Genomic DNA, 71574 nt, shown 5'->3' on the forward strand with positions numbered 1-71574 from the left:
GTTTCTCACTATTCTTCTTATGGTTATATAATAATTACATTTAATTACTAAACAATCATCACATCTAACAATTATATAATTTATCATACTGCTTACGGAGGTGCAGTTGATCTGGGAAAGAACAAAGCCTAACATTTTAGATTCTATCTTTAACTTTTTCCAGGGTTCCACTATCAGGACAAAAGAAAGGGTGCTCTTAATTATTTTCCTCGTCATAAATGTGATCTGTTCTCCTCAAGCATGTAAATGTATCAGTAAAAAGCTGCAGCATTTGAGGAGCCCGACATCCAAAGTTTTTCTATTTGCCACTGGCCAATGAGGTTGGAAGCAGAAATCAGTGTAAATCAAATAATGATTCAACATGGTATAGTGACTAAATCAATTCAGAGCTAATAACAAATAAGAATTCAGGCAGAGAAGAGAGCTAGAACAATATAGACAAGATACAGAATTTGGAGCAGGTGCAAGTCATGAAAGATTGTTTCAAACTGGGGTTTGCATGCAAGAAGAAAAGCTAAAAGAAGTAAACTAAAAGACAAAACTAAATCCTGACAAAAATGCAATACATTAAAGTGAATTTGAAGAGCAATCTCTTAACTATGAAATAGAGAGGAAATGTATGGAAATAATTGAAGTAGAAGATTCATAGTTCCTGATTAAGCAAAATCGATATAGACTTAGGTATGCTCTTAATTCCCACAGAAACTAAAGCCATGATTAAAATTTTACCTGTGCTTAAGTGCTTAATTAATCCTATAATAATCATAAGCTCCTCCTTCAGTTTTCACTGAGCCACAGGATTCATTGTAGCCTGAGAATTTAAATTGCTTGATGCTTTGAAATAGTGCTCTTGTTTAAATGTATAAGACTCACAGTTATAAGATAGAATTAGTCTTTCACATTCTTTTAACTGTTCTTGCTTGAAGGATCTTTGTAGTACTGGCCATTGATCTGATAAACATGAACTTGTTTGCGAGTAGAAGACAGTAAGAGATCCTCCCAAACATTTTCCTTCTCTATTTACAGTGTTTAAATAAGAAAAAAAGAGTTTTTTTTCTTATCATCAGCATTCCTGAATTGTTTCATATAAAAAGTGCAGTAAAAATGAAAAAAAAAAAAAAATCATTCTTGGAATTTATGCTACTGTTTTCCCCAGATAATGACTTTCAGCACAGTAAAATTAAGATGTTTCTTACTTCAATAATCCAGAACTAAACGTTAAGTGTTTATTCTATTTCAAAACCACAAACCACTCAGCAACCAAATAACTCTAGGGTGTCAAATAAATGTGTTTTATGTTCATTCATAAGGCTCCTATCTGAAGCGAATTAATAATGAACCTCAGGTAAATATGTAATGGTGGCTTTATAATTGTGTTTCTGAGGATGAGACTAATTACGTACATTGATGTGAGGCATATATAATCAATACCCATTTTTCTTTCTAAAAGAATTTAAACCCATTCTGCAACTAAGATTTTGTTGCTATTCTTAAAAAATAATTAGCATAATAGGCAATAAAAACTGGAGCAAAGAAAAAATGAGAGCAAAGAGAGGAGTAGAATGATTTTACTGAAATCTATAATAAAACCTAGAAATTCCAAATGAGATTAAAAAAAGTTGCCAAAAGCAACAAAAGCTAGGTTCTAGAACATCTAGACCTGGAAGTATAGGACTTTCACCCATAGCACATCACTTGATGCCTTAGAATCATACAGTCATAACAGGTCAGAAGGGACCTTCATGGGTTATCTAGTTCAACTCCTTGCTCAAACAGGTCTCATCAGATCAAGTTGATCAGGGCTAAGGGAGTCCTGAACATCTCTAAATATGGAGATTCTACAACATCTTTGAGCAACCTAGTCCAGTATTTGAGCATCCTTTTTACCTAGAATATGAAATTTACTGTAACTTGTGTCTGTTGGCTCTTGTGCAATCGTGGTGCATCCATGAGAAGAGACTGGTTCCATTTTCCAGTCCTGTCCTGCAGTCAGGTAGTTGTAAGAAGCAAGAAGGTCTCCTTTTCTCCAAGCTGAAAATATGCAGCTCTATCAGCCTCTTCACATGCATCATGTTCTCCAGTGCCTGACTGTTTGGGAGGCCTTTTGATTGACTCTGTTCCATGTGTCAATATTGCTCTTGTACTGGAGGGAGCCTAAAACCAGTGACAGTACTGAGATGAGGTGTTATGAAAGATAATTCCCCTGGCCCTCTTGTTAATACAGCTCAGGATACTGTTGGCCACCTTGGCTGCAAGGGCACAGGGCTGACACACATTCAAACTGTCCTCTAGGACACAGAGGTCCTTTTCTGCTTCCAAACAGCTCCCAGCCTGTACTGCATGGGGCTATTCCTTCCCAGATGCAAGACCTTGGAATTGCCCTGGTGGAGCTCTCTCTGAATAGCAGCCCTGCCTTCAAGCTGAATTCAGCTTTTGAAATGCAACAAAAGAATGTAAAATCTAGAGAGCTATGGTGGGAAAGAAGCCCAGCACTCAGAAGTTTCTTGAGGGAAATGAGAGAACCAGATGGAGATGACAGTTTCAGTTATCTCTAGAAGTTACTCACAATGGGAAGGAAACATTACAGAAATGCTTAGTTGGCTAAACATTCTTCTATCAGCACTAAGGAGTTGGTTTGGTCTTCTGTCTTGCCATATTAAAAAACTGTATTTGTGCTAATTTCGTAAGATGTATTGACAATCTGCCTTATGAGATTGATATCATGTTATTATATTTGTGTTTGCTTCCCACAACATTTTAATTTTGTATCCATTTTGATTTGATGGCAGTGACAGTTCTAAGTCACCAACTAAAACCAAGTCTTTCTTACAAAATTTTTTGCCCCAGAGGAGCTGCCTGGGAACTCTCAGAGACCAAAATATGCAGTACTGTGCAGCTGGTGTACCTAAGTTCATTTTGTGCTGGAATCTTCTCAGAAGGAAGATCCTGAAAGCTGTAGTTACCATCTTGATTTATCAAATTCTTCAGACTGCTCTATTACATGTGTTATAAATTATCAATTGAAAGCCAAATTATCAAAAATGCGAAAAGATTTATTTATCTTTTTCTGTAACCAAAATACGGTCCTCAAAACCACCACAGCCAAAGAGACAGCATCGAGCCCAGGATCAGCACTGGGTGAACCTGGATCCGACCTCTATCGCAATAGGACCCCCACCTCGTTCACAAGAGTCGCTTCTAGCAGGGATGTTTTATACAGTTTATTATGCCCGAGGTGATGGAGTCCAAGTTTCTTTTGTAACTCTGCATATTCATAGTTGGTTCTTTCAGAGCTTGGACAATCGCCCTGGTTGATAGCCAGCGCTGATTGTATCCCGGGAAGTCGAGTATTCACATGTATCTTTCTGGCGACTTCGGCTATCACAATCGATGTTATCAACAGGGCGATGATCACTCTTAGGCGTCTTCCAATGACTCGGGATAACAGTGATCATTGCACTGGGTGCGTCTAATTATAAGCTAAATGCCGATCATTATCTGGTCGCCTTCAGGAATTTCGGAGTTTGAATAGACATCCGCCTCTCAGGCTGCTTGTGGCCAGAGACACGTTTGGATTTCACAATCTTTATAAAATACATTATTTTATAGCATGAATTATTTCTAATATATGTTGTTATGAACAAAAATTCGGTTAATATTTTTTTTGTGAGAAAAAGTTACCATTACTGCTGGGCTGCTGCCTGTGTTATGGTAATCACGGGTCATTGTCGTTAATGGTTGTTTTTGTATTAGTAAAAGCCCTGGCTGGGGCGAGTTAATGGCCCTTCTCCTGAGACAGTAACGGGTGGGGACCTCCCCGAACAGTGAGGAGAAGAGACCTGGAGGGAAGGCGTTATGCAAAGTGACTCCCAAGACCAGAATGCTTTGTGGGACCCACGACTCCAAACTCACGGAGAAACCCCAAAAACAACGAGCCACCTAAGAGTTGAGAGACTGGAGTGATGTCTGGATATGAGGAGCGGAGTGCTGGGCCTGCAAGAGATGCTGGAAAGCTTCATTGTTCCTCACCCTGTCTTGGAGATCCCCTAGGCCAGGTCTGGGAGGGGAGCGAAACTTGGACCGAACAACCATCTGATGGGGACATCACACCCTAAAGGCTCCCACGAGGACCAGATTCCCCCAGCCCTTCCCCTAGAGGATAGAGCTGTGCATATCCTCCTCCTCTGAGTCACCCTGGGAGAGATGACGGATGCTGCAGACCTGTCGAGCCGCCCAATCCTGAGCTGATCACTTTTAATAAAGGCATTAAAAAGGAGAAGTCTCCTGGCCCTGTTTATTTCTTACATTGCACATGAAAACCATGTATTAAGACAAGTCTTTCAAACCATTGCATTGGTAATCCTTGGGCTCTGTAGATTCTATAAATCTTTGAGTCTTTTGAGGTGTATAACTTTTAATAGTTTATTATTTTTTCTGTCAGGATGGTGGTGCTCCCTTTGCAAAATATATAAGCTAGGGTCCACAAAAACCATTTGTAGTCAGGGAAAGTAGCTTTGGGATACATTTCTAAGAATGATTAGGCAAATCTGGCCTAAATTTAGAATAGCTAAATCAAGTTCACAAATTACCTTTACAACAGAAGATAACACAGGAGGAAACCTCTGTCAGGTCCACTAGAACTGTTACTGAATTACATGTAACATGTTCAGATGCTCCTCTTAATGCATGGCACCATTAAGTCATAAATTATTCAAGGAGTGATTTTTCCAGTACACAGCAAATACCACCAATGACTGGTAGTCTTAGGAATGTGATCCCTGTAGTACAGAAAGGATGTTATTATAGTGATATAACTGCTTCATGTGACCTATGGCATGAACTTCTGTGTCTGGTGAATGGAAGACAAAGCAACATATATAAATTATTTTTGATTCACCTTCCATTATGTGTTGCAGGATGTATTGGTGGCTATTACATCTTACAAGATGACTAAAAAGATTCATCTGTAATACACTTCCTTGACTTGGCTTTCATTGCGGTCTCTTCCCATGTCATTAAAAGGTTTCAAAAAAAGGAAAAATATAAAATGTTCTAAAATGCTCATGTTTCCTAAAAGGCTTATAATTCCCTAATTATATGAGAAGCCACCTTCTAGTAGCTGTGGCACAACTATGGGCCAAACAAAATATGTGTAACAAAATTCTGCTGTCTTTAGTCTGAGCATCCAGATCTGTTCTGGAATCTTCTAAGATTTGGCACAAGTGGTATGGATGATACGCTCAAGGAAGGAAAGGTAATGCCCTCCATGTTTCTTTGTCAACAGGCTATAATAGCCCTTATATGAAGCCTTAAATAAGCTATAGGCATGCACTTGGACACAGTTAAGTTTTCAGCATCTTAATAAGGAATAGTAATGTTAAAACAATTACTAAACATAATCAAAATACTTCTTCAAGCAACTCTGTGGATTGGGTAAAACAGGCTCCTGAGACGATTTCCTGCCATTTTGGTGGAGCCAGCACTGGACACTTCTAGCCAGGAACCAGTATCTGTGATGTAGAACTGTTTGGGAGAAGTGGAGAACAATTTCGTCCTAAAGTCCTACAGTGCAACAGCTGCACACTGGTGCGTGCTCAAAAGCTGGGGGACAAGGGCTAAAGCTGCAATGGCTCACACAAGCCAAGCCCTCCCACATCTAGAGCTGAATTCACGTTAGCGTGGGGAGCACTATTATTATCCTTTCACAACAGCAATACTCGTGTTTCCAAGGGCTTTTATTTGAGTTTTCCCCAGATATTTTGTCTTAATCTCTACTTCTAGAAGGGAAAAAAGCTCAAAAAAGGGAAATATTCGTAGCCAGCTCGCAGAGGAGGTCGGATGTGGAACAGAGCGGGAATTCAGGCGCTGGGTCCCTGGGACTCGGTCTGGGGCCGTAAGCCCCGCGCAAGCGGCCCGGGAGGGCGCGGTTCAGGGCGGGAGCGGAAGGGGCCCCACGCTCGGCGTGGCCACGCCGCTGCCGCCGCCGCCGCCTGGGGCTCCGCAGCGCCTGGGCCCGGCCGTGCGGGGCGGAGGGGGCGGCAGGAAGCGGGGCGGTCCCGTGCGCCCCCGGAAGCGGTTGGGCGGCCGCAGGGGACGGGCGGGCTGGCGGGAGCGCAGCGCTCAGACGCGGTCCAGCGCGGCCGCCCCGCAGCCCGTGATGCCCTGGGATCGCTGGGCGCGCCGGCCACGCCGCGGGGCATGGTGAGGCCGGGGCGGCCGCTTCCCGCGGGGACCCGGCGGGCGGCCTCGCTGCTCCGCCCCAGCCTCCTCCTTCTCCTGCTGCTGCTGGGCACCGAGGCGCAGAAAGGTGGGTGCAAGCGCGGCGGCGGGCGAGCCCCTCAGCCTTGGCGGCCGGGGGAGGGAAAACCAGTCCTCCGGGGCTCTGCCGCTGGGAGGGGGCGCCTCTCGGCATATGGCTCTTCACGCCGAACCTGTCCCCGGCCTGGCCCACAAAGGACGAGAGAAGAGCCCTGTTTTTAAACAAAAAAACAAAACCAAAACTAAACAAGAAACATTTTTTTCCTTCCCGCTCTGGCACTGCCACGGGAAGCTGGTGGAAGGAGGGCTTCACCCGGGCGGGGCGTGACCGCGGCTCGGAGGAGAGCTGGGGCTGTGGAGGCAGCTCCGGGCGCTGGGGCAGGACAGGGGTTGTGTGGGGTCGGCACGCCCGGCCCGCGGGTGACCCTCTCTGCAGGCTGTGGAGTGTTCGGTGTGAGCGAGCAGCGGATAAAGGAAAGATTCTGCTTGGTGTGAAAAGAAACTTACGGTCGCCTGAGAATATGCAAAGTATATAGGAGAGAAACGTGTGACAGAGTAGTAGGCGTTGTTGGGTTTTGCTATTTTGGCTTGGGTTTTTTTTTTTTTTTTTTTTTTTTTTTTGGTTCGGGTTTTTTTGTTTGTTTGGTTTTTTGTTGTTGTTTTGTTGGTTTTTTTGGTGGAGGTTTTGTGGGTTTTTTGGTGGGTTTGTTTTGTTTTTTGCTTGGGGGGGTTTAGTTTTTTGTTTTTGGTGGGGTTTTTTTGTTTGTTTGTTTTTTTTTGGTTTTTTTTTGTTTGTTTGGTTTTTGTTTGTTTGTTTTAGTTTGGGGTTTTTTTGTCTAGAGAAATCGACGAGATTTCTCCTCGGTTGGAATTAATGACCAGGCTTTAGCACTGTGAAAATTACGAGGCCCAATTTGGTCACTTCATGGCAGAAGATCAGAGGATGCCACTGTGACTGTCACTTCGATCATGTGCTTGGGACAAAGTGGTGGGAGTGAGTGTTTTAACAGCAACTTGAAACTCACTTCTGGGTTTGGGAAGATCAGGTTTGTGGTTGTCAATTCCACTTGATTCTTGCACTGGTCTTGCATCGTTTCAGAAACGGATCTCCTCAGAAACTGTTTTGGCACATAACTTTTTCTTTCTATCTCAGAGGTGGAAATATGGTTGAATTTCAGAAATGCTGCATTTAAATGCACAAAGAAAATAGGAACTAAATGCACTTTATTGTTTATGCATCTAAATTAAACATTTAGTTAATTAAAATTAATTAATTGAATGGGAGAAGCTCAGTGTTGCATCCATGGAGCAAGGTAGTTGTGTGGACCTTTTCCTCTTATTTCCAGATGATTGCATTTATGTTCCTATACACCTACAAAACAAATGCTAATAAGCATTTGACACAGCTGAGTTTGTTTTCCTGTAATTTATAATGGAGCTGGAGAAGACCCATTTGCTTTTGAGAGGAAATTGGACTGTTTTAATAGCCTGTCTTTTGAAGGTAGCTGCTGGATGAGACAAGCAGCAGCAAGGTGTTCGTTCATCGTGTAGGAGCATCATGCTTGTGCTGACCTGACACTTGTGTGACCTTTTGGTAAGCAGACTGAGTTTGTTATTCTAGGAGAAGACTGAAATAGCTGTAGGGTTAGGGAAGAGTCATAATTTATGTGCAGATGATTGAATCAAACTGGCTCACTGATTAGTCAGGGATGTGTTAGAGGGGGTGGGACCATGCAGCAAGAAAAGGAGCTTGCGAGGACAGCAGGCTTTTAGGTATGTGTCAGACTTCATCTTTCTGTACTTTGGGTAACTGCTGAAGAGCTTCAAGTTGCAGTGTTAATGCTTAAAGTTAGCTCAGAAGTTTCACTTTTGAGTAGGAGGGGAACCTTTCTATTGACCAGCCTCATTTTATTTGCTAGCAAAAGCAGAGCTTGTTGTAAGGTGGGGGACTCTGGTATCGTTGAATTCAATGCTTCAATATGAGAAACTGCTGGAGTTTCTAAGAAGAGTTCTGCTGGTGAGGGGCTGTTTCCTTGCCAAAATATTTTCATTTATCTTATTCTACAGAAGGTTGGAGAGCCTATGTCCTGTATCTCTAAATACTGGCATAATTCCAATTTGGGTAAGGAATCCCATATAGAAATGAAGCTGCTGTCTAGCTCTTGAAGGTCTGCACAAAGTTACTACTCAATTTGGGCATTAAATATATGATCAGGCTTCTAAGAGAATATCTTGATTGACAATGAAAGTAACCAAGTATTGGGAAATTCCACAATTAAAGTTGCTTTTAGGCTCTTTTATAAAAGTACAGTGAGTGATAATATGTAGGAACCTAGCTTCATTCATTACCTTAGCAAGGCTGATCCTCTGTTACTTAGTAATTGTTCATTTTCTTTTCTACTGTTCAGCAGCTCCAAGCATCACATTAGACATGGTATTTAAATCTTTTTCTGAAGATAGTGTTTTCATTTCTCACATGCTTTTCTGTAGAGCACCTTTCTGGTGTGAACTGATTTAAAAATAGCATTATTTTGGTCAACATGAAACTTGTTTTTAATATTGGGTCAAATGGTGCTCCTCTCCAGACAGCAGCAAGTTGAGAAATGAAAAAGTGCAGGTATTGCTGTGGTGAATATATGTTTTTCACACTAGCCCACTGTATTATCTTTTAGGACTCAAGTGAAATTTTTTCAGTCTATCATTAAAATCATTATTTATGTAATTCAGAATTCCTCGTTCAAGGACTTGAACTTGAGTGTGTTGCTATCTTCGAAAACTGAGCATTTTGTATTAGCTCTAACACCTTCAAAAGTGCCTTGTGCTGCATTTCATAATCTTGTGCCTTGGAGACTGTCTAGCTGATGGCTGTGCAAGTCAGCTCTTGTGATTTTTGAAACAGTTGTGTAGTGATTATAGATTCTGGTTGCAAGGAAATTGATATTTGAAAAGTACTTAGAGCATTTTTTTGGTTTTTCTTGTAATTAAGCAGGTGTGAATGAAAGCAAGTCAGCACATAAGCTTGCTGCTCTTTGTGGATTGAATTCTGAGAAAGTGTTCTTAGCAGATGTTTAGGTCTTGACATAAATTTGGTACGGTCTGTTCATTAACCTTTTATTTTAATTTAGAAAAACACAGCTAGAGGAGGAATGGTTGCTTAGCTTTCATCAAAGTAGAAGTTGAATAACATGTCAGTAATTCTGAAGATATGAAGCTTGTAGGGCCTGTAGAGTAAGAACTTGGTTACCACACAAATTAGTTTGGTACCCATCTGTTGGGATTCCAAGTGGATACCAATGTACCTATATAATGGGAAAAAATGCCTAAAGTTAGAAAGGGCCTTTTATTCTGAAGCTGAATCCCTAGTGGCTTGAAGCAGATTTATTTACTGTTTTGTTTTTTTTTTAAATTAGCAGTGAATGCTTGTTTTTGAATGAGATTCCCATATTTTGTTCTAAACAATCAACAGCCCATCAGGGTGTTGTTATATTCTCAAGCTTTGTTGAAGAAAGTGCAAAGAACTGATTCACCACTGTAGCTTAAAAATATTTGCTGCGGTGTAGCAGAGAAATAGAATTTCTGAATGTCTGGTGCTGAGTTACCATCATCTGAAAACTGAATTGGAAGAATTAATGTCCCTGTGCACATTGAAATGGTTTTCCATGGCCTTGTGTTCAGGGACTCAGCCGCAGTATTTGTGGATCGTTTGTGTTTTCCTTGTTTCTCATCAGTTCCTTGGTGTGTTCTCCTCTCCACAGCGTTCCTGGTCTCACCTCTGCTTGTCCCTCCCATAGGGAATAGGCAGTGGTGGTTCGGGCTGTGGCCAGTCCAGAACTGGGCAGGTGCTGATCCGTCAGCTGTAGTTTGGGGAGAAGCAATCGGGCAAAGAGAAGATGGCTCTAGCTGCATATCCAGCGGCTGAGCAAGATGGAGGGAGACTGAAACTTCTCCCTCAGGGTCCTGGAAGAGATGATCTCCTGCTATGCCAGGTGCTGATGAGAGTTCCAGCTGCTGGGGCAGCCCATTGCAGCTGTGTCTTTTTCTGCTGCAGAGAGCTCTGGGCATGTGAATACAAAGCACTGCGACACAGCTGTCTGTCACATGAGCGATTGCCATGTGCTGCCAAGCACACAAGTGCCAGTTTCTATTCTTGCTAAATTAGATTGGGTGGTGTCTCACTACTCTTTGTATATGTTGTCCTTGGCTGTCCTTTCTGGAAGAAAGGGAGTCACAGTCAAACCCAAAAGGAATTATTTTGATTAAAAAGACCCTCAGATCTTTGCATGACAGATTTATTGTCCCTCAAATTAACATCAGATTAAGTGTTTTATGAGGAGGAGGGAAGTGCTCTAATGAACTGTTTCGCTTTTTTAACGGGACAGTTTTACTTAAGAGTGCAAAATGTTTTGAAGATGCAGTTGTGCAGCCTGAGGATTCAGGGATTGGTACCATTTAGGCAGGACTGCTGAGCCAAATCCCTTTCATCCCTGTGTTGAGAAGTATGGAAGAATTTTTTCAAGACCAGGGCTCAAAGTTACAGTAGGCTTTTTCAGGTTTTCTGATGCTCTTTTTTAACTTCCCAGCATTGCACTTTGAAGATGGATTTAGAGAGGAGGAACAGTGCTGTAAAGAATTTTGTGGGAGAATGCACTTCCTGAAGAGAAGTAAGCCGGTACTGGAAGTATAGACCTAACAAGAGTGGATATTCTTTGCTCTTGAAAACAAGAATCTCAGTTACATTATTTTTCCCCCTCCAGTTAATGAGCCTTATTTGAAGTGGCTGTGGGAATCTGGTAGGCAAAACGTGCACCCATGTGTTCTGCAGAGCATCTTTTTTGGGAGGGTGCCTCTCAGTACTGGCTTGGTTCAGCCCAGCTCATCTGGAAGCCTGTTGAGGTCCTGCTAGCCTAGTTACTGTAAAGAATGCAGGAATCACCCTTTTGTGTAAGTACCCTTTGTAGCTCTCATGCTCAGGAGAACGTTCTGCAGTTTGGATATAAGCAGATTTTATATGTTGATTTTATATATAAACTATATGTCTGTGGCTATAAAAATCAAGCATCTGAGCTGGTGTTAAAAAAGCAGTGTAAGTGTTCTTTCAGAAGCTTGTATGCTGTTACTGTCTCAAGCCAGTGACCTTCTAGCAAATTATTTTCCTGCTACTGTATGGAGATGTTCAGCTTTCAAGGTTTTCAGGAGTGTTTTCTTACGTTATTAATATAACAGAAAAATAGATATCTTGTTTCTCTGCAATTCTGCAATCCTGCTTTGTGCTGTGGGAAATGATGCATTAGGTTTTTTAATGCGATCACTGCTGCTCTGTGTAGTTTAAGTCATCAACTGGTTAAGGGCTGCCTTGAATGCATCAGCTTTTATAGGGCAGATAGTCAGCAGTTCAAATGCAGTCCTTGTTAGAATTGCTGCTCTGCATATTGTGAAATGTTTCTATATTGGTTATTTTATTCATATTTTGAAAGGCATTAAAAAAACCTGTTGTTTGTCACCCCCTCTTTTATAACTGTACCCTGTGCTTTGGGAAAACCTGGAATTTGTTTTGTAATCAAAGTATTTCCTTCCCTCCTGCATTTTCTGACTGAGTTGCTGTTAGATTAATTTCTCTAAATCAAATATTATGGAACATTCAGCATCATTTCATTTAAAACAGTGTAGTTGAAACCACTGTCCAAGCACAGAGTGTGGATTTGTTACTAAACTGAAGTTCGGAGAGGTGGAGAGGGAGAGCAGAAGTAATATTGATGTAAAAGGCCATGTGGTAACTTAGTATTAAGATAGAATTTTCAGTCCTGGGTTTTTTTTATACAGAATGGTGGATTGTTATCTGTGAAGCTTGTTCATTAATGCAGTAATGAAATACCAAATTTTGCTAAACAGCATCCTTTGCCATCCATTACTGGAGGCAAACGGCTTGAGTTGTGCTATTTGTAGTCGGTTTGAGCTTGTTGCTTTATAACTGAACGCTTTGTTATTTGAAACAAAAAATATACCTGAAAATTTGATAGTGACTTGACCTTTGGACCACAGAATAAGACAGATGAAAATGGTTTCTGGTTGATGGATTTTTTTTGTCTAGTGCATGAAAAAAAAATCAAAAACCTGAACACCAGCCCTTGAATGGGTAAAAAGCGTTTAACCTATGCTTTCTTTTCTAGCATGTAACTTCTGGTGTTTCCCTGCATGACCTCTTAGTTTCATTTGGTGAAGAGTTGAAAGAGGATAACATTTCTCTATGGTTACTAACTCTGCAAAAATTAAATTAAAGCAGATAGTTTGTACTTGTTTAGATATCCCACTATTACAATCAATTGGATCATGGAATTGTAGCACAGTCAGTTGGTACTGCTTATGGCATTTGCATGCTTCCTGTTGGCATTTCTTCAAAATCTCTGTGTTTGGAGTTTTCGCTTCTGTTTGGGTTATATGCTTTTTTTCTCTGTCAATATCAAAATAAAAATAATTTTCATTGAGTTAGCAGTCTGTACGGTTGAACCAGCACAGCTGGTGGATACTGGTGAAGCTCAGTGATTAGTTGTCTCTTTGATTTTGGTGTGTTTAGTTGCATCCTGAAAATCAAGTATATAAGTGTTCATCTTTGTAGTAAGTGACAGCTCATATTTTGTTGCAAGTTTGCAGTGAGACTGATTTGAGGTGACCTCTCTAACTATAAAACAACTGGAATATGTTTGCAGTAGCCATGTGAAATGCAAGTCCACGAACCATTAGAAGTGCAAGGATTCTTAGCAGCCTTTGGCAGTTGCTTCTAAAAAAGTACATTCTTTAGAAGAAAAAGGATTGCTGGAAGTAGAAAATGTGTAAACAAGGGCTGACTATGTACATGTCAGGCATGCTTGTTTTTGGTGTTTGCTGATGTGAGGAGGATGCATTGGCCTGGTCACTGTCTCTGTACAAGAGATGTTGCGCATTGTGACTCCGGTAATCATTATTTCCCTACAGTTAATTGACTACTGATATTAATATATATATATATACTCTGTTATATTCTCTATCTTAAGATATATGTAAATATACTCTGTTCTCAGTACCTTACTGAAAATGCTAACTTCTGTCCTGTGAGTATCCAACGCCTCTTGCTTTTGAGTGGTGTCACAGTTAGGAGGTCCCAGTTCTGCACCACGGCTGCAATGGTTGTGTACATTGCTATCACATTAGTCAATGTTGTGGAAGCCAAACCAAGTTGGTGAGCTCAGTTGTGTCATTCCTAGCAATACCAGTAGATGTGTTTTTAAGAATGTCTTAGAAGCAGATAGGGTGGGGATGGGGGGTTGTTTTTGTATTTTATTTGTTTTCTTCTCCAGGTGTTTAAAGCATGGTAGCTTTAGAAATAGTTAGAAAGTCTTTTTTAGGATGCCTTTGCTCAAGCCTGAAAACTTTCTGGAAAGAAATTTAATGCAACTTCCTGAATTCCCCTTCATTAGAATAGTGACTAGCCAAATTTAAGTACTCAAGGTGTACAAGAAATCAAACTTTCAAGGGCCTTTCTGCGCTTCACTACATTATGAAACCATCATTGTGCAAAATTACTTATAAATTAGGATCACACAGGCTCAAACTTGATGCTTTTTTCTTTTTGAGAGTGTCTAGAGGTTTTTTATTTGTGTAGTTCTTCAATGCTTCTTTTTATTTTTTAATATTTCTCTGGCATTTTCTTTATGCCATAGTTTCTCTTTCATTGGCAAAAATGTACTACAGTGGTTTTGTTAAGTATTAAAGAAAAAAACCAAAGGTTTTTTATTTTCTGTGTGGGAATATTTGATTTTGTTAACATTTTTCATTGTTCAGTAAAAGTTTTAAATTAGTGTATAATGTTTTAACATTCTTCATTATGTGAAAACTCATTTCAACAAATCACAGGGGACTGCCTTATTAACCACATTCCATAGATCATGCATTGTTTATAGGCTGAAAAGTGGAAATAAAATCAATGGTCAGACACTCTATATGCTTTATTAAGCACTCCCTTTTCCACTTCACTTCTTCACTAGTTAATCCCCCCTCTAAATCTCCCTCCCAGATATTGAAGTTTTCTAAATATACTTTTAGCTCAAGGAAGAGGTTTTATTATCTAGGATTGGAATATTATCCATCAGAATGACAATTCTTTCCAGCTACTTATCTTTGGCTTGTCAGTCTTACAGGAATTTGATGGATTGTGCATGAGGTCACGTGGATTCTCTTAAATTTTTTTCCCCAAAGTGATTTTACTGATGGAACCACTTGTTTAAAGCAACCCCTCTCATTTTCTTGTTTCCTTACTTTAATTGCTGTCAGAGGTAATAATATGATGCATCTTTGTGAATACTGCTAATGGTGGAAAAGGGAACTTGAAAAGCTTGACATGCTTCTGAGAATGGTTGTGAGCAGATAGTTCTTCTGTCATGTTTTCTAAACAGGAGAATGGTGTAAACGCTTCCCAGAGTGATGCTGTCAGTCATCACACTAGTACTGTTTATTGTGACCTGGCATTTAATCAAGATTTGTGTATACATATTCTGTAAAATTATTCCAGATGTGCAAGAGGATAATTAACTTTCGTCCCTAAGTACCCTTCTCTCCTCCTCCTCAGCGATCCATTTGTGATTTTCCTAAACTTAGATCAGGCCATCATAAGACCTAAATGTTGCTTAACTGCGAAGAGGAAATCTTTTCAGGTCTCTTAATTGCAAATTCTTGCAGTTTGGGGTAGAAGGAGTACCTGTTTCAGTGCCAGTTGCTGCTTTCGATATTGAAGGATAACAATGAACTATTTTAGCAGTTGTGCCACATCTCTGTTTAGTTTTACCCCGATATAAAATTAAAAATGCAAAAATAGAATGTGTAAAGTGTTTTAATTAGACTTGGCAAGACAAGCCACTTGTATAGCTACTTGCATGTAAACATGGAGGTTTTTCTGGAGAGAAACCTTACAGGAATGAGGCAGGTGGAAGATCCTCAGGATCTTGAGTGGAAAGAAGAATTAGTGGTGCAGTTTTGCATGGTTACTCCTCAGAGTTCAGAGCTTTAGCCTCTGAAAGGATAGTGCACTACAGAGCTATAGCATGTATGCTGAGTATGTTGTGCATGTATGGTTGCCTTCAGGACCACACAGGGTTTCACAGCTAGCAGCTGCTGCATCTTCAGCAGGACTGTAGCCAGTTAAAGCCTATATCTGGTTATTTTAACTTGGCTCCAGAATGGTTAAAATATGAAGAAAAACATCTTGCCTTGTTCAATGTGGTGCAAAGAAGCCACTGGTGCTCAATTTTTCTTTTGCAAATCTGTGAGTTTTGTGATAAACCAAGAAGTCTTAAACCAAACTGTCTGTTAAATTCTATTTTTATGGCAATTGTGTACACGTGTCAAAATACATCTCATTATCACAAGAGTAGAAAGAGGAATGCATTAAATTGAATTTTTTTGAACACTTTTGTACTAAGTTTAGTGATGATCAGTTTTTGTCTTTTTCCTAAATATATTTGAAAATTTAAAATAAAGCGTTTCCATTACTTTATATCTTCATTTTTAAAGAGAAGTTCTCCAGTCCTCCTACATAAAGCATCATTTCCTTCTTGCTAGGAAGAAGGTACAGCAAAGCTCATGTGTGGAGAGCCTGGTTCAAGCATGGCTTAAAGAATGAGGCCATGAAAATATACAGCTGATGGAGGGGTAAAAGGCAACTGTGAAGCAGCAGTTCCTAGGCTTGATTTTGTGAATAACTAGGTTCTCAGGCACCTTTTCTATAAACAGCAGGATTCTCAGACAGTCTTCTCATAACAGTCCTTGGCTGCTCTGGGAACAGATATGAAGGTTTTGAGAACAGATATGAAGGTTTTGAGAACTTTTCATATCACAGTGAGAACACTAATTTTGGTTTCAATAAACAACCACGGGTATTGTAAACAAAAGGAGGGGTTAGAGTTTTCTCTGTAACCTATCGTGAGCTCGGATTTTGCAATATACATGAAGTCAATTAACACTATTATAAAAGATGACTGATTTGATCAATAAATCGGAGTTGATGCTGATCAACAACAAGATGGGTCGTCTCCCTTCGCTTTCAACATAATGGTGACCTCTCCGACGTGATACAGCAATGTACCACGAAGAAGCGAAGAAACAGGTCGGGTCCTAAGCAGCGGGACGGCAGAAACGCAAAAAGAAGCTGAAGACGCGTCGTGCCTCAGGTGATCGTAAAGGTGAGCCTGACTGATGCGTGCTGCCGCGACCTTGAAGAGGCTGCATTCAGCGCTGATTAATTAGGTATGGAAAGGCAAGCAGCATATGAATTATTGACTGTCTTTTTACAAAAAAGGCAAGTTAAGGGGGTAGATTGGCAAAAGGATTTAACAGGACTTTGGACTTACGGCTATGCTGGAGGGGTTTTCCTTAAACCCCATATGGTTTACGAGTTAACGGAATGGCGTGAATTTGGTGATGTATTATGGGAGGCTAGTTTAGCGAGTGATAAAACTGCCAAGACGCCAAGCAAGCCATGGCGGGTGGTGTACGGTGCACTGTTTCACTATGTCTCTGAGTGCAAGACAGCGGCCGCAGCTCGTGGCGCCTGCGGCGCTGGGCTACTCCAAACTCGGCATGGGCGCTCCGCCATGGGGAGCAGCCGCGGCGAGCGACCGCCTGAAATGTTGCGCTGTAGCGGCAGGAGCGGAGGCAGTGGCAGGGAGAGCGGAGCCGCCGTGCGGGAGCGGAGCCGCCGCTGTGGGAGCCGCGCCGCTGCGGGGGGAGCAACCCAACCAGCGGTGTCTGCAGCGCACGCTGTGATTCAGCCCGCCGATGAATCTTGCGAAACAAAAAGCCCAGCGCGGGGGGGGGATTTTTCACCTGCTCCGACACAAGCGCCGCGGGACCAGAGCACTTTTACAGCGGGAGTGCTTCTCCCTCCGCTCTGCAGCCGGCAAAAGCTTCAGCGTGAGACCTAACAGCATAATAAATGTGATTCCTGTCAACAAAAGAAAAGATCCCTGCTGCAAACGGGAAACCAGTGATAATAAACAAACGACACCAAAGGCTATCAGGACGTTTTCCACCTAAGTCAAAGGGACTTTTGTTCTTCCCAGCAGACTGTGAAAGAGAAATGCGCGTAAATGAATGCGGGAGACAAATTTCGGTCGATTTTGGCTCAGCATTGGTTATGCTGTCTTGATATCACCTGTATTAACATAGACTTTAAACATCAGAAGCATAGACTTTAATCGGTGGAACATCAGACTCCAAAACTGTATTTTGAAAAATTTAAAAATGTTAAGATGTGTTGGATTGATTGCATGAGTGAGATTGTATGAGTGTGCTTTTTGGTATAGAAATGCTATAGCAAACACGTGAAAAAAGTTGTTTTAGCTTAGTATTTTAGAATCAGGCCTGTAAGTAAGTTATAGTAAATGCTATATTTTATTTTTATAAGTTTTATTTGTTGTTAAGTAGTTGAAGTTGGATTGTCTATTAAGTGTCATTAAAAATTAAATACTGTTAAGATTAAATTATATTAGGTTTAAGTTAAGTTAGATTCTGTTAAGTTTGAATTATATTTGGTTTAAGTTGTGTAGCATTTAAAGTCAGTTGATTTTGTTAAAGTTCTATTAGATTTAAGTGATTTTACATGATTTACAAATAAGTCTGTTAAGTTTAAATTATTTTAAGTGCTTTAAGTGCTGTTAAGTTTGATTTATGCTAGTTGTTTATTTTATGATTTGCATTTGTTGGGAACCTTATAGAGATACTGAGTGTGCTTTTAAATGCTTGTACTTATTTTACCTTGTCTTTGTAGTTGTATCCAAAATATGGTTGGTAGGATGATAGACAAAACTTGGCAAACTAACCTCCTTTCTCAAAAAGAGAAAAAAAAAAAACGGGGGAAGTGGAGAGCCTGGTTCAAGCATGGCTTAAAGAATGAGGCCATGAAAATATACAGCTGATGGAGGGGTAAAAGGCAACTGTGAAGCAGCAGTTCCCAGGCTTGATTTTGTGAATAACTAGGTTCTCAGGCACCTTTTCTATAAACAGCAGGATTCTCAGACAGTCTTCTCATAACAGTCCTTGGCTGCTCTGGGAACAGATATGAAGGTTTTGAGAACAGATATGAAGGTTTTGAGAACTTTTCATATCACAGTGAGAACACTAATTTTGGTTTCAATAAACAACCACGGGTATTGTAAACAAAAGGAGGGGTTAGAGTTTTCTCTGTAACCTATCGTGAGCTCGGATTTTGCAATATACATGAAGTCAATTAACACTATTATAAAAGATGACTGATTTGATCAATAAATCGGAGTCGATGCTGATCAACAACAAGATGGGTCGTCTCCCTTCACTTTCAACACTGATGGAGAAGTATAAAGTTCACAGACAGTTTTTACTGACTGAGTTTTCACATACTGACCTCCTACATGGTCTCACTATACTTCTAATGATAAATTTGGCACTTAAAAATTCAAATTTTCTGCTATCTCCTAGTTCATCATCTTGTTAATCAGTAATACATAATGCTTATTTTATTGGTTGTATTCATAGAGGGTCAGAAGTGCAGCAACATCTTTGTTTTGATGGAATATCTACAGGGCAAAATTAGGAATGAAGTGCCTTTTAAAACAGATTGTGTGTTAAACTTTATGATGCTAGAATGACGCCAAGTCATTCAAAATGGGGAAACTCCAAATAGTCCCCGCTGTAATTTTGAAATTAGATTAGAAAATTAATGTTAGAAATCAAGATGATACTGTATGCCACCTACACCAGGAGAAGGAGCTGCTGGTGCACAGATGTGGATTGGGACTGTTTCATCAGTTGGATGACAACCTTTAAAGAGGGTTAGAAATATATATAAGTCTTTCTTTTTTTTTTTTTTTTTTTTTTTTTTTTTTATTTGTTCAGGTACCCAAACCAGGAGCTTCCTCCTTGACAGCTTCTGTTGATTCCATGGTACCAAAAACTATTTTTACCTGTGGCTGCTGCTGTTTCTTCCCTCTCCCTACCTTGCATCCCCTGCGTTGCTCAGGCTCCACTGGCTGGTAGGCGATGCCCATCCTTGACCCAGCAAAGGGCAGCTGGGATGGGAACCTGGGCTGCAGCCCAACAGGGGTACAGTGAGCACTAGCAGAGAGTGGGGCAGGGGAGGGGCAGCTGCTCTCCAGAGGCAAGATGGTGCTGCCACCATGGATCTGCAGGTTAGACTATGCAGTCTCATTTATGAACTGGAAAAGGAAGTGGGAAGTGTTGAGTGTAGTGTTAATTTAGCATGTGAATTATTAGTATGATTGGACAATATTTTTACCTCTTAGTTGACATATGTGAGGCTTGTGAAATTTCATGTGGTCCTAGTGTGGGGAGGAGTTTGAAGACGTTCCAGAAGGTTTGAAGCCCATCCTGACCATGACCATTGCTTATTGTCATAGTGTTTTTTGCATGACCGTCTGTGTGTTATTTTTTCATTTATTCATCATCTGTTTCTGTTGTGTAGCACTTAAAGCACTGAAGCACAGCAGTGTTTATTTTTAAGAACGTGTTGGTGCAGATTGTAAAGTAAATGCTGTGTCTTGGGAAGTGGGCAACCTGTATGTGCCAGCCAAACAAAGACACAGAGCATGAGTTGTCATTGTGAATCAGCCTAGCCAGCAGATCAGAGGGGCTTCTGCATCATGTACCACTGAGCACACAGTCCTCTCACAGACTTCTCATGTAAATCACTTTTCGCTGTGCCTAGCCTGTCCTTGTAGGCTCCTTTTGCCAGCATACTATTTAAGCAAGTCATACCTGTCCCTGGCATCTTACTCACATAGTTTCCATAGCGTCAGTAAGTGAAAGTCTTGCAGCACAGTCTTACACAGCTGATGTCCCTACTGTTCTTTTAGTAGTTGTCAGTTTAGTTAGTACATCACAGCACAGGAAACACATATCTTACCTGCTCTGACAACTTAATAATTTTAGATCATTATTTTAAAATGGTATTATATTTTGGATGCTAAATTTAGGATTCCTAAGTGTTACTCTTTTGTGTAAAATTCGGTGGCTGAAAGCTAAGACTGGAGTTCCAGACAGGATGATTGTAAAGCTGGTTGTACAGATTAAAATTATAAAGTGCTAATTATCACTAGCCCAGCATGTGGCCTGTATTGTAAATAAAAACAGTGAAATTTTGTTGTAATGACTTATTAAATTTTGTACTTTTGCTGTAAAAACAAGAATCAGCCTCTGTCTCCTCTCACCCTCTCCTGTCACCCCACTGAGCTGCCAACATTTTAAAAAACAAAATGCTTACTGTGCTTTTGTCCTGTTTCTGTCTTTTCCCATAATTTCATTAACTGTCTAAGGGTGCCCCACAGCAGATAAATCAATCCAAGCTGGGGCAGTCATAATTCCACCTGTCGTCCACTTCTTGCCCTGCCATTGGCAGTGGCACCAAGAGCTGCCTCCTCAGAGAGGTGGGTTGATGCAACCCAGCACTGTGTGGTGGCAGTGGATTGGGGGACACTCTGCAGCCAGCTTGTTCCTTGTGCCATGTTCCTGTGCACCACTCTGGTGTGACTGCTCTTCTCAGGGTTGGGATGGTTTCTACCTCTCTGGTTGGTGTTCAAGATTGTTTAAAATGCAAGCATGGGTTGGCAATGCTGATGAAAGAAGCAGTTGCTGGTGTTCCCCTACTGTCTTACCCCTCTGTCAAGGAAGGCACTGCTGCATATGCACACTCAAATAAATTTGAGGAGTGCTCTCGGTTAAAACCAGCAGCTATTTTTATGCCAAGTCCCTGCTCTGGTTGGTCAGGTTGTTTCGTAAATGTTGCCTCCATTACCAGGAAGGGTGTGAGAACATGTGGCCAAAAGTGAGAGGTAGACAAGGCTTGCTTTTGTCTGTGGCTGTGCTAATTTAAAGTGCTTTCAAGTGTTTATTGAGCTATGGCCTTGCTTGTGACACTGTGGGCTATTTTATGTTGTGAAACGTCTGTAATGGAATGAAATTCCCAAACCAGTGTGTTACTGAGGAAAGCAAATGGCATTAAGATCAAAGTGGACTGTGTGCTTCCTGGCTTGGTAAGAAAATTAATTCTGACAGTGGAACAGTTTGCTTCCTGAAAAACATCACTCTGTGGAATTTGGTGGAAACAGCAGTGAGTTTGGAGGATGCAAATAAGGGCATTTGAAAATACTTGAAAAAGCTATTTAGACTTTGATGTCTCTGTGATTTAATTCCTCAGTGTTTCTTATTCATGGAACTCTTTTGTCTTTGTGTAAACTTTCTTGCCCACACTGAGAAAAGCAAAAAGCATGTGTGTGTCTTTTAGTGGTATGCTGAGAAAAAGTAAGGAAATGCAGAGCACAGGAGCTGAACAGAACAGGGGAAATTATAGTAATGCATTGAATCAGAGAGAGTTGTGTATTTGAAGTTAAAATGAATGTTTTAAAATACCCTTTCTTGCTTACATGACTCTTATAGATTTGGTTCTACATTTGTTTAGTTAAACTTTCAATTACATCCAATATTTAGTCTCAATCATACAGAAAATAATAGCTTATATATGTAAAATCTTCTCAGGAAACCCCCTGGTTAAATTGAGTCTGTTCAAAAGCTAGTGCCATGTGTTAAAATTGAGATTGGTGTTTTGATATGCATCGGCTATTCTTTATAGGTTATAATATTGAACTGTCTAATGTCTTTATCATTCACTCTTCTCCAAGTAAAGAAAGGAAAAGTATTCACTGGTCTAAAAAATTATTTTAAACATGTTTTGATAGTGAGAAGAAGTTTAGTGGTCACTAATAGCAACTGTTCTCCAGGAGGAAAAGCACTGGTTGTCTTCCATAACTAAAAAGTACAGTTAATTTTTTTTTTGATGGGTATTAATAACTTAGCACCCACTCCTGCATGTTCAGTATTCTTTCATTTTATTAAATTCCACATTTTCTTCAACTATCAAAATCCTTAGGATTTGTTATGTTTGTGTTGGTCTGACTCCTCTGTTTTGTTGATGTAAAGAACTTGGCTCTAAGAAATTGTTTTCAACCATTGGCATGTTGCATCAGACATCAGTGTGCCATGGCCCAGGGCTCATATGAGCTCTGTCAGGAGGGTTCATCCAGGCTGCATTCAGAGGTGCCTGGAGAACAGATGGATCCTTCTCCTGATGGCAGCAGTCTGCCTTCCTCTGCCAGCTGCTTAAGAGATGTCCATGTTTCTAACACAAGTTTTGGTGACGAGCTGAATTTTTCCTCTTTGCTGTGAACTTGGTCCCCGGGACATCTGAGATTGGATGCACATCTGCAGCCCCTCCACATGTCAGGTGTGATGTGTGCACACTGTGCACCCAGTGACCTGGTGCTTCCACAAAGGACTTAATCTATCCTGCAAGTGTGGGAGGCCTGTGGTGTGACAGAGAACTCTGAAAGAAAGCAGGAGACTTGTTCAGGTGTGTACTGACAACATTGGTTGTCAGCCCATCCAGGAATAATTGACTAGGGGATTGATGTCTGTCTTCTGTGTGTTCTTAGATATTCTACTCTCACAGGTTAACAGAAGCAAAAGATTCTGTGGCACTTCATGACTTGCAAATGAATGAAGTGGCTACTGTCCTGTATGCTGCCATAGTGAAAAGAATTGCACTTTTTCTTGGAGAAATTGCTGAGTATTGCAGATTGCTCCCTTGAAGCTGGTTGTGTGTATGTGTCTCTGGAATTCATCAGTGATGTATAAAGAAGTGTGGTAGAAATGATGAAGTGCCACGTTACATAGAGAGGCTCAAGAACTGCCCTTTTATAGTACCAATACAGCAGGATGTGGGTTCACGGATCTGCAAGTTTCACTGGAATTGTGCTTTTTAAAATTTTCCAAATAGCTTGTGTGTGATGCTGCTGCCCTTGGCATACTGTATATGCCATGGTAATCTTCAGATTCTTCAGACATGAAGTGTCTGGCATTTCTAACCTAAGTGAAATACAATAAAAAGATCTAAAGTGTCCATTCAGAATAAGCTACTTTAAAAAATCTACTTTATAGCAGTTCAGCACAACTGCTGTTCCTTTCCCTGACTTTCTAGTATGATTGGACAGCAGGTTCTTTAATATGCATAGAGGAGTATTTTTCCTTTCATGTTTTTAAGAAACTGAAAGGAAAAATACTCCTCTGCAACAAAAGGGAGGTTTGAGATTGATGTTTCCATTGAATTGTGTGAAGGAAATCAGAAAGTTTTTCTCTCTAGCCATGGGTAACAATACATTGTTCCAAACTACAAGAGGTGATGTTGTAATTTTTTATTTTTGATGTGTCTTTAAAAGAAAAGTCACAATTTTTAAAACTTTAAGTATTTTATTTGCATTTTCTCACCTAAATGTGTTTTGGAGTTCTTTTGCTTTTCTCATCAGAAAGCTGTGCGTTGTTCATCATGAACATTTAAGAAATACTATTTGTGTGGTGACTGCATTGCAATAACAGGCCTATTGAAATGAGAAATAATTAACTTCTATGCATTATAGTTCATGCAGGGATTTTTATTTCTCTTAAAATGCATTCAGAACAGTGTATCTGCCCATACAGGTGAATGCTAGTATGATTTCATATTCAGAAGGGCACTGTGTCAGTGTATTTGCACAGTATTTTCAATCTGTGAATGAATAAGCAATTGCTTACCCCATCACAGGAAAGGAAAAGGACAGAACTGGTTAACGGCTCATTGCTTTTGTTTAGGACATAGCCTAAAACTGACTGCTGCTTGTGTTGATAATTATTTTTATATCTGCAGTATAAAGAGTTTTGAAATGCTAATTCCATGTATCACCATGAATGTATTTGTTATTTATGTAAAAAAATTTGTTATTTATGTAAAAAAATTCCATGCACTTTATAGTGTGTGTATTTGCTTGTGAAAAGCCATTTTACTAGAAAAGGAGTCTTTTATTGTTAAGTGTTAGCGTGTTAAGACTAATCAGAAATCTGACATTTGAATGCATGGCAGCTAATAAACCAAGGCCATACAGACTCTGCATGATAAAGCTTTCACTTTTCTTTGGGTTATAACATGCCTTTAGAAAGAAACCAGGATTATAGTGATATATAAAACATGCGGTGTAGGTTATCTCTTTGTAATGTTGAACAATGGTGTGTTGTGTTAGAAAAACTCTAACTTAGAAAAGTAATTGATCAGCTGTCATCCAAATAGAAATCATATTTGCTATGAGATAGAACAAAGTGTTTTAAAGCAAATTGCATTATTGAAAATATGGCTGAAGAACAGCTTCACAAATACAAGTTTTGATTTTACTAAGCAGATATTCCAGTTAACTTTTCCGAGTATGTATAATTTTCATTCCAGACTGCTAGCAAGATAAACAGCTGCAGTTTGCATCTGCATCCATTTATGATTCTGTGTATGCTAGCAGTACTTTAGATTTGTAACCTGCAGCTATCTTTCAATGTGCTCAGATTATAAGGAGAATAGTTTTTGTTAGCAAAAATTAGTTGTGTTTACAAATAGATTAATCAGACCTAATTAACTTCAACACAGGGGTTTGTTTTTTCTGCATTGCTTCAGTGCATTGGACTTACTTTTCCACTCAGCCTTACATGTAATACATTTAAGAATTTTGAAATTTAGTTAAATTTCTTAAGTGTACGTACAGTTTTTGGACCTAAAGCTCAGCTTGCCTTTTCATATTCAGTAGAGGAACTACATGTATTATTGTGTAATATTAAACACTTAACTGTCACAACAAATTTCTGTCAATAGGAATCATGCTGAGCATTGTGAACATTACTCTAAGAACATTCACATTTCTAAACCAGCACAGAAATTGCTCTATTTGTGCTACATATCGGGTGAAATGCATGTATAGCTGTTGAGTAATAGAATTTATCAGTTTGCTCTTTATAATTTAGTGTTGACAATACACAATTTGTGATGTTGTTTTCCATTAAATTAGTTTTAGTACTGTTATTGCTGTTTAAAATTAATACTCAAATATTAGGTAGAAGGCTCCAGGTTGGAGTCACAGGAAAATTCAAAAAAATTGAGTGTGTTCTCCAAATAGGAGTGAATTGCAGGATTAAAATAGTGGTACAGTAGAAAACAACATATTTGTAGTTTGGTAGTAGTCAGAGCTTTATTTAATATGCTGTATTTTATTTGCTGTCCACTGGCTTTGTACTTCTTTTTCATTGTATTGTGAGTACAGTAACTCAGAAAAACCAATGTGCTCTTGTTTTATTGTCAGGTTTCTGTGTCCTTTTCTGCACCTGTTTCCTTCTGTACTGAGGTGTTGAGGAAATACAAAATAGCAGGGACACTTCCTTTACTGTCCATGCTGTTTTGTAAGTCATTATGGATCACTTTCCATCTCATTGAGGAAGTTGTAGCAGTTCTGTGGTTGCCTGTGATGATAAGCTAAGCAAAAGGCAATGGTAGTTGAGTGGTATTTGTCACCATTGCTGTGTCATTTGGGTGTGAGTTACCTTGGAGTTTTCTCACAATGTGGTTTGCATGGTGTGGTATGAGGCTTTGAAGATGAACATGGGAGCTGATTTCTGTCTGTTCTTTCCTAGGTGATGGGTGTGGACATACTGTGCTGGGCCCTGAGAGCGGGACCCTGGCCTCCATAAACTATCCCCAGACCTCTCCCAATAGCACTGTGTGTGAGTGGGAAATCCGTGTGAAGCCTGGGCAGCAAGTTCAGCTCAAGTTTGGTGATTTTGATATTGATGACACCGATTCCTGTCATTCCAGTTACCTGAGAGTTCATAATGGCATTGGCCCCAACAGGACAGAAATAGGTAGGAGCTTTAATTGTCAGTATTTGAGAACTGTTGTCTTGTAGAGAACTCAGGTGTATTGTGTTACTTTTGTAACTTTTTAACACCAGCTGCATCATAAATGCAACACAGATCCTGTAATAATCTTAGATTCTTGAGATTCTCAAAGGAAGCTCCACTGCAATGTGGGTTTATTTTCTCTTGACATTTCCTAGTAGATTGCAAAGTTCTTGAAAACAGTGAAGAGGGAACTGTAAAACTAGAATCATCTTAATTAAAAAAAAAGGTGCAAATATCTATCTATCTATCTATATATCTATCTATCTATCTATCTATCTATCTATCTATCTATCTATCTATCTATCTGTCTGTCTATCTGTCTATCTGTCTATCTGTCTAATCTATCTATCTTTATCTTACCTGAAAGGCCTTTCTTTTTAAATGGATTTACTCTGATTTCAGCTGTTCATCTTGGTGGTGTTAAAGGATGACAGGCTTCAAAAGGCATATAGTCCAAATATCCTCCATCCTCTGATAATGTTTTTCGTTTCATTTTCTTCGGGGATAATTTCACCACTAGAAGTCAGTGGTTTTTTTTCAAATAGCAGTATGATGTTCTCATCTACATCAAGGTGTATGTAGGGTGTTTAGACTCTAACAGTTACTTTGCATAAAACTGAAAATGAATTGTCATTCTTCTTTTTCTAAAATTAGCTATTATGCAGATGAACTTTATTTTCTTTCCTAAAACTTTAATTTGGAGAGGGAGAAAAAGGTTTACTTCACTGAGACTGTTTTTGTGCAAATCAAATGCTGATCCCAGTAAATTGAGTCTTTTTCTAAAGAGGCTAGTGGAGTGTTAGGTTTATTAACCCTCTTTTCCGACTGTTACCTAGGTAAGTGTGTGTGAAAATAAGTATGTGCTTGGAGCTGTTGAGCCAGACTTGGTGTAAAATAGGAAACACTGAATACCTTAAATGGCAAGGAATATCAAGTTCTGATAAGTCTATTACTCACTTTTACAAGGGACTTAATGGGTTCAAGTAAATTCCTGCTTTATTTGTTTCCCTTGCTTTTCAGCTGTGGCCTGTTCGTGGAGCAGCACAGCATGTTGGGAAATGTGTGTGTTGTTCTGCTCTTAATAAATTAAGTCAAAGGACAGACAGTGATGTTAACAGTGGCAAATGCAGATGAGGCAAGATTTGGGGTGTTTTTTTAATGTTTGAAGCAACAGACACTGGAGAGATTAAACAGTGACTTGAATTTTCTTGGGAAAATTCTGGACTTATCCCAAGTTTTTCCATTCAAGACTGCTGGCATGGTCTACCATTAAAATACTTGTTTTACGTAAAATCTGAAATTCGGTCATACCTTTTTTAACCCAAAATGACTTAAAAGTTGGCTGGTTAGATTAAAAAATAAATTGTTAGTGGGTTCATTGATAAACAGAGAGGGTTTCTAATGAAACTTTTAAGGGCTAGTGCTTATTCCGAGCCTGTTGAGTATTTATAAAGAAATAAAAAGAAGATTCAAATGCTCAGTGTTAGGTTTGTCTCTAGTGTAAGTGAGATCTAGAGGAGTTTGTGAAATTTCAGTACAGTCAAATCACTATGCATCTGCAGTCAGATGTACTTATTTAAGACATGAGAGTTTCCTCTCGTGCTGTATTGTAGCTGTACAAAAGCACTCGGGATCCTTCAATGCGTAAGTACAGACAAAATAGCAATATTACATCTTCTGCACACACCTTCTGACAAAGGTGTTGCTGTCGTCATGCTTTGTCCATTCCTAGTGCTTCCTTTTTAAAAGATTGTAAAAAATCAGGCAAGAGGCCAGAGAAGAGTTAGAAAAATGATTTGTAGTCTCAAAAGTATGCCGTGCTATGAATCATGAAGAGCATCACTCTACAGTTTTTCAAAGGCTGTATGTCCATGGGACAAGCAGCACTGGAGAGTTTATCCAAGCTGGATTTAAATAGCTTGCATTTTGTATTTGCCTGAAGAAGCGGTTTTAAGAGGAGTCTCATGATGGTCACCAATGTAACAAGATCCAGTGGCTGGAAACAAAACTTTAAAAGAAAGTTTTCTGTTTTTTTTATTAGAAGATACCCTTGCTTTGTTAAAAAAAATCTCACTAAGCAACATCTAGAAAGCTCTGAATAATGACAGGAATTTGTATTTTAACTTTTAAATTTTTTAAAATTATTTTGATAGTGTTTGGGAGTGCAGTTCACTTTTTAAAGGAAATTGCCATACGTCTTATATTTATTTTGTATTATATTTTTTAAGAACTGTTCCGGGAGGACTCTGTTAATCCACTTCCTCTACATTAGTATGGTAATTTGCCTTTATTTGAGGAAGGAGTCTTGCCTCTTTTTCTGCTATTTCTGCTATATGATAACATACTCATTATGAGGAAAGCAAGTGGAATAATGAGCTGAAACAGAGGCAGCGTCATTTACTGCTGGTGATTATCCACTTTGCTTATCCACTGCAGAATCTTAAATAGGGGTATAGATGGTTTCTACAATATCGAATGATCATGGTAGCCTGTAGAACAGAAGATTATTTTTTCTAAACAAGTTAATTAACTGGTCAGTATCTTTACTAAAGCTTCTAGTTAGTAGGACTGTAGAATTCCATATTGACTGGGACGTGTTTAACAGCCATTCATCCATTAATGTGGTATCAATTCTAGAACTTCATAGGGCGAATACTGTCAATATCTGTGGACTCCAGCAGTTGAAATGGTGTTATTTTTGTTCATTTTTTATGACAAGAGAAGCACCCAGGTACAGAACCTTTGTTATGTATTGTCTCAGGCGGATCCCCGACCAAGGAGTAACGTGCATTGACTCCATGATTGCAGAAGGCTGAGCAAATGCTTTATTAAGTTATACTATATTATACTACATACTACACTAATACTATACTATACTAAAGAAAAACCTGTGACCCTTACAGACAGTCATGACACAGCTTTGACCTAACTGGTCAATCAGTCCAAAACACCATCACCAGTGTCCAATTAACAAATCCCTTTTGGTAAACAATCTCCATAACACATTCCCCATGTGCCATACAACAGATGCAGCAAGTGAAAATAAGAACTATTTTTCTTCTTTGTCTGAGCTTTCTCACAGACTTTCAGCTTCCCAGGAAAATCCTGGGAGAGAGAATTAAGTCTCTCTCTGTTCAAAGAATATGTGAATACCACAGTTAGGTTTTTTAGGTGTGACAAAATCGAAAGTGAGCTAACTGGTAATTTATGTTGATGGTGCTTACCTGTGATATGATGTATGTATGATACTGCTGAAATGCAGTGAGCTGTGCCTGCTGCTGTCCAGAATTAGGGAAAGTATGTGACAAAAGCCATGCAGGAGTCTATGAGGAGGAAATGCTTCAGCAGCTTTGGGAAAAGGAGGACTTTTTTCTCATTTGCTTTGGTAGATGCTTCTCATTGTCCTAACTTGATCCTTTTCCTTGTGAGATTCCTCATGTTCTTTGAAGCTCTGAGTGTGGAGGTTATGCATGGCTAGAGATGAATGGGACGAGGTCACATTTATCTGCAGATATTGGGGTATTCCAGACCTTTGACAGTGACAAAACAAATGTGGAACGCACAGTCTGCCATTTGCTTTAAATGACTGCTAAGCGTTATTTAATGTCATTCTCATGTATTTGCTTTTGAATATACACCAGAACTAATGTGAGCCTACACTGCAGATGAAATAAGAGGCTGGAAATTGCATAAGATGCTTATTACATGTGTTGTTTTGGGTCAATATTTATTCTCCTCCTTCTCTCCACAGGAAAATACTGTGGATTTGGCTTTCAAATGGATGGTCTAATTACTTCAAAAAGTAATGAAGTCACAGTACAGTTCATGAGCGGAATTCACACTTCTGGACGTGGATTTCTTGCAGCTTATTCAACCACTGGCAAATTAGGTATTTATGATTATTCGGTGATTTTTCTCTGCTGGCAGAATTAGAGCTGTCTAGTAAAAACAGAACCAGTTCATTTACTCCCACATTCTTACAAATTAACTTCTAAAAATTTAGTACATTCTTCATGATACTTCTGTGTAGGAAATTTGACTGCCTACCTAAAAGTTGCTGTAGTTCTAAAGAAATGGTAACAAAGCTTACCTTGAATAGCAGAGGAAAAATGTCAGTTGTCTTGTTATAAATGAAAGGACTGCTTCAGATTCAGGACAAAAATGCATTTTTTCAGGTAGTAGTCAAGGTGGCAGATAGCTAACAAGTTTTCTTATCAAACTGTATATATTTTACACAGACTAACCTCGTGGAAATTTTTATTTCAGTAGCAGCATCCTGTACTCCTTTAACTTTCATGTCATAATCTTTGGACTAGATTTTTTGTCTTTTTCTTGGGTTTTTTCCCCCTGGTTTTGGTTCTTCTAAGCCTCTGAAAGAGGCTGCTGCATTTGTTTTGCATCTCCTCCCACTCATTGTAAAGGTGAGTGATAACACGTGGTCTGCAAGGAAATGAAGGAGCAGCAACAACTGCCTCAGGAGGCAAAAAATCCTATCTGGAAGTTATTTTAAAAAGAGCAGATAAAGAGTCTCAGTTTTTAATTTTGTAGAGTATTTGATGCTTTCCTCTCTGTATTTTGGACTGTATGTTGATACACAGCAGACAAAACCAAGAAATTTGTGGTATCAGTCATGGATGCCAGTAACACAGCATTCTAACATTTGTTCTCTATGGTGCTTGTGTTCAGCACTGCAGAACCATTAAATGGTGAGAACACAGGCCTCTTTATCTTATTAATTTAATGTTATGAAAAGAACATATGTTTCTGTTTCAGATTTGTCTCTGAAATATAGCTATAAATTAAAATTAAGCTACAAAGAAAATGAATTTTGTAGTATTATCTAGAGTCATATTCTCAGTAGATTTCCCAGTGACTCAGACAATTAGCAAGGTTCTACTGTGATACAAAATCTGTTGCAAGAAAATTTAGTAGGAAGGTGTTTTTTCATTCTGAGACTTTGTTAAGCCTCAGAGGCTCAAATGTATGTATTTGTGCAGTTTAAAAAGCATATTCAACCTTTTGTCTTTTTCATCCTTTTGACTTACATTTTTTCTTTCCAGACTTAATTACCTGTTTAGACAATGCAAGTCACTTTTCCGAACCAGAATTCAAGTAAGACTGATTTTTACCTTTTTTCCTCCCAGTCTCTTTAATTAAGTAATTTAAGTGTTTCTACTTTGCTTTGTCACATATTCTGATGCAGCTTGAAAATTGGCCATCCAGACAACTTGAGACACAAACTAATTAGGGGTTAGAGCTGAAGAATTTTGACATTTGCACTCCTCCTTCCTCCTCCTGTCTCTCCCATTTGTGTTATTTACATGCAGTATACAGTAGAACCTTGTTAATTTGCACTAACACATAGGAGCTAATATCTCATTTTCATAGAAAAAATATTGCTTTTATGAATACATTTTAGCAGGTACACAACTTAATTACTGAAATTTGTATTACAGTTACCTACAGTTACCTAATGTCACCATTAAATGATGACATGTGTTAGAAATTGCAGACCCATTTCAGAGTTTGGTGCTCATTAATGAGGTTCCGTGGAGACATGGAATGCTCTACATTCTGAAGGGGAACGTTTTCCTGTTGTCTCCTTCCCTGTTTCCATCTAATGCAAGGCCAGTCTGTTTAAAGCTGCAGACTACTGTGAAGTGTCAAAGCTTAATTTTTGGAGAACTTAAGCTGTGGCAACCTGGAACATTTCAAAGTACAACCTTTGCATTTCTCCTTCATTTTTCCCGGTTCCAGAATAGGGCTCTTGTTGTAGGTTGTGGCCTTATTCAATGTGTGACAAAGTCTCTGAATCCCCCTATTTTCATGGAACCTACAGCATTGCTTCAGTTGTTGCTGAGTTGGGGTGAAAATGTTGATGTGTTTGCTCCACTCTACTTTTAGCTCTTGAAGATGTAATAATTTTCATGTGTGCAGTATGAAATGGTCCTAGAACATGAACACAGGCCTGCTCCAGAGGTGCTGGTGTCTTGCCTTGTGCTTTTTATGTGCTAGTGGTAATTTGGCCAGTGTTTATGATCTAAGCATTGCCAAAAGCTGTTACAGAATAGCATTACTTTTCAGATGCTTTATTTAAGGGTGCCAAACAAATAGATATGAAGGCCTCTAGTTCATAAAATAAAATTCTTTAATATTTTTAGTTATATGACTTTGAATTTACAGGAGCCACATAGTATTCATAATATAAAATGCTGGCCTTATTAGTTCATCATATTGAGACTGGAACTGTACTTTCAGCTGGGACTTATTTTAAAACATTTTCAAACGTCTGTCCTCCTGTTGTGTACATGTGAGTATTTTTGGTCTGATTTGATAGATCTTCAGTTAGAAGATATCATTACATAGTGATACATGAATAGCAGAGTCTTGTAAATCAAAACCACAACTTTTTTATAACTGTAAGAGAGTTGTAGGTGCATGCCTATCCTGACTTGATAGTTTCTTCTCTTTCAGTAAGTATTGTCCAGCTGGATGTGTGATTCCTTTTGCTGATATTTCAGGCACTATTCCTCATGGATACAGAGATGTAAGTGAAAATACCATGGGCTCAAATGAATTTTCATAAAACACATGGTAGATAATGCAAGTCAGTTGTAGTTGTTTGCATTGGTTGTGCTTCCTGTATGCTGGGATTTGTGCCTTCTAAAAGTGAATAACATGGTACTCATTTTTTAGCACTGGTGCTAAATGACAGGTGCTTCAGATCTTGCCATCTCCAAGAAGTGGAGTAGCGTAGTGGAGTCTCAAATACTTTCATAAGTCCTGCAGAGAAGGGTGGATCAATCAAAAGATTGGGTTTTTTCTACTTCCTGTTTTCTTCTGGTTGGTTTTCTTAGGTTGGGAAATTGAGATTTATAAAGAAAGAACCAGTTATTTTAATTATGTCGTTTTATTTTTGACACTGTAATTCCTCTTTCAGCAGTGTCTTAGTGGTGATCTTAATTTTTGTTACACTTTAGAGATGAAATACTGTTTATGCTGAGCAGCTATAAAATAATTTGCAAAACAAATTTAATACTGTAAGAGTATTTCTGTAAATTGGTAATTAACATCTTTAATAATGTATTGTTTACTTAAAATAATGCAAAACCCCATACAGTATTATTCTAATGTAAGCCTTTGCCGGTCAAATAATGAACTTGCCATAGGATGGGGGGATGTTTGCTTTCTTTATTATAAGTGATTATAATTTTACTAGCAGCCTACTAAAAATTACATTAAATCCTTGGTTTTTATTTTAAAATACTGTTTTAATAAGCCCTTAGATGTAGCACAGAGGTAAGACAATGTAAAAATGTTAGTAGCCAAAGATTTTAGTATTAAATACAAACTTAAAATGTGCCTGTTTCTTTTCTTCCCCAAATAGTTGTAAATCCCAGGCTACTTGCTTAATCACCCGCATGTAAAAATGTCACCACAGTGTAACTTTGTTACATGTTCTGGTCCCCCAGTGAGTCCTCACTAAGTGGCTGCAAGGTAATTTTTGTAGCTAATAACAATATTAAATTGATTCTCTGCCTCACAAATTTGCAGCATCTGCAGGAGTTCTGCTTGTTGGGACTTTTTTTACAAAATCTGGAATCATTGTTTTCTATGGAGGAAAATGAAACCTTTTCATAAGGAAACTTAATGAAATAAATGCCCTATGACTTTATTTTTGTGTACTTTATCAACGAAAAAAGGCTGTGAATTTCCCAGAAGTCAGGCTGTGTGGAAAAAAATGAAATTTTCCAGCACTTTAGACCAAATTTCAGGTTGAGGTTTCTTATGCATCTCTTTCAAATGTATGGGAACTGTTTGCTGCTTTAAAAAATATACAAAATCTTGATTCCTTTCTGTGTGACCCTAATGTTCAGAGTCCTTGAGGGCTTGGAGCTCTCACTACTGACATCTGGTGAGCAGGGAGGAGAGAGCTGCATCTCCTACTAAATCCCATGCTCTTACTTTAATGGAGAGGGGAGCTATGTTGATCCTAGACGTTTTGGATGTGAGCTTACTCTGGGCAAGCCTGATGGACTTCGTGTGATAAGTGCTGCTCACTGTGGCACCTGTAGCCTGCAAGCCAGGGAAGTGTCACTATGACGTTTGTTAGTAGATTCTGTCATCCAAGGAGAAAAGGCAAGAACATGATACCCTATGTCATGGTTTGACACTGGCGCAACACCAGTGCCCCCATGAAAATATATTCTCCCCAGTGGCTGCTGTGAGATGTGACCAGAAATAGATCAAAGCAGGCTTCAGCTTAGGAATAAAGGAAAAAACTTTATTAACTTACAATATGTAAAAAGGAACACACAGAACTCAGAATAAAAACCTTCCCAAAACATTGCTCCTCCTCCCCCCAGTTCCCACCACAGCACAGTGAGATAAAACCTTATATTCTCAATCCAGCTGCCACCCCTCAGATAATCAACTCTCAGTTCATCACCGCCCCTCAGCCAGGGTGCATGGCTTCCCCCACCCCCACCCAGCTACTGGGGAGGGGCGGTGAAACTACTTCACCACTAGAACCAAGAAGAGAAAGTTCCCCTGGGAGTGCTCTGCTTTAACCCCTGTTTTCTCAGAGGCAGTCATGTCTTCAATGGCCACACCAGGTACCAATATTCAAATCTGACCACTGATTGGTTTAGCCACAACCTCCCTGTCAAGAACTCACTTCCCTGTCAACCCATAACACCCTGCAAAAACATTTTTTATTACTTGTCTCCACTGACTTGTACAACATAGGTAATTGACTTGTTTAAGATGAGTTGTATGCATGTATTACTGTGGCTTTACATGGATCAGTGCTGGATGGTTAAACCATGTTTAAACACAAGATATAATAAAAAACCCCTTGGCTGAAAGCTACAAAATCTGCAGTGCCTCACCCCTTAATTGTGAGAAAATAAACAAACATACTCTCAATGTTCTATTAAAATTTTTTCTATGTGTTTACATGTTTTGTTGTCAAATATAATTTATTATAGGCTGAGCCTGGCTGTCTGGCTTTTTCAGACTGATTCACCTTGGTGTTGGTTTGAGGTCATTTAATTACAACAGTTACATTCTAAATGCAGCTGGGGAGGACACAGTGAAATGTAGGGCCTTCTTCTTGTGTTTTTATAAATTCATAATAAAGATGAGTGCTTTCTAAATAACCAAGACAACACTTAACTAAAAATAGTATTTTAATGTAATAATAACAAAAACTGTAGCTGGACAGTGTAGCATTTACAATATATGGTGTGGTGTTTAATTTATTCACTTAGTAGTATGAAATTTTCTTTCCCTTCCTTCTTCAAGTCGTCATCACTTTGTATGGCCGGTGTTCATGCAGGTGTCGTGTCAAATACTCTGGGTGGTCAAATTAATGTTGTAATCAGCAAGGGCATTCGATACTATGAAGGCTCCTTGGCTAACAATGTCACCTCAAAAGTGTAAGTGTATTTCCTTATCTTTAGCACCTTAGGTCTTGGTAGTGTCTCATTGTGGGATAAATTTCAGCTCGTGGAGCTATATGTTCCCTGGACAGCTTCTCTTCTCTAAGTTTCTCAGACTTTTGCTGTAGTGTAATTGTTTTACCAAATTGTTTTACCAATTGTTTAATCTCTAGACCAGGAATTTTCATTTTCCAAATTCTGCAAGGAGTTTTTACCTTCTTGGCTATTAATTCCTACTGGTCTGCAGCAAAACAGTAATTTAATTGCAGCTTTTCTTTTTTAGGAAAAGACTGTGGCTTGTCATTGTATCTCAAGACCCACAAATGAAAGCAATCACAGGAGATTGATTTGTGTTACTATGATTAGCTTAATTTGAAAAGAAAGCATTTTAATGAAGTCTTGCATTTTGCTGGGTAGATGTTTGTTTGAAAGTATTTAACCCAGCATCTCTGGACTTGATTTCATTTGGGAAGGTGTTTGTACTGAAAGTGCTGCAACTCACTGGCAGGATGTGTTAATCATCAAGTGCTTGTTCAGACACATGTGTATATATTTCAGTGGCAAGCAGTCAGACAAGAAAAATAAATTGAAGACAGTTTGTTTCAATTTTTCTCACTGGGTACTGCAAAACATCATCTTTTCTTCTCTGCAGGGGACCCTTGTCTACAAATCTCTTCACCTTTAAGACAAGTGGTAAGTGGTATCACATGTGTTACATGTTACTACTTTCATACAAAGTTTGTGGATAGAAGTGGGTGTGCAGATATTTGATTTCTTAATTTTTGTTCTTATTTGTGAGACCTTTCCTTACTGTATTCTTCAATAAAAAATGTCTATTTTTGTATTGTTTTACTATGTCAACTTGATGATTAATCATCACTAATTTATAGGTACAGCAGTGTTTCAAGTAAGCCTTGCTTATGTACAGAAAGAGATTGTTTCAGTCTAATTAAATAAATTAGCTGTAGTTTTCTTAGTGCAAGCTAGGTTTTCTGTAAGTCACTTTAAATGCCATCTTTGAGTGGATGTTGGAAATACTGTGAAGACTGTGGCCTTTCTTTAGTCTCTTTAACTGTTTTAATAACAATTTAAAAACCATAAAACCATCACATCTGTTTTTCATAAAGATAAAAAAAGAAAGGGAGGGGGAATCATGCACATACTTCTCAAAATAAATAAATGCTTTTCCTAATACATAAATCAGAGGCACAGTGAAGGAGGATATAAAGACAGGAATCTGATGGGAAGGAGTGTTTGATGATGGAAGTGTATAAATAAACAAAAATTAGAAAATACAGTGCACATATTAATAATTAATAAAAATTTTAAAATTATTTCTCTCTCAGGTATCTGCAAGAGCTGAGAGAAGGAATTACAGGTCTAGTATCCTTATGCATAAAGAATATTAAACACAGTGATCCAGGCAGGGTTTGCTGGGTTTTTTTGTCTTTCACAATGTGATCTGATAGTATGTATGAAAGTAATTAAATGGCCTGGAAATTGGAAGAGAGAGGAAAAAATGCTGATCTAGACTTTGTGAACTTCAGTGACACGTGAGAAATTATTGAATAAGCGAGAGACAAGATGCAGCTCTAGATTAAAATGTCTGTAGTTGGGTTGTCTAGGAGTTAGGTGAGGGGAAAAGAAACCCTGTAGTATGCTCAAATGAGGTTTATCAGACTGTGGTGAAGGTCCTAGTGTGTTCCTGCTGTTGCAGTTGGTTTTATGACTTGGTATGAAGTAGAGGAGTGTGTTATTAAGGCTAGAGGCATGGTCAGTGCAGAGGAAGATGAGTCTGCTTATACAGGAAAAACTGCCTGACTTTGAGAGTCAATAGAAATTAACTGAAGCATCACGGAGCAAAGAGTGGAATGTAGCAGGTATTTAGAGACTGAGGCATTTTTCTGCCAGGTGGCAGCATGTTAGATGGAAAATGACTGATGAGGGAAAGAATTCCCTTAGTGAAGTGATCCTGTGCTGTGGCAGGTGACATACATTCAGCAGAGACAGTAAACTACTAATGCCATCTCTCAGGACATGGGCAAGACTTTCTCTGGTGTCCAGTCACATTTGGGCTCTGCCACCTGTGCCTTCCTTGAGGGATGAGTGCCCCCCTTGGTGGAGAGGGGAAGTTCACAGGAGAAGGGAAACTAGGCTGGGTTGTTCAGCCTGCCTGACTGAAGGCACAGATTGCTCTCTGCTGATACTTCTGGGGACTGTGCATGGGAGAGAGATAGTATAACAAGAACAAGAAATCTAACCCTGAATTTAGGAAATGTTTTTCAGCTACCCGCAGAAGGCAACATGGGAAGAAACATTTAATAAGAATGGTAACCAGAAAAATGTAACTAATTTCAAGGATGTGTTTGAGCTCAAGGCCAGGATTATGACATGACTTCCTACATGCTTTGGTTTTGTTCAAATTAACACTGTGGTGCTGGGGATGATTTGTAAACTCAAGAAGTTCTGCAGACACACAAAAGGAACTAATGAACCAGTAGCCTGTTTCCCATTCCTGCAGCAACCAGAGATACTCTTAGACCATGAAGGTTCCCCAGTGCTTCTCCTTGAGTGCTCTGTGTGAGTGAGAGAATGACTCTCTCTGAGGGAGGGGACTGAGAGAATATCCATATTACCCTTGGAGCAAGCACAAATCATAGCATTCTCGTGACTGGTTTAGTTCTAGTATCCCTGTTAGAAAGCAAAAGACAGTGTGTTTTGTTGGTATTGTTGTTATGGAATAAATTTAGATGGCTGTGTAATATTTGCATATAAAGTCTTGAAATCCAAGCAGCGTAACTTCAGTTCTCATTTGCAGTCCTCACCTTTTCTGTTGCTCAGGTTGCTATGGGACACTGGGGATGGAGTCTGGGGTGATTCCTGATTCCCATATCACATCATCATCAATTCTCGAGTGGCCTAACCAAACAGGACAAGTAAACATTTGGAAACCTGAAAATGCCAGACTAAAAAGGATTGGACCTCCTTGGGCTGCTTTTATCAGTGATGAACATCAGTGGTTGCAGATTGACTTGAATAAAGGAAAGAAAATAACAGGTAAGTGAATCTGATGTGACTTCTCAGCAGCATTCAAAATTTTTGGTTACTGATATTCTTTTTTCCAGTGTTGGGCCTTAGATAAAGCTCAGGTGTCACTTAATTACCATTACACTTAATTTGCTTCCATGTCCTAGCTAACACACTGAGGAGCCTGGAGCTGAAGAGATGTAGTTTCATAGACATCTCTTCCCTCAGAATTTGTTGAAGTGTTTCCCGTGATTTTATTGGATTCTTGATTCTTCCCTTTTCCTGCTCATTGACTCCTTGGAGATGCAGATCAAAATCTAGTCAGCTCAGCCTGCTGGTACCTCTGATGCAGGTGTAGTGATTTTCCCTAGTGCCTGTCATGACCACAGTGACTCCAATATCAACACTGAGGTGTTGGCATTTTGGGTTTAATCTCCAGGGTAGCTGTGCAGCAGTTGTACCTGCAGTGCCAGTGTTACTGTTTTCTGGTTTAATCCTTCAGTGATTTGCTGTTGTTAATGGGCATGTTTGTCATCTGATGTAAATCAAAATAAATTGGATTTAGGTTGAGTGCTTCATAGCGTCTAGGGCTTTAAGGCTATTGTGAAACATGTTCCACTGATCAGTTGGTGTTTGTCTCTTTCCAAAATGCCTGAGTTGGTCTCTGTAACCTCAGCTGCATACTTTGCTATCAGCAGCGTGGCTTGCTATCATTAAGCATCTTGGATTTACCAGTCGCCTTTGTTATTTCCTCCCTGGAGACTCTTTGGATTTTGCATTACTCCTCTAATTCTTGTGCTAACAAGCCTTTCCAAAAAAGCTTTACTGTATGAGTTGTGCTGCAGAGCTGCAGTTTTTTCAATGGTGCCTTTAGGTTGGCAGTATAAGAGCAGGGAAAAGCTGTGTCAGCAGCTGGAGACAGGAGTGAGCTGTGGTCAAATGAAGGGTTTCCATCAAGAAGTGGGGTGTGGGTGAAAGGGCTTAGCAAGGTTATACCTTGATGAAATGAAAATTAAAATACAAAGTAAGTACAATGAGTTGACTAAGTTTCAGTCACTGTGGAAGCTTCACACCCTGGCCCTTTGGATAAACTTCTTGAAGTTAACTGGACCAGTTAAGACTCTGCATTATACAGCTCTGGATTCAAAAACCAATCTGTTAATTTTTACGAAGTGGTACCTGTTTTTTGTCCTTACTGGGTGCCTTAATTTTCACAGGTATTATAACTACTGGATCAACTTTAGCAGAGCACTACTATTATGTCTCAGCCTACAGAATTTTATATAGCGATGATGCACAGAAATGGACAGCATACAGAGAACCTGGCATGGGTAAAGATAAGGTAAAATTACCATATACTTTCTAGGTATGTTCTAAGGAGATTTCACAATTGTAAATATAAGTCAATTTCGGTATGGTGAGGAATCATTAAATAACTTTCACTTTCAGTGTTATTTTGAATCATAAAGAGCAGATAAGCAGAGGAAAATATGACAATATGCAAATACGTAAGGATTTGAACAGTTCTAAAATTCAGGTGTTATTTTTATTAGTATTTGGGGTGGGAACATTCTATACAAGAAACTTCTGTTGCCACTGGTAGGTTTTCTGGTACTGCATCTCTTCAAGAATAATTCTATTTCTTTTAAAACAGGCTATGTGTTTTAAAATTAAGCTTTACTATTTTATCCTCTTATGGTTAGAATAAATGTAATGAGTTTTTTTCTATTTCAAGATAGCAGATTTTCTCTCTGCCATCACCTCGCGTGATACAGGTTTACTTTTGAATGCATCTGCTTGCAGGGTTCTCCCTTTTAGCTTGCCCGACTAGCTGGGAGGTGCTAGTCCCTGTCTTTTTGAAACATGTTTGGAATTCCTAACATTTTTCAGGAGACTAGAAGCTTTTCCAAGCCTTTCCTGTAGTCTTTTTTGCAAATACCTTTTAGAGATTTGGCAGTACTCAAGAAAAACTTTTCTTAATTTTTCATGGATTAAAAAAAGAGTAAATGCTTGCATTGGAGAAGAAGGACAAATGAGGGTTGCAGTGTTGGAAAAGCTTTGTTTAACAGCACAGAGAGAAGTGGAAAGAGTTTGATAATAAAAAGACTATGAAAGTGATTTCTCATTAAAAAGTTAGTGCTGTATTGAGCTCAGAAGCAAATTATTTTTTAATGCAAAAGTTAGGGTAACAAAAAATACAGAGCTGCAGGTAAGGTTAAGTTACTTCTGTAACACTGGATGTCAAAAGCTTGACTGATAAAAGCCTGGAGTAAAGATCTTTACTGTTAATCTTTCTTGAAGGTAAGAGTTGATTTTGATTCTTTTTGCCCTTGCGGTTACATGCTCAGCCTCAGAAACCTGACATGAGATTCAGCTTTCAGAGTTGTGTCCCTGCTCTGTAACATCTGCATATATTGCTTGGGCAGCCAGATGTGCCTTCTTTTGGTGCTGGCAAGCATAGCACGAGCAAGGATACAGTACAGCAATTCAGTCTGGGTGCCTCCCCTCAGGAAGTCACCTCCCTTATTTTGCTTCTCACTTGCATCCTTACCAAAACAAAAAATTTGTTTTGGTAAGGATGCTACAATCCTGTCATTGAAAAAAAAAAAAAATCAAAAAACCAAACCAAAACAAACTAGTAAGGGAAAAGTGGCTGTAAATTAGAACCCAGTCTGCTGTGGGCACATGAACTTCAACTACTTGGTGTTACTTATTTCCAAAATAGCATCATAGGCTTGCCCCTGCATTTACTGTGTCTTCATTTGATGCTACTGAATATATTTGAGAACAGGAAGCTTAAATTCAGAGCAGGCACTTGTTCTGAATGGATAGTTTCCTGGAATAATTATTTCAGGCCTCTTGGGATATTCTAGTCATTTTTTTCAAAAACTCAGCAGTGCAATACAAAAATCTCTTCTCTCATGTATCAAGATTGAAACAGCAGTGATAACAGAGATGTGCTAAAAGCTCTCGACTGCTTCATGTTATGCAGACGTATAATCTGTTGCACAATGCAGTGCTTATCTTTAAGAATGGCAGGGTGCTTTATTTCTTACCAAGTGGTGTGAGTGAGAAGAAAACTCCTTGTAATACTGACTTTTTTCAGGCAAGTGCCATAATTGTGTTTTGCATTGTGTCCACCATGATTTGCAGTGTCTATATCGGTGCTTCAAATGAAAGAACTTGTTCACTGTCATCCCAGTGGTGACCTGTGTTGCAACAGCACCACAGAGCTGCATGTGCAGGACCAAAGCCTCACTGCTGTGCACGAGCATGAAGAGGCAGCTCACTTCCTACCAAAAGACATGGTGCCAAACCAGTCTTCCTGAAGGAGGGGGAGGGTTGGAGTACTGGGCCAAGCTGCTGTATTGTTTTAAGCAGCTCAGGAGTGGCAAACCCGCAGTTGGCTGTAAATCTGTCAGTGTGCTTACACTGCATCTCACAGGGACTCTGCTCACTGCTTTTAAACTTCAGCCAGACTCATTGTGTGTTGTCACATTTTGATGAGTTCTTTGTGTGCAAGGATAGCAGTGAAGGACCAGCTTGAGCTCATCCTTCACGCAAAGTCTGTGCTCTTCTCTTCAGAACCTCATGGCTCAGTGTGAGACTGAGGAGAGCTTTCACATTCTGAACCTCAATTCTTCTATTTTGTTGTGGCTCAGCACTTGCAGGCAACAGCCACGAGAGGACAGTGTGGTTCCACACTTGAGGGTGCCCCCCAGTGCTTTCTAAGGACAGGCTGTGCTGAACTGCTGGACTGTGTGAAGGCACCATTTAATTCCACCTTGCAGTGTCACAAGTCCTTGCTATCCCTGTATATTTGAAGACTAAGCGTAAAATACCAAGAAGGAGTTAGAATGACTCGGTGCCATAAACATGTGTGTAACAGTAGACTGTGCCTGGGGAGCATCATTAGGATATTCCATGGTACCTTTACTCTGAACTGTGTAGCTGTGTGCATATACATCTTTCTTTGTTTTATTTAGTTGTAAACGTAATAGGGCAGGCAGCAGCGCTGTTCTGGGGTGAATTGAATCCTTCACTGTTTATTCTTCCTCAATAAAACATCAAAATTGGTAGTACTTACTCAATTACTATTGTATTTGTAGAACGTAATGTTTCTCTCTTTTTTTCTCCTTCTTTTCTAGATATTTCAAGGGAATACTGAATTGTACCAGGAAGTTCGCAATAATTTCATTCCACCTATAATTGCACGTTTTTTTAGGATTAACCCCTTAAAATGGCACCAGAAAATTGCAATGAAAGTAGAATTGCTAGGATGTCAGTTTAGTATAGGTAAGACAACTGAAAACTTTCAATTGTGCAAGACAAGAAGTGAAACTATTAAGGTTGTACATGAAATTACTAAGATTAAAAGTTACATCATGGGTTTATTTTTGATAAGTACTTCTTGGCTGCGTAATCCTTCTTTAATTGGTATTTAAAGGTTATCCAAAAGTTACCTTAACCAGAAAAATACTGAATTTAGGTGTACACAAGGTAATTTACAAAATAAGTGTGTCATAAGATGCCAATCACTTGCTTTTCATGTCATGGATTCCTGGTAGGGGGTTTCCTCGTTATATGACATGAACAAAAGCTTTCTAGCAAACTCTTCCAGCTGTCTTCTCCTGAAAATGAGATATGGAAAACTAGCACTCAAAGAACTTGCCTTATAAATCCTTTTCTTCTGAAGGTCGTGCTCCTAAAATCACTTTGCCAGCACCACCTCAGAACAAGAATGATAAGAATGCTGACTTCATGGATGACTTCATTCATTCAGTGAAGACTTCGCTGCAGACAGATAAAACAACTTTCACACCTGAGATAAAAAACACTACAGTGACTCCAAGTGTAACCAAAGGTATCCATTGTTAAACAGTGAAAATGTTTGGAGCTCCTTATAGTGATTTGACGTATACTAAATGTGCTTTCTGCATTGAAATTTTCTCAAAACAACAAATTACAGCAGGTTGTCAATATTTTATTTCTAGTATTTACCAGTTATTAAATACACAAATGATAAAAGTTGTGCAGTTGTATGCTGCATGAGGAAACAAAACCAATCTGCCAAGTAATATATATATAATATAAATGTATATAAAATATATATTTTATAGATATATAATAGTTCCGTCTTCCAGAGCTTGTTCAAGCAGTGTTCAGCTTTTTATCACTGAACAAACTTTGTCAGAAGGAAAAGTTGTAACTTGGACTTCCCGTCTGAATTAATCAGGTGTAGCTGTTCTAATTTCTTAGAACAAAATACCTTTGATGTAGCAAATCTTCTCTGGAGCAATTCTTTTGAAGTGAAATTTGAAAAATGTCACCTGGCATAATCATTTTGTTTATCAAAGAAAATGGTCAGAAAAGGGAGCAAAGTCACTGCAGATGTGGGCACTGCTGAAGTGTCCTTTGGATGGCAGGGGACAGGATCACACACAGACCCAGCACTGACTGATTGGGATTAACTGTTAAGGTACTGTAGAATTTACTTCTTAGATGAAGTTTGAACTTATAAGGTGACATTAAGGGATTTTCTGCATAAATAATAGAATACATTATTGTAACAGAAAAACCATATATTAAAACAAACTGATTTTGATGAAAAACCCTGCAAAGCCACCAGCTTTGCATGCATGTCGAAGAGCCAGATGTTAATTGAAGTTGCGCTGTGGGAGCATCCAGCAAAGTAGCTTAGCTGGGGGATCTGTTGTGATGGACACTAAACGTTAAAACTGTGTGCTCTACTCAAGTAATTTTCAAATCAAAAACTGATTTATGAGAAGCTCTTTCTCTCTGACACCACTTAATTTAATGGCTTTCAGATGTGGCATTGGCAGCAGTTCTGGTTCCAGTGCTGGTGATGGTCTTCACTACCCTGATTCTTATCTTAGTTTGTGCATGGCATTGGAGAAACCGGTAAATTAATAGATGGATGAAAGTGCTTTAAATGTCTGTTAGCCTGGTGTGTGGGAATGAAATGCTGCATGTATTGCTGTGGGAACTCTGTGGTCTGCACTTGTAGAAAGAATTGCATTCTTTCTGAGAAAAAAAATCACTTGACTAGCAAGGACATAACAGCTTTTTGTAACTTTTTTCATTGGAAATGCTTTGACTGAAAACTGGTTTCTCTGTTAGCAGCAGACTGGTGATGGGAAGCCAGGTTACTGGTGCTAATACATTAAATTTGAGGACCAGTTACAGCCAAGGTGATAGTTGCTGAGCATTACTTATTGCATCTTTTGATAAGCAGACTAGTTAAAATAACACTTTTTTCCTTTTTTTTTCTCACAGCAAGAAAAAAACTGAGGACACATATGATCTACCTTACTGGAATCGCGCAGGTAACAAAATGGTTTTTTGAAGCCATTTGTTCAGTGGGTTTTTGTTTGATGTTTATTTCACATTGCGCTTACAGTTTCCACTAGCAGAAATGCTAGTGGAAACTCTAATGCTAACTGAGGGAGGCATAACAAACTGAATTTCTTTTGTGGACCGACTAAATTGTACTGCTTCTTTCTCTGATTTCTTTTTTTTTTTATATAGTAAAATGTCATGTCTCCTGTTAGATCTCACCACTTCAGGGTTTTTTGTGAACGAAGTAGAAAACCTTTTAATTATGCAACACAAGGAGAAAAATTAATTTATAAGGAATGTCTCTATACATTTGATAACCATTTATTTGGTACTTTTTTGTCCTGGAAAAAAAATCTTTCATCTTAGCGTATAAGTTGGGTCAAAAATTTTGTTTTCATTGCCCTAGTAAGCACGTGGGATTTAGGTATATCTTCTAGCCAACTGTCTTGTGCCTCATAAACTTAAGATCAGACAATTGCACCAGGCAGCTCTTTGCAATGGTCCTGAAACCACCTGTGCCCCAGGTGCAAAGGGTAGCTGCAGCTGTTGGGTTGGTACTGCTGTGTGTGCTTCGCTTCTTCAGCCTCTGTTGAAAACTTGCACACCTGTGTGCCTGCTCACTGGCAGTCTTAAGTATGTCTTACGCTTTAGACAAGGAACCTTTTAATCTCTTTCATTTACTACGTATCTGTTTCTGATAGCTCACAGCTCTGATGTCTTAGGGTATTACTCAAAATCGTGATAATTGAGTTATTTACCTATTTCAACAAAATACAAGCTTTGTGAAAAGTATTTTATTAGCTTAAAATACAGTATATATGCAATCTTGTGTGGGTTTTTTTGCTTTTTTAAATTCATGTGAAGGATGGTGGAAAGGGATGAAGCAGTTTTTCCCGATCAAATCAGCAGAACATGAAGAAACTCCTGTATGCTACAGCAGCAGTGAAATCAGTCACCTAAGACCAAGAGAAGTCCCAACAATGTTGCAGACAGAGTCTACAGGTACTTTGTGGGCCATGTTTATATATATATATATATATATATATACACATATACATATATGTATATATATGTATATATATGTATGTATGTATGTATGTATGTATGTATGTATATGAATGACATGCCAAAAATGTCAGGAATCTGGCTACATTTAGTTATTTCCTGGTTTTGGAGGGGCACGGAGGAGAAATGAGTCATTCTGTGGATAAGCATATCTCTTAAAATGCAGGCTTTTTTGTGTCTGCTCTCTCATTTCATGTGCTATAGATAGACACTTGCCCAAGTTAATGCAGTAGCTGAAAGGTTCCTTACTTGTTTTTAAACCTCATAAAGGGTGAAAGAATTCTTTTGTTTTTTTTTTCATGCACTGGAAATAGTTTTGTCACAGTATTTTTATGCAAAAATTTGAAATATGGCACTTGATTCTCTATCTTTACTCTATGGGTTAAATCACACTTGGAATCTGGAAAAGGAGAGTTTATGGATAGCTCCGAATACCCTTTCCCTGGTGAGCTAGGCATGGTAGGAGGATGACTGAATGTGCCTTTGATTCTGCACTTACCTGCTGATGGCAGAATTGGGCAGATGTGCAGGAATTACAGCTTCATTGCAGGCAGAATTAGCTTTCTTGTTTTGCTGCTTGTCTGTTTTACCCCAGCTACTCAGGCTTTTCACCTCCAGCTTTTGTAACTCAGATTATCTGTTGAGCTAAAATATCTCAGACTACATGCAGGTTTCCCCTCAAAGGACAAACACTCCACCCCAAGGACCACTTTTTATCGAGATCTAGGCAGAACAATTTTATTTAAACCTAATGTAAATAGAAGAACACTTCAGTCTGCTTCGTTTACAGGCAGATTTGCAGCATGGGAAGTTGCAGCTCACTTGGGAAGAAGTATAAATCTGAGAAGTGGAGATGTTTTGGTTTTGGCTATCTCAAAGACTTTACCTATTGGGTGGAAAGGAATCCTTTTCCAAAGCAATTGGCATTGGTGGACAGAGATGGACCACTGGTTTGATGTAGGATAGTGATCTCTGGCAGACTATTGACAGGCTGTATTTAATGTGATGCCACTATAAAACAACCCCAGTAAGTGTATTTATGTTTTGTTTTGTTGGGGCTTGCAACACAGAATATGCTCAGCCTCTGGTACGGAGAATTGTGGGCACACTTCACCAAAGATCAACCTTCAAACCAGAGGAAGGAAAAGAAGCCAGTTATGCTGACTTGGACCCTTACAATTCCCCCATCCAAGAAGTTTACCATGCCTATGCCAAGCCACTGCCCGTAACCGGACCTGAGTATGCGACTCCAATAATCATGGACGTGTCCAGCCATCCCAGCACCCCTCTCGGCGCTCCTTCTGTTTCCACCTTCAAAGCTGCTGGAAATCAAGCTTCTCCACTGGTTGGAATGTGCAATAAACTGTTATTCAGGACAGACAGTGCATCCTCAGCACAGGCACTGTACGATATACCAAAGGGGCAGCCAGGGCCTGGCAGTGCCGACCAGCTTGTGTACCAGGTGCCACAGAGCGTGGCCCTTCCCACTGTGAGTAAGGATGAGCAAAGTTAGTAGGGTAGAATGATGGCTTGTTTCTAAAAGCCAGTTCCATAAAGCTCACAGCTTCAATTTTTTAATTCCATTGTTTTGGTATTGTTAGTCTTAAATAATACAACATTGAACCAAAAGACTTGGTATGCGAGGTCTGGGAAAACTGTGATTCTGCTTTTCCTTAAGCTGTATGGACAATTAACAGCTTGTCTCCTGCAAAACTGTGGACTTTTTTATTACTACTGTATAATTGTCTGTCAGACATGAGAGAAGAACTCTTCATGATTAGCTCCAGTAATTCATAGATGTGATAAATTAGGAGAAACAATTTAAGTACAAAAGCCAGTTATTCCTTCCCAATGGTACTATTTTTTTGGGGCGGGGGGAACCCACCTCAATACCCAAAGCTCTTAATTTCTGTGCAAGCACTACAGTTTCTAAAATTCCTCTTTTCATTGTAAAATGTCTGCACAACTTTGGACTTGACAAGCTGCTATCAGGACTGATGGCAAAAATCCCTTTAGCTTCATGACATAAAATAGTTTTGATTCTGAATTACATTATTTCAGCTTTTGTTAATAGAATTGGCAGTTTTCAGCTAGCTGTGTGTTCCTCAGAAGGTTCCTGCCTTTTTGGTTAGGTTAGCCTTCTAAAACTAGAAGATGCTGTCTTGTATAATCTCTTCTCTGCCTCTTCACCTTAAGCCACTCAGTTGTATTTCTTCCTAGGCATCCAGGAGGCACAGACTGACAAAGCAAACTACCTGGGAACTGCTTTTACATTACTCCCTATGCTTGTGAGGGCCACTTGAATATCATCTGCCTCCAAGTCAGACTTCTCTAATGCTCTGTGCAAGAAGCATTCAGATCTTGGAGGTGACTTGCATTGAGAAAGACCCTGCCCTGCCCTCCCCTCCCCCAAAGTGTCCATTATTCTGTGTTCAGGTGTGAGCTTATACAAAAAAGATCTGTACATACTTTTGTGAGTGCTTAAGGAAGCACACAAATATTCTAATGGTGCACAGTTTGTGTTAGACATGCATTTAGCATGTATGGTATGTTTTAGCACAACTGCGAAATTTAGCCTTAGGGCTTTTTTTATGATTGTTCTTATTAGAAGCATGAAAGATTCCAAAACTTTTGCAAATGAATGAGTACTATTCCAAAGAGTCCATTTCAAACTTATTTATTGAAATTTGTGTCGTTTGACTGTTCCAGTGTTCTGTACTATGAAAATATCCTAATCAGTCATTTACTGGGGTAATGTAGACTCATTTTAGCTAGGTTATCACAAAATGAAAACAGTCGGAATGACATATTTTTTACCTTGTTAGGAAAAATCCCCACAGCTTTCTCACCTAAGTAGGAGAAAACTCCACTATAAAAATGCTCTATTTTTCTAACAGCACTATTGGAAGGATGCTGAATCAACGCAGACATGTGGACCCCCTCCCTACACAGTAGCCCAGTTTTATGGACTTCAGGTGTTACTGTTTGTTCGTGATGAAATTCAAAGCATTGTTTACTGCCCAGGTCCTTAAATGCTGCGGACAACGTCTGAATGGAAGCTGCAGTGCTGTTCAAGGGGCTGCCACCATGCCTTATCACCAGTAAAGTATCCTCACTTACCCCTGAAAATCTGTTTGTAGAGGGGCTGTATATAAACTCTGGAGTCAAAAATCACTTGTGGCCTGTTCAGCATCTAAAATATGATCTTATGTAGAATCATAGAATGGCTGGGGTTGGAGACCTTAAAGATCATCTACTTCCAATCCCCTGCCATGGGCAAGGACACCTTCCACTAGGTCAGAGCTCCACTAAACTTGGTCTTGAACACTTCCAGGGATGGGAGTATGCATAATTTCTTTGAGCAACCTGTTCCAGTGTCTCACCATCCTCACAGTAAAGAATTTCTTCCATTTATCTAACCTAAACTTCCCCTCTTTCAGTCTGTACTTATTTCCCCTTATTTTGCCACTGCAGTTCGGGACAAGGAGTCCCTCTCCAGCTTCCCTATGGGTTCCTTCCGGTACTGGAAGGTTGTAATGAGGTTCCCACACAATCTCCTTTTCTCCAGGCTGAGCAGCCCCAACCTTTCCGGTCTGTCTCCACAGGGGAGGTGCTCCCGTCCTCTTACCAACCTCGTGGCCTCCTCTGGACTTGCTCTAGTAGTTCCATGTCCTTCTTATATTGGGGGCACCAGAGCTGAGTGCAGCACTCCAGGTAGGGTCTCACCTGAGCAGAGGAGAATCTATCACCCTTCTGTCCATCCTCCTCTTGATGCAGCTCAAGATCCCATTGGCTTTCTGGGCTGTGAGAGCACATTGCTGGCTCATGTTGAGTTTTTCATCAACCATCACCCCTGTCCTTCTCTACAGGGCTCCTCTCAGTCACTTCTCTGCCCAAGCTGTCTGTGAGCCTGGGGTTGCCCTGACTCAAGTGTAGGACATTACCTTTTTCAACTCCAGGAGGTGCCACCTCTCAGGGCTGTCCAGTCCCTCTGGATGGCATCCCTTCCCTCCAGCATGTTGATGGTGTCTCACAGTTTGGTGCTGTGGGCAAACTCACTGAAGGTGTGCTCAATCCCACTGTCCCTGTCACCAACAAAGATGCTGAACGTTCTCTGTGCTACCTTGAAGCCAGTTGTAGAATTTCTGATCATTCATTCTCATTAATTGAGAATGACATTTTTTAGTTATTTGTTTTAGAGCTTCGTGTCTTAAGCCTGAATGTGAATGTAAGGATGGTAAATAAGACCCATTTGTGAACAGCAAATTCCTGCCTATGATTGTACTTTTTTGTTGCTGCAACTTTTTCTGACTGACGAAACTAGTCTGCAATCTTTGTAGTTTTGCTTAAACATGTAAGTAACTGTTCCTAGCTATCAGCAGCAACTATGACTGAAATTATCTGAGCTGGTTTTATTTCAAGGAGTGGGAAGTTCTTACTTTCCACTAAGATGTGACAGTACGGTTACAGCCAAGTTAAGAATCTTTTCCGTTCTCAACCTGTACCAGTTTAGGCTTAGAAAAATTAATTTATCATAAAAATAAATGGATGTCAGTATAAATAACACACCTGGATTTGATTTTTACTGCAGACCAGGAATGGTAGAACTGTGGAGAGCTAAAGGCTAAGGTGTTGTAAGAATTATGCTGTTTCTCTGCAGTGGGTTATTTTTTAAGCAAACATAATGCAATTTCATTCTCTGAGGACCATAAGCTGTTAAAGAAATGGATGTTTTTAAAATGCAAGCCCCTTTTTGGAAGGAATTTGGTCCTAGGTTTTGCTCCTACTTCAGACTTTGGACATATTGTCCACTAGGGGCAAGATACATTTGAACATGTAACAGTTGGGTTTAAATTGCGTGGCACACTAAGACTAGAATTTCCCTGTGTACAATAAAGGGAAGGTACGTTTCATGGATCTCTCTTACATGTGAAGACATGTATATAAAATGTATTTCAATCTTGTTTGGCTTGAATATTCTCCCAGAATGTATGTTCTTACCTCAGCATGTATTGTAGTTGCTCAGTATCTGTATATGTTGCTAGGACTTAGACTGTATAAATAGTGAGGGGATTTTATATGTTAAAAAGTATTTTAAATAAATTGTATGTACCTATTACTCAGTCTGTTTGCTGTTAACCCCTACCTTGTATCTGATTCATCTGCAGTCTGGAAATGCCAGGGTTGTTTGTGAGTTACATGGGATCATGCCCTGTCTCCAACAGTTTCTTGGCAGCAGGTGGGCTGGTCCCTGTCCCCAGTCAGCCCAACCCCTCTGCACTGCTGGAGAGGCTACTGGTTCAGTCTTCAACCAGACCATGGCTATTGCCAGTTACTGAGTAAAGCTGATGCTGCTTGTGCTTTTTCATCTTCATATGAATTCCAGCACTGCACTGCCTCATACAAAGAACTCAGTCATAATTACTCTTTGACAAGTAAATGTAGTTTGAGTTCGCAATATCTCATCTTGTCTTCTGCGCCACCTGTGGCCAGTGAATGCACAGAAACCACCTAAGATAAAGAAAACAATGACAACAAGTAGTAGCCCCCCAGTGAGTGGAGATTCTAAAAGAGGGATACCCATCCAAACTATTTCAGCAGTCTGTGGATAGGTACGTGTGGCTTGCCCTAGTGTCAATGCACTGGCTGCTGCTCCACACCATTCCCGTGGAGTGGTCTGTCAGTTAGAGCCTGCTGTCCTTCTTTTCCAGTTGAGATGTCCAAATCTCTGGGGCCTTAGAGACCTTGACCTTAGAGTGTGATGGATTCAGCTGTCTTGATGGCTGTTTCTGTAGTCAGTAACACTTGGAAAGTTCCATGCCACTTTGGCACCATTGGTGCATCTTTCCACTCCTTAAGCAGGACTAAATCCCCTGGTTGGATGTTATGAACAGACAAAGTCCAAAGGCAGGGACTATGCCAACTGAGCTTCTGGTTGAAGGGATTTCACGAGAGACGGTATCCTGGCCACATATTCTTTTAAATATACATCACTTACCTCTACATCCTGATAGGTTGAGAATTACCTGGGTGAGGAATTCCAAACAGTAATTCAAAGGAAGAGAACTGATTCTCTCTTCTGGGTCTGGCCTCCATTCTTGCCAAAGCCAATGGAAAAAGCCCTACCCATGGCATCTTGGTGCCTATTACCAGCTTCAAAAGGTGTTTCTTTATTTTGCTCTTCATTTTTTTTCTACCTGACACAAGCTCTGTGCCAGGGAATATGGAAGATCCATTGTTTTCCTGAAGTAGCCATAACCCCTTGAAGGAACTTTCCTGTAAAATTAGCTCCCCTGAGTCTGTTGCTTCTACAATCCTGTATCTTGGAATAATTTGTTTCAAAAATACCATAATGATGTGACACTGTAGCTGTGGAAGGAGTTGGGAATGCTTCTGGCCACCTTGTTAGGTGGTAATACTATTATCAGAAGATATTTAAGCCTTCCCACTTGGGACATCTTGGTAAAATCCACTTAGCATTTTTAGAAGGGGCATACAGCCCGAGGCCTCCCTCCCCTGGCAGCTTTCTTGGTAACCCTGTCACTGGCTTCCGCACAAATCAAGCAAACTTTAACAGCTGCTTTTGCCAGACTAAAAAGATTCACAGCAAAATACATCTTGAGGAAGGCTTCTGCCAATCCTCGAGAACTCCAATGATTCCCTTCATGAAGTTGTAATAATATTTGTATGGCCAGAGCTTCTGGTCTCCATTGTTTGCCATCCCTTGTAAACCAATTATTCCCTTTTTCTCTCTGCCTCACTCTTTTTAAATATCTCCAGCTCCTCTGGTGGAAAAGACAGTTTCTCTGGCAGTGATTGAGTCACTGGGAGCAAAGAGAGGGTCTTTGAGAGTTCTGGCAAAAGTATTCCTTTCTGAGTTTCTTCATCCGCCAGTCAATTGCCTATTGCCTGCTCCAAGTACCTTGCCTGATGTCCCCTAATGCACATCATTACCCCTCTTTCTGGTAAATTCACCAGCTCCAAGAGAGGAGTAATTAAGCTGTCATGCACTAATATTTTTTCCCCTGCAAGTTAAACCTCTTTCCTCCCACAGATTTCTAAATGTGAATGCCACTCCACATGCAAGCTTAGAATCAGTATGAATGTTAATTCACAGCAACATCCTCCCTTCTTCTAATTCCCCTCCCTTGATTATTGCGTTTCCTGTAACTCGCTTCCCTACCTGTGAAATGCTCATTAGTAAACGCATTTCCTCCATTAAGCCAGGGGGTGTCTCCTAAATTTTCCCTAAACCAAGTCGGGAGATCTGTCATTTGAATGCAGTCATGGGTTTCTTCCCGGACCCCCTCTCGAGGACTGTTCAAAGTCCTTGTTTAACAGGAGACTGGGTTAAACCCTTCCCCACTTCTAAATACTAAATCTTTTTGTTCCATTCAATAAATTTTAGACTGTATTAACCAAGCCGTGGACAACCACTTAGAGGCTTTTTCAGTTCACAAAACTTTAATTTGATGTGACACTTACATGAGTCTCATAAAACATTCTCCTGTCATCAGTTTTTGGGCTTTGGTTTCTACTAAAGCCATAGCTGCACAATTCGGCAGACGATGAGGCCAGCTCCTGACCGGAGCGTGGGTTGTGCCGAAAGACTCCTGGGACAAGTGCGTAGCTTCGGAAAACTTCGTAACTTCTTCTTTAGCATCTCCTCTTGCCTATATCTAAGTAAAAAGTTTTTCCACTATGTCTCGCAAGGAGAAACTCTGCTTGTTCAGGAAAAAACATCTCAGATTGTGTTCCAGACGTTGCACACAGGTCTGCAGTGTGCTTCGTAAGGGGCAAAAGAAAAGTTGTCCAAAACTCTTTCATACGAATATTAATGTGAATGTAAAAGGCAGTAGAGTGGCAAGGTGCTGTTGGTAGCTGAGCACAGAATGTCAGTGATGTGCGGCTTTGTTGTTCCCCGTTCGAAAGCTAACACTATCTCCATCTCCCGAAAGAGAAGTGGCTGGCTTCTTGTCTCGAAGAGCATTTTGCCATGTAGGGCATGGCAATGGTCGTGGTGCCCTCGGTAACTCCTGAAATAGGCCATCAAGAGCCGGGCCAAGTGAAATTAGTTTGCCAGGAAAGAGGAGCACGGTTTTTATTCAGGGGCATGTGCTGGAATGGCCTGCTGCCTCCTGAAATTCCACAATACGCAGGATGGTTCCCAGACCCAAGCTGGCACCAGTGCCAAGTCGGGCTGGTTTGACAGTGCCAAGTGGCTCCTGCAATCTACCATCAAGAACCAGAGATGGTGAGTTTAGTTTGCCAGGGAAAAGAACTGAGGTTTGTGTTCATGCGCCTGTGGCTGGAGTGGCCGGCCAGCTCCTGAGAGTCCGCTATACGCAGGAAGGTTCCCAGACCCAAGCTGGCATCAGTTTAAACTCGGGCTGATTTGACAGTGCCAAGTAGCTCCTGCAATCTCCCATCAACAACCGGAGAAAGTCAGTTTGGTTTGCCAGGAAAAAAGAGCAAGGTTTATATCTGGGGGCCTGTGGCTAGAATGGCTTGCTGGGTCCTGAAATTCAGGAATAGGAGGATGGTTCCCAGACCCAAGCTGGCACCAGTGCCATCTCAGGCTGGTTTGACAGTGCCAAGTGGCTCCTGCAATCTGCCATCAAGATACAGGGCAGATGAGTTCTGTTTGCCAAGAAAATGAAGTGAAGTGTTTATCTGGGGGCCTGTGGCTGGAGTGGCCACATGTCTCCTGAAATTCCACGATACGTAGGATGGTTCCCAGACCCAAGCTGGCACCAATGCCAAGTCGGGCTGGTTAGACAGTGCCAAGTGTCACCTGCAATCTGACATCCAGAAGTGGGGCAGGTGAATTTTCTTTGCCAGGGAAGAGGACCGATTATTTTCAACGGGAACCAGAGTCCAGGAATGGCCGGCTGGCTCCTGAAATTCCACGATAAGCAGGATGGTTCCCAGACCCAAGGTGGCACCAGTGACATGTCGGGCAGGTTTACAGTGCCAAGTGCCTCCTGAAATCTGCCATTCAGAACCAGGGCAGGTGAGTTTTGTTTGCCAGGGTAAAGACAAGAGGTCTGTGTTTTAGGGCCTGTGGGCAGGAGTGGCCGGCTGGCTCCTGAAATTCCACAATACTCAGGATGGATCCCAGACCCAAGTTGCACCACTACAAATTCGGGCTGGTTTGACAGTGCCAAGTGGCTCCTGCAAACTGCCATCCACAAGCGTGGCAGGTCAGTTTTCTTTGCCAGGGAACAAGGCAGAGGTTTGTGTTTGGGCGCCCATGACGGTAGTGGCCAGCTGGCTCCTGGAATTCCACGATACGCCTCATGGTTCCCAGACCCAAGCTGCAACCAGTGCCAAGTTGGGCTGGTTATATGGTGCCAAGTGGCTCCTGCAATCTGCCATCCAGAAGCTGGGCAGATGAGTTTTGTTTGCCACGGAAAAGTGCCGAGGTTTGTGTTTGAAAACCTGTGGGTATGAGCGGCCGGCTGGCTCCTGAACTTCCACGATATGCAGGATGGTTCCCAGACCCAAGATGGCACCACTGCCAAGCCGGGCTGGTTTGACAATGCTGCGTGGCTCCTGCAATCTCCCGTCCAGAAGCGTGGCAGGTGAGTTTTCCTTGCCAGGGGAGAGGGCCAAGGTTTGTGTTCGAAAGTATGTGGCTGAGAGTGGCTGGCTGGCTCCTGAAATTTCACAATAATGCAGGATGGTTCCCAGACCCAAGCTGGCACCAGTGCCATCTGAGGCTGGTTTTACAGTGCCAAGTGGCTCCTGCAATCTAGCATCCCAAAGCGGGCCAGGTGAGTTTTGTTTCCAAGAAATAGGATCGAGGTTTGTGTTTGTGCGCCTGTGGCCAAGAGTGGCCCGCTGGCTCCTGAAATCCCACGATACACAAGATTGTTCCCAGACCCAAGCCGGCACCAGTGCCAAGTCAGGCTGGTTTGACAGTGCCAAGTGGCTCCTGCAATCTGCCATCCAGAAGCAGGGCAGTTGAGTTTTCTTTGCCAGGGAAGAGGACCGATTATTTTCTTTGGTAACCAGAGTCTGGGAATGGCCAGCTGGCTCCTGAAATTCCACGATATGCAGGATGGTTCCCAGACCCAAGGTGGCAACACTGCCAAGTCGGGCTAGTTTGAGACTACCAAGTGGCTCCTGCAATCTGCCATCCAGAAGCGAGGATGGTGAATTTAGTTTGCCAGGGTAAAGGAGCAAGGTTTTTAGTCCATGGCCTGTGGCCAGAGTTTTTAGCTGTCACCTGAAATTCCGCAATACTCCAGGATGATTCCCAGAACCAAATGGAACCAGTTGCAACTCGGGCTGGTTTGATAGCACAAAATGGCTCCTGCGATCTGCCATCAAGAACCGGAGCAGGTGAGTTTTGTTTGCCAGGAAAAATGATTCAGCATTTCTGTTTGGGGGCCTATGGTCTAGAGTGACCGGCTGTCTCCTGAAAACCCGCAATATGCAGTATGGTTCCCAGACCAAAGCTGGCACCAGCGGCAAGTTTGGCTGGTTTGACAGTGCCAAGTGGCTCATGCAATTGGCCATCAAAAACCAGTGCAGGTGAGTATTCAAAGGAAGATGGCCGAGGTTTGACTTCAGGGGCCTGTGGCCGGGAGTGGCCGGCTTGCTCCTGAAATTCCGCATTACGCAGGCTGGTTCACAGATATAACCTATCACCAATGAAAAGTCAAGCTGATTTGGTAGTACCAGGTAACTACTGCCGTCTCCCATCTAGAACCGGAGCAGATGAGTTTTGTTTGCCAGGGAAAAGGTGCGAGGTTTTCATTCCGGGGCATGTGGCAGGAGTGGCAGGCTGGCTGATGAAATTCCACAATAGGCGGGATGGTTCTCAGACCCAAGCTGGCGCCAGTTGTAACTGGAGCTAGTTTGATAATGCCAAGTGACTCCTGCAATCTGCCGTCAATCATAGGAGATGATGAGTTTTGTTTGCCTGGGAAAAGAGGCGAGGTTTTTGTTCAGGGCCCAAGGCTGGGGTGGGTGGCTGGCTCCTGAAATTCCACAAAACACAGGATGGTTTCCAGACCCAAGGTGGAATCGGTTGCAATGCGGTCTCGTTTGACTGTGCCAAGTGACTCCTGCACTTTTCGATCACAAACCAGAACAGGGGTGTTTAGTTTCCCAGGGAAAATGGGCCAGTATTTCTGTTGGGGCGCCCGCGGCTGGAGTCGCCGGCTGGCTCCTGAAATTCCGCAATACGCGTGATAGTTCCCAGCCCCAAGCTGGCACCAGTGCCCAGTCGGGCTGGATTGACAGTGCCAAGGGGCTCCTGTAATCTGCCATCCAGAAGCGGGGCACCTGAGTTTTGTTTTCCAGGGAAAAAGTGCCGAGGTATGTGTTCGAAAACCTGTGGCCATGAGTGGCTGGATGGCCCCTTAAATTCCATGATACGCAGGATGGTTCCCAGACCCATGCTGGCCCCAGTGCCAAGTCGGGCTGGTTTGACAGTGCCAAGTGGGTCCTGCAAACTGCCATCCACAAGTGGGAAAGGTGAGTTTTCTTTGCCAGGGAAGGGGACCAATTATATTATTCGGGGACCTAGGAAGGGGAGGGGCCGTCTCGCTTCTGAAATTCCATCATACATAGGATGGTTCCCAGACCCAGGCTGACACCCAGGTTGCCCGATTGATAAATGACACAAAACTCGGATAAGTTTTGTGGGTGCTTTATTAAGGGCCCGGGGAACTGGGGGACTCACGTCCCAAAGTCCGAGCCCCCAAATTCACGTATGGGTGCTTCCCTCTTATACATGCGATTCACAACAAAGTCTCCAAGGAACAGTTTCCCGTTCCCCTTGCCTGGTCACAGACCCCTTGTGATACATTCCTTGGTTCACAAACAAGATCATTAATCCTCTGCTTATCTTATTCTAAGAGCATTGTATGCTGCCTCTAGACAGGTTAGCATTCTTACTTCCTTGCACTAGTTTAATTATTTATTAAATCTCTAAGACTACCTGCTAGGTAACACACAAAAACCAACACACACTTTCAATGGCTACAAAACTACTTTTTAACAAACCAGTTCACACACGACTCACTATAATTAAATATTTTGCTAAATTTCATTTCTTTTCCAACAACACCACTGCCAAGCTGGGCTGCCTTGACAATGCCAAGTGACTGCTTCAATCTGCCATCCAGAAGCGCGGCAGATGAATTTTGTTTCCCAGGGAAAAGGGCTGAGGTTTGTGTTCGGGGGCCTGTGGGTGGGAGTGGCCAGCTAGCTCCTGAAATTCCATGATATGCAGGATGGTTGCCAGACCCAAGCGGGCACCAGTGCTATGTCTGGCTGGTCAGACAGTGCCAAGTGTCTCCTGCAATCTGCCATCCAGAGGCGGGGCAGGTGAATTTTCTTGGCCAGGGAAGAGGACCGATTGTTTTCTTCAGGAACCAGAGTCCGGAAATGGCCAGCTGGCTCCTGAAATTCCATGATATGCAGGATGGTTTCCAGACCCACGCTGGCACCAGTGCCAAGTAGGGCTGGTTTACAGTACCAAGTGGCTCCTGCAATCTGCCACTCAGAAGAGGGGCAGATGAGTTTTGTTTCCCTGGGAAAAGTACCAAAGTTTGTGTTCGAACACCTGTGGCAATGAGTGGCCGGCTTGCTCCTAAAATTCCACGATACGCAGGATGATTCCCAGACCCAAGCGGGCACCAGTGCTATGTTGGGCTGGTTTGACAGTGCCAAGTTGCTCATGCAATCTGCCTTTCAGTAGCAGGGCAGGTGAGTGTATTTTGCCAGGGAAAAATACCGAGGTTTGTGTTCGGGGGCCTGTGGGTGGGAGTGGCTGACTGGCTCCTGAGATTCCACGATATGCAGGATGGTTCCCAGACCCACGCTGGCACCTGTGACCTGTCGGGCTGGTTTACAGTGCCAAGGGGCTCCTGCAATCTGCCATCCAGAAGCGCGGCAGGCGAGTTTTGTTTGCCAGGGTAAAGATTAGAAGTCTGTGTTTTGAGGCCTGTGTGCGGGAATGGCCGGCTGGCTCCTGAAATTCCACTCTACTAAGGATTGTTCCCAGACCCAAGTTGGCACCACTTTAAATTTGGGCTGGTTTGACAGTGCCAAGTGGCTCCTGCAACCTGCCATCCAGAAGCGGGGCAGATGATTTTTGTTTCCCAGGAAAAGGGCCGAGGTATGTGTCCATGAGTGGCCGGCTGGCTCCTGAAATTCCACGATACGCAGGATGATTCCCAGACCCAAGCTGCAACCACTGCCAAGTCGGGCTGGTTTGACAATGCCAAGTGGCTCGTGCAATCTGCCATCCAGAAGCGCGGCAGGTGAGTGGTTTTTGCCAGGGAAAAAGACTGTATTACTGTGTCTGAGTGGGTTGCAGCTGGTGTGAGATAGACGGTGAACCTGGTTTCTTGATCAGAAGGCTTGGTTTTTTAAGATATCATATATAATACATTATTACTATACTAATAGAATATAGAGAGACGTTTTGCAGAGCAGCTAGGCTAGGCTAACAATCGATAGAAAGAATCCATAACAAAATTGTGTCCAAGGACTGAGTCCCTGGCTTACACTTTGTGATTGGCCCTTAATTATAAACGAAGAAAATGAGCCAATAAAGGTGCGTCCCATTACATTCCACAGCAGCTGATAATAATTGTTTACCTTGTCTTCCGAGGACTCTGGCCTCCAGAAAACACAGAAATCTGAAAGAAAGGATTTCTTTGAAGAAATGTCTGCGACAGGACCGAGGTTTGTGTTCGGGGTCCTGTGGGCAGGAATGGCCGGCTGGCTCCTGAAATTCCATTCTACTAAGGATTGTTCCCAGACCCAAGCTAGCACCACTTTAAATTTGGGCTGATTTGAAAGTGCCAAGTGGCTCCTGCAACCTGCCATCCTGAAGCGGGGCAGGTAAGTTTGCTTTGCCAGGGAAAAGGGTCGAGGTTTGTGTTCGGGGGCCTGTGGCCTGGAGTGGCCTGGCTGGCTCATGAAATTCCACGATACGCAGGATGATTCCCAGACGCAGGCTGGAACCAGTGCCAAGTCGGGCTGGTTTGACAGTGCCATGTGGCTCCTGCAATCTGCCATCCAGAAGCGGGGCAGATGAATTGTCTTTGCCAGGGACAAGGGCAGAGGTTTGTGTTCAAACATCTGTGGCAATGAGTGGCCGGCTTGCTCCTGAAATTTCAGGATACGCATAATGGTTCCCAGACCCAAGCTTGCACCACTGCCAAGTCGGGCTGGTTTGACAATTCCAAGTCGCTGCTTCAATGTGCCATTCAGACACGCGGCAGGTGAGTTTTGTTTCCCAGGGAAAAGGGCCGAAGTTTGTGTTCGGGGGCCTGTGTCCATGAGTGGCCGGCTGGCTCCTGAAATTCCACGATAGGCAGGATGGTTCCCACACCCAAGCTGGCACCAGTGCCAAGTCGGGCTGATTTGACAGTTCCAAGTGGCTCCTGCAATCTGCCATCCAGAAGTGGGCAGGTGAGTTTTGTTTGCCAGGGAATAGGACTGATATTTTTATTTAGGAGCCTGTGGCCTGGAGTGGCCGGCTGGCTCCTGAAGGTCCATGATACGCAGGATGGTTCCCAGACCCAAGGTGGCACCAGTGCCAAGTTGGGCTGGTTTGACAGTGCCAAGTGGCTCCTGCTGTCTGCCATCCAGAAGCGGGACAGGTGAGTTTTCTTTGCCAGGGAAGAGGACCAACTTTTTTATTAGGGGACATTGGTCTGAGAGGGGCCATCGCGCTTCTGAAATTCCACCATACGCAGGATGATTCCCAGACCCAAGCTGGCACCAGTGCCATATAGGGCTGGTTTGACAGTGTCAATTGTCTCCTAAAGTCTGCCATTTAAAACAAGTGCTGGTGAGTTTTGTTTGCCAGGGTAAAGACAAGAAGCCTTTGTTTTGTGGCCTGTGGGCGGGAATGGCTTGCTGGCTCCTGAAATTGCACTCTTCTAAGGATTGTTCCAAGACTCAAGCTGGCACCACTGTAAATTCACGCTGGTTTTACAGTGCCAAGGGGCTCCTGCAATCTGCCATCCAGAAGCGCGGCAGGTGAGTTTGTTTTGCGCGGGAAAATGGCCGAGGATTGTGTTCGGGTGCCTGTGGCCGGGAGTGGCCTGGCTAGCTCCTGAAATTCCACGATATGCAGGAAGATTCCCAGACCTAATCTGCAACTGTCGGATCCCATTTTTCTCTTTCTCTTCTGTTTTATGGTTGATTTATGCTTGTTGGTTTTCTGTTTCTCCTGCTGGCTGATTTATGTCCGGAGATTCTCAGGGATGCCACTTGCTCGGTTTCTCGGCTGTTTCAAAGACCTGGAATTCTCAGAGTGGCCTTGGACAGCCCGCGCTTCAAAGGACGAGGAGAGACTTCTGATCTTGTTTCGGTCTCAGTGTTTATTAATTGTTTATCTAAAAGATTTTCTTTCAGCCCGACAGAGGTCTGCACAGCAAGTCAGCCATGGGCACACTCCCGCAGCCCCTGGGGCGGTCACTTATCTTTATACCCGAAGTTACGTGTACAATATTTATGATTTTTCTCCAATACCTTCTACTCTTATTAACCGGTGCACTTCTAGTAAAGACCAATCCCAAAGTGCCACCATCACCACAGAAGATGGAGGCCAAGAAGAAGAAGAAGAAGGACAGGACACGCCCCAATTCCTCCATCTTACTTCTTTAGACCCCCCTGTACAGAAATCCTAAACCCTGTGTTCTACACCTTAATTAACTTATCCCTTCACCATTCACCCAGTGAAATCCTCCCAGTCCTCATACAGGTGTCATCTCCTGTGTAGGATCAAAGCCCTGCCACCAGACACTTCTGGCAACATTCCAGGACTCCCGAGCCCCCCAAGGGTGCTCTCGGTCACTCTGCACCTCAGTCCTGAGGTGCTGAGATCCCACATGCAACCACTGCCAAGTCGGGCTGGTTATATGGTGCCAAGTGGCTCCTGCAGTCTGCCATCCAGAAGCAGGAAAGTTGAATTTTCTTTTCCAGGGAAAATGGCTGAGGTTTGTGTTCGGGCGCCTAGGACGGAAGTGGCCGGCTGGCTTCTGAAATTCTATGATACGCCTCATGGTTCCCAGACCCAAGCTGGCACCAATGCCAAGTCGGGCTGGTTTGACAGTACCAAGTGGTCCTGCACCTGCCATCCAGAAGCAGGGCAGATGAGTTTTTTTCCCCAGGGAAAAGGGCCAAGGTTTGTGTTCGAACACCTGTGGCAATGAGTGGCCAGCTCGCTACTGAAATTCCATGATACGCAGGATGGTTCCCAGACTCAAGGTGATACAGTTCCAAGTCAGGCTGGTTTGACAGTGCCAAGTTGCTCCTGCAATCAGTCATGCAGAAGCGGGGCAGATGAATTTTCTTGGCCAGGGAAGAGGACCGATTATTTACTTTGGGAACCTGAGTCTTATAATGGCCAGGTGGCTCCTGAAATTCCATGGTACGCAGGATGGTTCCCAGACCCATGCCGGCACCAGTGCCATGTTGGGCTGGTTTACATTACCAAGTGGCTCCTGCAATCTGCCATTCAGAACCAGGGCGGGTGATTTTTGTTTGACAGGATAAAGACAAGAAGTCTGTGTTTTGGTGCCTGTGGGCGGTAATGGCCGGATGGCTCCTGCAATTCCACCCATACTCAGGATGGATCCCAGACTCCAGCTGGCACCAATGTAAATTTGGGCTGGTTTGACAGTGCCAAGTGGTTCCTGCAATCTGCCATCCGGAAGCGGTGCAGGTGAATTTGTTTTGCCAGGGAAAAGGGCCGAGGTTTGTGTTTGGGGGCTTGTGGCCCGGAGTGGCCTGGATAGCTCCTGAAATTGAACGACACGCAGGATGATTCCCTGACCCAAGCTGCAATCACAACCAAGTCGGGATGGTTTTACAATGCCAAGTGGCTGCTTCAATCTACCATCCAGAAGCGGGGCAGATGAGTTTTGTTTGCCAGGGAAAAGGGCTTAGGTTTTTGTTCGGGGGCCTGTGGCCATGAGTGGCCGGCTGGCTCCTGGAATTCCATGATACGCAGTATGATTCCCAGACCCAAGCTGCAACCACTGCCAAGACGCGCTGGTTTGACAGTGCCAATTGTCTCCTGAAGTCTGCCATCCAGAAGCGGGGCAGCTGAGTTTTGTTTGCCAGGGAATAGGACTGAATATTTTATAATGGATCCTGTGGCGTGGAGTCGCCGGCTGGCTCCTGAAGGTCCATGATACGCAGGATGGTTTCCAGACTCAAGCTGGCACCAGTGCCAAGTTGGGCTGGTTTGATAGTACCAAGTTGCTCCTGCAATCTGCCATCCAGAAGCGGGGCAGGTGAATTTTCTTGGCCAGGGAAGAGGACCGGTTATTTTCTTTAGGAAACAGTGTCCGGAAATGGCCAACTGGCTCCTGAAATTCCACGATACGCAGGATGGTTCCCAGACCCACGCTGGCACCAGCGCCATGTCGGCCGGGTTTACAGTACCAAGTGGCTCCTGCAATCTGCCATTCAGAAGCGGGGCCGATGAGTTTTGTTTCCCTGGGAAAAGGTCCGAGGTTTGTGCTCGAATACCTTTGCCAATGAGTGGCCGACATGCTCCCTAAATTCCACAATACGCAGGATGAATCCCTGACGCAAGCTGCAACCACTACCAAGTCGGGCTGGTTTTACGATGCCATGTGGCTCCTTTATTGTGCCATCCACAAGTGGGGCAGGTGAATTTTGTTTTACAGGGAAGAAGACTGATTATTTCATTTGGGAGTATGTGGCATGGAGTGGCCGGCTGGCTCCTGAAGGTCCATGATAAGCAGGATGGTTCCCAGACCCAAGCAGGCACCAGTGCTATGTCGGGATGGTTTGACAGTGCCAAGTGGCTCCTGCAATCTGCCATCCAGAAGCGGGACAGCTGAATTTTCGTTGCCAGGGAAAAAGGCAGAGGTTTGTGTTCGGGCGCCAAGGATGGAAGTGGCCAGCTGGCTCCTGAAATTCCACGATACGCCTCATGGTTCCGAAACCTAAGCTGGAACCAGTGCCATGTTGGGCTGGTTTTACAGTGGCTAGTGGCTCCTGTAAATTTCCATCCATAATCGAGACAGATGAGTTTTCTTTGCCAGGGAAGAGGACCAATTATTTCATTCGGGGACGTAGGTCTGGGAGGAGCCGTCTGGCTTCTGATATTCCACCATACACAGGATTGCTACCAGACCCAAGCTGGCACCACTGCCAAGTCGGGCTGGCTTGAACTTGTCTAGAGGCTCCTTCAATCTTCCATGCAGAAACGGGGCAGGTGAGTTTTGTTTGCCAGGGTAACGGGCCGAGGTTTGTTTTTGGGGGCCTGTGGCCCGGGAGGGGCCAGCTAGCTCCTGAAATTCTTTCATATTCTGTATGGTTCCCAGACCCAAGGTGGCACCAGTGCCAAGTCGGGCTGGCTTGATAGTACCAAGTGACTCCTGCAATCTGCTATGAAGAAGTGGGGCAGGTGAGTTTTGTTTGCCGGGGAAAAGGGCCGAGGTTTGTGTTTGGGGGCCTGTGGCAGGGAGTGGCCATCTGGCTCCTGAAAATCCCCGATACGCAGGATTGTTCCCAGACCCAAGCTGGTAGCAGTGCCATGTCGGGCTGGTTTGACAGTGGCAAGTGGCTCCTGCAGTCTGGAATCCAGAAGAGGGGCAGGTGAGATTTGTTTGAAAGGAAAAAGTGCCAAGGTTTGAGGTTTGTGTTAGGACGCCTGAGGCCGGGAGGGTCCGGTGGGCTCCAGAAAATCCATGATACGCAGAATGGTTCCCAGACCCAAGGTGGCAACACTGCCTAGTCGGGCTGGTTTGATAGTGCCTAGTGGCTCCTGCAATCTGCCATCCAGAAGCAGGTATGGTGTGTTTTGTTTGCAAGGGAAAAGAGCCGAGGTTTGTGTTCTGGGGCCTGTGGCCAGGAGTCACTGGCTGGCTCCTTAATATCCACGATACGCATGAGGATTCCCAGACATAAGGTGCAAGTCATCCAAGTGGGGCTGGTTTGAGAGTACAAAGTTGCTCCTGTAATCTGCCATCCAGAAGAGGGGCAGGTGAGTTTTGTTTGCAAGGGAAAAGGGCCATGGTATGTGTGCAGTGGCCTGCGGCCAAGAGTTGCTGACTGGCTCCTCAAATTCTTTGATACACACCATGTTTCCCAGACTCCAGTTCACAACACGGCAAAGTCGGGCAGGTTTGACAGTGGAAACAGGTTCCTGCAATCTTCCATGCAGAAGAGAGGCAGGTGAGTTTTGTTTGCCAGGGAAAAGGGCCGAGGGTTCATCCAGGGGCCTCTGGCCAGGAGGGGCCTTCTGGCTCCTGAATATCCACGATACGCTGGATGATTCCCAGACCCAAGGTGGCACCAGTGCCAAGTCGGGCTGGTTTGACAGTGGCAAGTGGCTCCTGCAGTCTGCAATCCAGAAGCTTTGCAGGTGACTTTTGTTTGCAAGGAAAAATGGCCAAGGTTTGTGTTTGGGGGGTTTGTGGCTGGGAGTGGCCGCCTGCCTCCTGAAAATCCATGATACGCAGGATGCATCCAGACCAAGGTGACACCAGTACCCTGTCGGGCAGGTTTGACAGTGAAAAGTGGCTTCTTTCATCTGCCATCCAGAAGCACTGCAGGTGAGTTTTGTTTGCCAGGGAAACGTGCTGAGGTGGGTGTTCAGGGGCCTGGAGGGGACAGCTGGCTCCTCATATTCTTTGATACGCTGGATGGTTCCCAGACCCATGGTGGCAAAACAGCCAAGTCGAAATGGTTTGATAGTACCAAGTGGCTCCTGCAATCTGCCATCCAGAAGCGGGGCAGCTGAGTTTTGTTTGCCAGACAAAATGGTCGTGGTTTGTGTTTGGTGGCCTGTGGCTGGGAGTGTCCGGCTAGCTCCCAAATATCCACGATACCCAGGATTGTTGCCAGACCCAAATGGGCACCAGTGACAAGTCGGGCTGGTTTGATAGTACCAAGTGGCTCCAGCAATCTGCCATCCAGAGGCGGGGCACCTGAGTTTTGTTTTCAAGGCAAAATGTCCGAGGTTTGTTTTTGGGGGCCTGTGGCCGGGAGTGTCCGGCTGGCCCCTGAAAATCCACGATATGCAGGATGGTTTCCTAACAAAAGGTGCCACCAGTGCCGAGTCAGGCTGGTTTGATAGTACCAAGTTGCTCCTGAAATCTACCATCTAGATGTGGAAGAGGTGAGTTTCTTTAGCAAGGGAATAGGGCCGAGGTTTTTGTTTGGGGGCCTGTGGCTGAGAGTGGCCGGCTGGCTCCTTAAAATCGTTGATATGCAGGATGGCTCCCAGAGCCAAGGTGACAAAACTGTCTAGTCAGGCTGATTTGACATTTCCAAGTGGCTCCGGAAATCTGCCATCCAGAAGAGGGGCAGCTGAGTTTTGTTTGCAAGGGAAACTGGCCGAGGTTTGTTTTTTGCGGCCTGTGGCTGGGAGTGGCCGGCTGACACCTAAAAATCCACGATACGCAGGATGGTTCCCAGACCCAAGGTGGCAACACCGCCAAGTCAGGCTGGTTTGATAGTACCAAGAGTCTTGTGCAATCCGCCACCCACAAGTGGGGCAGGTGAGTTTTGTTTGCCAGGGCAAATGGCCGGGGATTGTGTTTGCGGGCCTGTGGCCGGGAGTGGCCGGCTGGCCCATCTCAATCCACGATACGCAGGATGTTTCCCAGACCCAAGGTGGCACCAGTGCCAAATCAGGCTGGTTTGATAGTACCAAGTGGCTCCTGCAATCTGCCAACCAGAAGTGGGGCAGGTGAGTTTTGTTTGCCAGGGAAAAGGGCCGTTGTTTGTGTTCCGTGGCCTGTGGATGGGAGTGGCCGGATGGCTCCTGAAAATCTACGATACAAAGGATGGTTCCCAGACCCAAGGGGGCACCAGGGCCCAGTCGGGCTGGTTTGATAGTACCAAGTGGCTTCTCAAATCTGCCATGCAGATGCAAGGCAGCTGACTTATGTTTCCAATGCAAAAGGACCGTGGTATTTTTTTGGGTTGGCTGTGGGTGGGAGTGGCCGGCTGGCTCCTTAAAAACCATGATATGCTGAACAGTTGCCAGACGCAAGGTGGCACCATTGCCAAGTGGGGCTGGTTTGATAGTACCACGTGGCGCCTGAAATCTGCCATCCAGAAGCGGGGCAGATGACTGTTGCTTGCCAGGGAAACGGGCCGAGGTTTGTGTTTGGGGACCTATGGCCGGTAGTGGCCAGCTAGCTCCTGAAAATCCACGATACGCAGGATGGTCCCCAGAGCCAAGGTGGCACCAGTGCCAAGTCAGGCTGGTTTGATAGTACCAAGTGGCTCCAGCAATCTGCCATCCAAAAGTTGCAAGCCGAGTTTTGTTTGCCAGGGAAATGGGCCGTGGTTTGTGTTTGAGGCCCTCTGTCTGGGACTGGCCGCCTGGCTCCTGAAAATCCACGATACGCAGGATCGTTCCCAGACTCAAGGTGGCATCAGTGCGAGGTCGGGCTGGTTTGATAGTACCAAGTGCCTCCTGCAATTTGCCATCCAGAAGAGGGGCAGTTGAGTTTCGTTTGGCAAAGAAAATGGCCGTGGTTTGTGTTTGGGGGCCTGTGGCTGGGAGTGGCCGGCTGACTCCTTAAAATGCACGATACGCAGGATGGTTCCCAGACCCAAGGGGACACCAGTGCCAAGTCGGGCTGGTTTAACAGTGCCAAGCGGTTCCTGCAATCTGCCATCCAAAAGCAGGGCAGCTGAGTTTTGTTTGTCAGGGAAAAGGGCCGTGGTTTGCGTTTGGGGGCCTATGGCTGGGAGTGGCTGCCTGGCGCCTTAAAATCCAGTATTCGCAGGATGGTTTCTAGACCCAAGGTGGCACCAGTGCCAAGTCAGGCTTTTTTGATGATACCAAGTATCTCCAGCAATCTGCCATCCAGAAGCTGGGCAGGTGAGTTTTGTTTGCCAGGGAAAAGGGCCGTGGTTTCTGTTTGGGGGCTTGTGGCTGGGAGTGCCCGGCTGGCTCCTGAAAATCCATGATACGCAGGATGGTTCCCAGACCCAGGGTGGCACCAGTGCCAAGTTGGGCTGGTTTGATACTACCAAGTGTCTCCTGCAATCTGCCATCCAGAAGCGGGGCAGCTGAGTTTTGTTTGCCAGGGAAAAGGGCCGTTGTTTGTGTTCCATGGCCTGTGGATGGGAGTGGCCGGATGGCTCCTGAAAATCTACGATACAAAGGATGGTTCCCAGACCCAAGGGGGCACCAGGGCCCAGTCGGGCTGGTTTGATAGTACCAAGTGGCTCCTGCAATCTGCCATGCAGATGCAGGGCAGCTGACTTATGTTTGCAATGCAAAAGGACCGTGGTATTTTTTTGGGTTGGCTGTGGGTGGGAGTGGCCGGCTGGCTCCTTAAAAACCATGATATGCTGAACAGTTGCCAGACGCAAGGTGGCACCTGCGCCAAGTCGGGCTGGTTTGATAGTACCACGTGGCGCCTGAAATCTGCCATCCAGAAGCGGGGCAGATGACTGTTGCTTGCCAGGGAAACGGGCCGAGGTTTGTGTTTGGGGACCTATGGCCGGTAGTGGCCAGCTAGCTCCTGAAAATCCACGATACGCAGGATGGTCCCCAGAGCCAAGGTGGCACCAGTGCCAAGTCAGGCTGGTTTGATAGTACCAAGTGGCTCCAGCAATCTGCCATCCAAAAGTTGCAAGCTGAGTTTTGTTTGCCAGGGAAATGGGCCGTGGTTTGTGTTTGAGGCCCTCTGTCTGGGACTGGCCGCCTGGCTCCTGAAAATCCACGATACGCAGGATCGTTCCCAGACTCAAGGTGGCATCAGTGCGAGGTCGGGCTGGTTTGATAGTACCAAGTGCCTCCTGCAATTTGCCATCCAGAAGAGGGGCAGTTGAGTTTCGTTTGGCAAAGAAAATGGCCGTGGTTTGTGTTTGGGGGCCTGTGGCTGGGAGTGGCCGGCTGACTCCTTAAAATGCACGATACGCAGGATGGTTCCCAGACCCAAGGTGGCACCAGTGCCAAATCAGGCTGGTTTGATAGTACCAAGTGGCTCCTGCAATCTGCCAACCAGAAGTGGGGCAGGTGAGTTTTGTTTGCCAGAGAAAAGGGCCGTTGTTTGTGTTCCGTGGCCTGTGGATGGGAGTGGCCGGATGGCTCCTGAAAATCTACGATACAAAAAATGGTTCCCAGACCCAAGGGGGCACCAGGGCCCAGTTGGGCTGGTTTGATAGTACCAAGTGGCTCCTGCAATCTGCCATCCAGTCGCGGGGCCGGTGAGTTTTGTTTGCCAGGGAAAAGGGCCGTGGTTTGTGTTTGGGCATCTATGGCTGGGAGTTGCCTGCTGGCCACAGAAAATCCACGATACGCAAGACGGTTTCGCAGACCCAAGGTGGCACCAGTGCCAAGTCAGGCTTTTTTGATAGTAGCAATTGGCTCCTGCAATCTGCCATCCAGGAGCGTGGAAGCTGAGTTTTGTTTGCCAGAGAAAAGGGCCGTGGTTTTTGTTTCAACAACTGTGTCTAAGGGTGGCCGGCTGGCTCCTGAAAATCATTGATATGCGGGATGGTTCCCAGACAAAAGGTGGCACCAGTGCCAAGTAGGGCTGGTTTGATAGTACCAAGTGGTTCCTGCAATCTGTCATTCTGAAGCAGGGCAGGTGAATTTTGTTTCCCTTGGAAAACGGCCGAGGTTTTTGTTTGGGGGACTCTGGCCGGGAGTGGCCATCTTGCTCCTGAAAATCCACGATACACTCGATGATTCCCAGACCCAAGGTGGCACCAGTGCCAAGTCGGGCTGGTTTGACAGTGGCAAGTGGCTCCTGCAGTCGGCAATCCAGAAGCTTTGCAGGTGAGTTTTGTTTGCAAGGAAAAATGGCCAAGGTTTGGTTTGGGGGATTTGTGGCTGGGAGTGGCAGCCTGCCTCCTGAAAATCCACGATACGCAGGATGCGCCCAGACCCAAGGTAACACCAGTACCCTGTCGGGCAGGTTTGACAGTGAAAAGTGGCTTCTTTCATCTGCCATCCAGAAGCACTGCAGGTGAGTTTTGTTTGCCAGGGAAACGTGCTGAGGTGGGTGTTCAGGGGCCTGGAGGGGACAGCTGGCTCCCCATATTCTTTGATATGCTGGATGTTTCCCAGACCCATGGTGGCAAAACAGCCAAGTTGGAATGGTTTGATAGTACCAAGTGGCTCCTGCAATCTGCCATCCAGAAGCGGGGCAGCTGAGTTTTGTTTGCCAGGGAAAAGGGCCGTGGTTTGTGTTTGAGGGCCTGTGGCTGAGAGTGGACGGCTGGCTCCTGAAAATCCACGATACGCAGGATGGTTCCCAGACCCAAATGGGCACCGCTGCCAAGTCGGACTTTTTTGATAGTAGCAATTGGCTCCTGCAATCTGCCATCCAGAAGCTGGGCAGGTGAGTTTTGTTTGCCAGAGGAAAGGGCCGTGGGGTCTGTTTCAACAACTGTGTCTAAGGGTGGCCAGCTGGCTCCTGAAAATCATTGATAAGCAGGATGGTTCCCAGACCCAAGGTGGCACCAGTGCCAAGTCGGGCTGGTCTGATAGTACCAAGTGTCTCCTGCAATCTGCCATCCAGTCGCGGGGCCGGTGAGTTTTGTTTGCCAGGGAAAAGAGTCGAGGTTTGTTTTTGGGGACCTCTGGCAGGGAGTGACCGGCTAGCTCCTGAAAATCCACGATAGGCAGGATGGTTCCCGCAGCCAAATGGGCACCGCTGCCAATTCGGGCTGGTTTGATAATACCAAGTGACTCCTGCAATCTGCCATCCAGAAGCGGGCCAGGTGAGTTTTGTTTGCCAGGGAAACGTGCCGAGGTTTGTGTTTGGGGGCCTCTGGCTGAGAGTGGCCGGCTGGCTCCTGAAAATCCTTGATATGCGGGATGGTTCCCAGACAAAGGGTGGCACCAGTGCCAAGTAGGGCTGGTTTGATAGTACCAAGTGGTTCCTGCAATCTGTCATCCTGAAGCAGGGCAGGTGATTTTTTTTTCCCTTGGAAAACGGCCGAGGTTTTTGTTTGGGGGAGTCTGGCCGGGAGTGGCCATCTTGCTCCTGAAAATCCACGATACACTCGATGATTCCCAGACCCAAGGTGGCACCAGTGCCAAGTCGGGCTGGTTTGACAGTGGCAAGTGGCTCCTGCAGTCTGCAATCCAGAAGCTTTGCAGGTGAGTTTTGTTTGCAAGGAAAAATGGCCAAGGTTTCGTTTGGGGGGTTCGTGGCTGGGAGTGGCCGCCTGCCTCCTGAAAATCCACGATACGCAGGATGCGTCCAGACCCAAGGTGACACCAGTACCCTGTCGGGCAGGTTTGACAGTGAAAAGTGGCTTCTTTCATCTGCCATCCAGAAGCACTGCAGGTGAGTTTTGTTTGCCAGGGAAACGTGCTGAGGTGGGTGTTCAGGGGCCTGGAGGGGACAGCTGGCTCCCCATATTCTTTGATATGCTGGATGGTTCCCAGACCCATGGTGGCAAAACAGCCAAGTCGGAATGGTTTGATAGTACCAAGTGGCTCCTGCAATCTGCCATCCAGAAGCGGGGCAGGTGAGTTTTGTTTGCCAGGGAAAAGGGCTGTGGTTTGTGTTTGAGGGCCTGTGGCTGAGAGTGGCTGGCTCCTGAAAATCCACGATACGCAGGATGGTTCCCAGACCCAAATGGGCACCGCTGCCATGTCGGGCTT

The 71574-nt window shown here is 42.9% G+C and overlaps 1 protein-coding gene across 2 annotated transcripts; it reads left to right on the forward strand.

Annotated features, from left to right (window-relative positions):
- The first annotated feature begins 6198 nt into the window (after nucleotides 1-6198).
- DCBLD2 (discoidin, CUB and LCCL domain containing 2) lies at nucleotides 6199-51087 on the forward strand. Of its 2 annotated transcripts, XM_058045413.1 has the most exons (16): nucleotides 6199-6307; nucleotides 25807-26034; nucleotides 29825-29962; nucleotides 31134-31185; nucleotides 32548-32620; nucleotides 35380-35513; nucleotides 36169-36209; nucleotides 38358-38573; nucleotides 39761-39885; nucleotides 42692-42839; nucleotides 43240-43407; nucleotides 44372-44465; nucleotides 44841-44890; nucleotides 45768-45905; nucleotides 47039-47457; nucleotides 48993-51087. In XM_058045413.1, exons 1-16 carry the CDS (start codon nucleotides 6199-6201, stop codon nucleotides 49071-49073), a joined length of 2214 nt encoding a protein of 737 aa, XP_057901396.1. In that variant the 3' UTR covers nucleotides 49074-51087. The 2 variants fall into 2 exon arrangements, with proteins under 2 accessions (XP_057901396.1, XP_057901395.1); XM_058045412.1 differs by lacking the exon at nucleotides 48993-51087 and having other exon boundaries at nucleotides 47039-47827.
- Nucleotides 51088-71574: the final 20487 nt, after the last annotated feature.

Source organism: Melospiza georgiana, chromosome 2 (genome assembly GCF_028018845.1).
Source record: "Melospiza georgiana isolate bMelGeo1 chromosome 2, bMelGeo1.pri, whole genome shotgun sequence".
Lineage (NCBI taxonomy): Eukaryota > Metazoa > Chordata > Aves > Passeriformes > Passerellidae > Melospiza > Melospiza georgiana.

Excerpts from the sequence above, each read along its gene's own strand:
- DCBLD2 (XM_058045413.1), top strand. The coding sequence starts at position 6,199 with ATGGTGAGGCCGGGGCGGCCGCTTCCCGCGGGGACCCGGCGGGCGGCC. Across the intron at positions 35,514-36,168 it reads AACAATGTCACCTCAAAAGT|GGGACCCTTGTCTACAAATC; the intron begins GTAAGTGTATTT and ends TCTTCTCTGCAG. Across the intron at positions 43,408-44,371 it reads GACTCCAAGTGTAACCAAAG|ATGTGGCATTGGCAGCAGTT; the intron begins GTATCCATTGTT and ends AATGGCTTTCAG.